The 64033-nt window shown below is 56.8% G+C and overlaps 1 protein-coding gene across 3 annotated transcripts; it reads left to right on the forward strand.

The window, feature by feature from the left end:
• Positions 1 to 15498: 15498 nt before the first annotated feature.
• Positions 15499 to 42956, forward strand: TRIM62 (tripartite motif containing 62). 3 transcript variants are annotated; one of them, XM_089299125.1, is made up of 5 exons: positions 15499 to 16499; positions 28152 to 28247; positions 32692 to 32948; positions 33315 to 33502; positions 40711 to 42956. In XM_089299125.1, the coding sequence occupies exons 1-5, from the start codon at positions 16092 to 16094 to the stop codon at positions 41259 to 41261; spliced, it is 1500 nt and encodes a 499-aa protein (XP_089155251.1). In that variant the 5' UTR covers positions 15499 to 16091; the 3' UTR covers positions 41262 to 42956. The 3 variants fall into 3 exon arrangements, with proteins under 3 accessions (XP_089155251.1, XP_069933102.1, XP_089155252.1); XM_070077001.2 differs by having other exon boundaries at positions 15505 to 16499; positions 33387 to 33502; XM_089299126.1 differs by lacking the exon at positions 15499 to 16499 and adding an exon at positions 27797 to 28045.
• Positions 42957 to 64033: the final 21077 nt, after the last annotated feature.

Genomic DNA, 64033 nt, shown 5'->3' on the forward strand with positions numbered 1-64033 from the left:
CTCCAGTGACAGTTTGCTCCCTTAATGCTCTCAACACCTGGGAGTCAGAGCCAGGAGCCAAAAACACTGTCCAGGTCTCCCACAAGGGTAACGGGAATTCAATTACTTGAGCCATCCTCTGCTGTCTCCCAGTGTCTGCGCTGGCAGAAGCTGGAGCCAGGGAGGGAACCAGGTGCTCCCATGTGGAACGCATGCCTTTTAACTGCTAGGCTGAAGATCCACTCCTGTTTGTTGCATTCTAACCAGCATTTCTACTTATTTGGAGTAAGAGATGAAACGTGCTTCTGTCCTCGGTGTGGTACCCAGGAAAAGCAAACCCAGGAAACTGCATTGGGTAAATGAATGGAATAATTCGCACAGTTGTTAAATGAATTGCCTACGATGTGTTCCTTGGGGCAGCCCATGCGTTTTTTAATGTTTTACTTTGAATTGTCGATTCACAGGAAGCTGTAGAGAAGCCGTGTGTGCCCTATTCCCAGCTTCCTCCAATCTCCAAGGGTCCGTGTTGGAAGCAGGGGACCCCACGGCTCAGAGGCAGACGCCGGTTGCTGCACTTGCTGCCAGTTCCCCACCTGTAACCCTTGGGCCCCTCCTGCCAGCTGTAGGCATTGCCCTTGGCCCAGAACCCTGAGAGTTGCTGCATGCGTGTCCCAGCCTCCCAGCCCTCTGGCAGGTGTTTCTGAAGCACAGTTTACACCCTTTCCTGGGGCTCCCTGAGGAGTCAGCTTCCCCACGCACCGGGGGAGCTGGCTCAAGAAAACTCTTGTTGGCCGCCTTCCTTGTTCACTTCCCACCTCCCTACCAGTGTAACCCACACTTCCCAAATAAGCTCATTTAACCCAAATCTTTGTCTCAGAGTCTGCTTCTGCTTGCCAAAGTGAAGACAGCTTGTATCAGAAGGGATCTTAGCAAGCAGATCCCCAGGGTGGATTCTGGAATCAGATGCCTCGCCAGCCAATAGCAGCAAGATCCCATTGCTGGTTGCCCTTGATGCCTGCGAGAACCCCCGCTGTAAAGACGCTCACCTGTGGTCAATTGGAGGCCGGAAGGAGGCGACTTCCGAATGTTCATGGAAGGTGGAATGTTAAGTTTTTGGCACAAAAATTTTTTGAGATCCATGCATAGTTTCTTCATAGACATTTTTCTCATGAGCTTTTTACAGTACTTTCCGATATGAGGCAATGGTAATTAAAGAGCCAGTGGGAGTTTTTGGCTGTTGGGAAGCACCATTGCTGCGCCGGAGGAAGAAAATTATAGGGTCAAAATAGCCAGCCACGGACCTGGGGCACAGCACAAAAGCCAGAAACCTGCAGGGTAACCTCTGTGAAATCCCCTCATCTCCTGCAGCCGGAGGGCAGGGAGGGCAGGGTGGGCAGGGGGGACAGGGAGGGCAGGGAGGGCAGCGAGGGCTCCCGGTCCAGGAGCCGATGAAGAGAGAGGCAGCCAGTCCAGCTCCTCCTCACTGGAGGGCGGCAGGCCCCTGCCCTTGCCTGGAGACCACACCGAGGCCTCACCTAAGGCAGATCCCTTGCAGGGGACACTTGCGCCTCCCTCCTCTAGGCCAGTCACAGGGTCCAGCCTTAGCAGGGTGCTGCACAGGAAGTAGCAGCTCTGCCTAGAGAGAGGGGATTTGTTCAACTTCAGGTCTGGCTAGTAGGTACCACAGGAGCCTAGAGGTCGTGCCTCGGCCTGGGAGTTGAAGGTGTTCAGTCAAGAAGGGGGACGGAGCACAGGGACAGGGAAGGAGTCTGTCACCATGGAGGCCTTGAAGGGACACTTGGAGCCCGGATGGTTCCTTGAAGCTTGGCGTCGGAGGGTGGGGGAGGAATTACCGGAGTCCAATCAGGAGACGGGAACCACACCACTAATTTGTTAAACCGCACTATAATTTATTAAGCAGAAAGAAAGCTCTTAGGGACTGGCACTGTGGAGTAGCTGGTTAAACCTCTGCCTGCAGTGCCAGCATCCCATATGGGCGCTGGTTCATGTCCTGGCTGTTCCTCTTCCAATCCAGCTCTCTGCTTATGGACTGGGAAAGCAGTGGAAGGTGACCCAAGTAGTTAGGCCCCTGCATACAAGTGGGAGACCCAGAAGAAGCACCTGGCTCCTGGCTTCAGGTTGACCCAGCTCTGGCCTTTGCAGCCATTTGGGGAGTGAACCAGTGGCTGAAAGACCTCTCGCGCGCGCGCTCTCTGTTTCTCCCTCTCTCTGTCTTTCACTCTACCTCTCAAATAAATAAATAAAAATCTCTTAAACAATAGAGTCACTACAAATTACAAAGCAGAAGTAAATCTCTTAAGCAGGTAAGTGAAAAGGTAAAGGGGCGGGGGGGGCTACGTTATCACAAAGGCAGCAGAGACAGGAGCGGGGAGACAGCCAGGGCTGGGGAAGCAAAGGAAGAGGGGAGAAGTAGCGACGCTTACAGGAAGGATTCTGAGATTCTGCAACTCCGATTCGGAGCTGGTGCTCTGACGTGTTAGGAAAGCCGTGGGCTGGAGCCGGGGGCCACTAAGCGAAGGCACGGCTGCCGCAGGGGAAGCAGCATGGCTCGAGTGGCGCTCACAGCAGCTGAGAGGCAGCAGGAAGGGGGGGTCCCCTGTCCTGTTTCAGCCTTGTCCGCCTCCTCACTGGCAGGGCTAACAGGGAGCACCTGGCGGTGCCGAGCTGCCGCTGTGGGCCCCAGCTCCAGCGCTCTAAATCACCGCGCGGTAGGGTGGACAATGGCTCAACTCACAGAAAGAGCAGCTGCCGCAAACCATGCAGAACCGCATGAACCACCAGAACAAAGGGGCAGAGGGGCAGAGAGCTGGGCCTGCTGCAAGGAATCCATGGCCTGAGACCCAGGACCCGGCAGCCGAGGCTGTTCCCGGGGCGCTCCCTGACTGGAGCGGTACAGCAGGAGCTCCCACAGCGGGCACCAGCATTGCTCCCTAGGCCGGGAGGACAGTAGAAGAGGTGGCTACGGAACTGGCCTCTAGGATTCCAGGACAGCAGAGGCCACGTGGCAGCACGTAGCCGTCAGAGGCAAGGGACGTGGGATTACCACGATTGCAAAGTCAGAAAGTGAACCGAGGGCCCTCACACACAGGCATCTGCAGGAACCCAGAGCTCCTATGGAGGAGATGGATGGGCAACCAGCAAGGGTATTATTGGCCAGTAGAACCCAAGCAGAGCAAGAGCATGTGGTCTGCAGGCGGAGGCAAGTGATCGCAATAGGGCATCACTGTTCCCCTCGCCCCCACTTTCAGTGCTCGTCCTCGGGCTCAGAGCCCACTGTTTGAAGGAAAGACCCAGCCCCTTCGAGGGTGCCTTCCACAATGCCATGGTGCATGTATACAGAATTGATCCCCCAACCATTTGACCTGAGTGGCTGTCACTGCAGAACAAAGGCTTATCCAGATATTTCTGTGGTTCTGCGCTGACATGGATACCCGGGATCCAAAGTGCTACCATGGCACTCCTGGAAAGTGGAGGCCTATGGGGACAAGACGGTGGACGGGATCTTTGCCAAAGGCATGTCACAGTGGGCCCAGAGTGTGCAGACTCCCCTTTGACCGTTTCCCCACCCGGATATTTAATTGGGATGATTAAAGGTAACAGCAGGAGAAAGCTCCCTCTCAGTTTCTTAGGCTGTAAAGAAATATCCATGATGGGAAAAGCCCAAGTGGAGCATCTGACGTCACACACACCTGCCACTCACTGCAGAGAGAGAGTTAAAGAATGCAGGGGTGGTGCCCGTGTATCCCCATTTAACCAACCGCTGCAAAAGTCAAGATGATAAACAAGATGGATGGTGGTGGGTGACTGTGTGCTCCCATAAATGTATCAAGCAGCAGACTCAATTGCAGCTTCTGTGCCAGGTGCGGTAACTTCACTAAAACAGACCAAGCTCACCTCTGGCACTTGCTATCAGCCAGGGTTCTGGCAAATGCATTGGCCTTCACGTTCTCCAGTTGGGCAGGGAGGAAGATCAGACGCACCTGGCGTCCACTTTTAACAGACGGCGGGTACGCGCAGGATTCTGCTCCAGTGCTGTGTCCACTCGCCTGCTCTGTCACAGTATGGTACCAGCCGTTGCTCAGAACGTCGGCTGATTCTCCACCGTGATGATACCGCATCCGTCAGACCAAAGGAACAGGAAGTGGCGAGCACCCTGGATGCAGAGACATCCCCTCCAAAGCAATGGTGGTAATTGTGCTTTGTCCCTCTTACCACCAAGAGTCACTCAGTGGGCCTCTTTGGATTTGGGAGACGGCATGCATCTCATGTGGGACTACTGCTCTGATCCGTTTATTGTAGGAAGACCATGCCAGTTTTTGTTTTTTTTTTTTAAGTCAGAGTTACACAGAGAAGACATCTTCCATCTGATGGTTCACTCTCCAATTGGCCGCACTGGCCAGAGCTATGCCAATCCAAAGCGAGGAGCCAGGAGCCAGGAGCCTCCCCCAGGTCTCCCATGTGGGTGCAGGGCCCCAAGGACTTGGGCCATTCTCTACTGCTTTCCCAGGCCACAGCAGAGAGCTGGATTGGAAGTGGAGCAGCCGGGTCTTGAACCGGCGCCCATATGGGTTGCCAGCACTTCAGGCCAGGGTGTTAACCACGGCACCACAGCACCGGCCCCAACCATGCCAATTTAATTATCAGATGACACATGATGGAAGTGCTCATAGAGAAAGAGACACACATGGAGCCTTTGGCAAGCCCCGGCAGGAGGGTTCAGTTCAGACTCCTAGGATTCTAGAGTGAGGGTGTGTTCTGTGAGGCAGCGAACCATTTAGGGCTTGAAAATCAATGCCTGACATCGGTTTGAATAGTTGCTACGTAGATTATAGGAGGGGCCGGCACTGTGGCGCAGTGGGTTAATGCCCTGGCCTGAAGTGCCCGCTTCCCATATGGGCGCCGTTCGAGACCTGGCTGCTCCACTTCCTGTCCAGCTCTCTGCTGTGGCCTGGGAAAGCAGTAGAAGATGGCCCAAGTCCTTGGGCCCCTGTGCCCATGTGGGAGACTGGGAAGAAGCTCCTGGCTCCTGGCTTCGGATCGGCACAGCTCTGGCCGTTGCAGCCATCTGGGGAGTGAACCATCAGATGGAAGACCTCTCTCTCTCTCTCTCTCTCTCTCTCTCTCCCTCTGCCTCTGCCTCTGCCTCTCCTCTCTCTGTGTAACTCTGACTTTCAAATAAATAAGTCTTTTAAAAAAATAAAAATAAAAATAAAGATGTCTATAGGCAATCCACTGACCACACAGCCAGAGCTTCCAGGGGCGTTGTGGACACTGAAGTCATGCAGGTGCCAGGCCATGCAGACCGGACATGGAACACTCAAGAATAGGGCCGAGAGGTCACAAAGAATACACATGCTGGCCCAGCAACCCCTGTTGCCACCTCTGTGTGCCCTGGGGTCTCCCCCTCCGCTCACACCTCTGAAATGGTGTGGGCTCCTCGTGACCAGCTGACAAAGGAGGAGAGGGCCTGGGCCTGCTGTGTGGGCAGCTCGGCACAATCAGTTGGTAAGAGGTAAGAATGCTCTCTCGCTGCCCTGAATTTCCCCAGGAGGTGAAACTTCATCCAATTGGTGCCCAGAGAGAAGTAGCCTGAGGCCAGACTGCTGGGCAGTGGCGAGCGTTTGGCTGATCGCTCAGAACCTCCAAAGCACCGGACGGAAAGGTCCCAAGACAAGACACAGCACGTGCGGGTCTCTGTCACCTCTCGCTGTCCACCAGAGAGTACCCCTGGCAGAGTGAGCACCCAGCAGCCGGCTAGATAGGGTGGCTCCGCCTGTGAAAGTGAGCTTAATTCTCGCCTCAACCATTCCAGAGCACATGCAACGGGCCAGGGAGCCAGGCAGCCCTGGTGGCCGGGACAGAAGCCGTGTGCGTGCTGAGAGCACCCGCTCCCTGTGGTCAAGGCTGCTCTGGTTTTACTACCGCTAAGCATCCGATCTGTCAGAGAAGCAGCTGAGGCTGAGCCCTTAAGACCAGCACCCGCCCTGTGTGTGTCCAGTTGATTACATTGAGCCCCACTACTCTGGAGGGGCTGGAATTCTACGGCTTCATGGGATTCATATTGAATTGACTTCTCTGTTCACAGTCACTGGTGCTTCTCTAGACCAAATCAGCCAAAGCTGCCAGGCTGAGAACCCTGTTGGAATCACCACTGGAAGGCATTCCTAAAGAATCAGCTTGAAGGTCTGCTGGAGGGGCTGTCCTTAACTGGATTCACACACCCTGTGGCAGCAGCCACGACACGCATGCCGTAGCCCTCTCGGGTGGAACATGTGGGTCTGGGAGCCAAGGGGACCCTCGCCCCTTTTTCCCTGATGACGCTCTTGGTAAATTATGCTTCCTGTCCCCAGAGCTTGGGTTCTGTTGGCCTAGAGATCCTAATTCCCAGGGGAAGGTGGAAAATGTTTCCAACAATGGACCTAGTAACGATCCTGACGTCAAGTCCCTTTCAGGAGTCTGCAGTAGTTACAATTCTTTTTCTCTGCTGGCTCAAGTCTTGTATCCACGAAGAATGAGGAGCGTAGGCGAGGAAGAGTGTGTAAAGCAGAAGCAGTTTATTGAAAGAAAGAAAAGGGGAGAAAAAAAAAAAAAGCTCCCAGCAGTGCCCAGAGGGATCCCTGAAGAAGGGAACCATTGAAAGCTGATTGTCCTGGAGTTTCATGGGCTGGCGAAGGGGAGTTTTCGTGACTGGTTGGGGACAGAGATAATCTCCATTGGTCAGTCGGGTGAAAGTTAAGTCTTCAATCGAGACTCAATAAAGACAACGGAGAACATGTGAAACTTTCCCCCAAGGCGTATAAAATTCTCCTTTCCTAGGTCATTTACGACAGCACGGACAAGCCTTGCCTACAAGGACTAGCTCAGCTCATGACCGACAGCCTTCACAGAGGCCTGTGCTGTCTCTTCGCAGATCCTCCCTGGGCACTGGGGAGAGGCTCTCTGGTCCCTGTCTAGCCAGCTGGGGGTCTCTCTCTCCAGGATATCTGCTCCCGGGCACTTTGGGATTCCTTTTGCCAGTGGGCCAGCAGGCAAAGACAGGAGTTCCTGAACTGGCAGGGGTGGGTGACCCTGCTGGCCCAGGTAACGGGCACGTGGAATAGGTGGCAGACCAGGAAGATGTCATCAGTCACAGTCCCAGGACCAACTCCAGCAATGGGGGCTGGAGGTCCTTCCACCGTCTCCCCTGTTACCTTCTTCCTCTCCTCCTCCGGCTGCCCCTTCTCTTGCTCTTCCTACTCCTTTTCCTCTTCCTTCTCCCAATAATATCCATAATAATAAATAGTGACGGGGGCCAGCGCCGTGGCTCTCTTGGTTAATCCTCCGCCTGCGGCACCGGCATCCCATATGGGTGCTGGTTCTAGTCCCAGTTGCTCCTCTTCCAGTCCAGCTCTCTGCTGTAGCCTGGGAAGGCAGTGGAGGATGGCCCAAGTGCTTGGGCCCTGCACCCACATGGGAGACCAGGAGGAAGCACCTGGCTCCTGGCTTCAGATCAGTGCAGCGCTGGCCGTGGCGGCCTTTTGGGGAGTGAACCAATGGAAGGAAGATCTTTCTGTCTCTCTCTCTCTCTCACTGTCTAACCCTATCTGTCAATAAATAAATAAATAGTGACGGGCCACCACCATGGAGAAGCGGTGACAACATGAAATCGAACATGGGTACAGGTACACCTGCGTAGGTGCGAGGGGTGGACTCCAGCAGACAGTGTGCATGCCTGCCTTACCCCTCAGCCTGTAGGGGTGCTCCAAGACTGCTGACCGCTGGCATCTGCATGGCGCTTGAGGGGCTTTCTCCTCAGAGGTACAGAGAGCTGACTGCACCCATCGCGGCTCACACGCACTGTGGAGCAGCCTGAACATTCAAAGATGGTGTCTAAGTACCCGGGCTCCCTTGGCTTTTAGGTGAAATCATACGGAGACATGGGTCTTGTAGCGGCTCCCAGAGTTGACCTGTGGGGTGAACCTCCATTGCCCTCTCTGGAAATAAGGTGCTCTTATGGGGCTCCCACTCTCCTGCTAATGTTTGCGCCTCCCAGATAAACCATTCCACTCTAGTCCTTCCTTATCTCTTTTTTTAAAGATTTATTTATTCATTTGAAAGTCAGAGTAACTGAGAGGGAGGGAGGAGGGAAGGGGAGGGAGGGAGAGATCTTCTATCTTCTGGTTCACTCACCAAATGGCCACAACAGCCAGGAGCTAGGAGGTTCATCCTGGTTTCCCCCATGGGTGGCAGGGGCCCAACCTACTGGGGCCATGTGCTACCCATCTTCAGCAGGGAGCTAGATTGGAAGTGGAGCAGCTGGGACTTGAACTGACGCCCATGTGGGACACCAGCATTGCAGGTGACAACTTTACTGCCTACGCCACAGTGCTAGCCCGTAGTCCTTCCTCATCTCAATGTTAGCTCCTGGAAGGACCCGTGTTAAGACACATGTGGTCCAGGACTATGCTTTGAGAAGCACTGGTTTAGAGAGTGAGCCTCTTTTTGATATTTTATTTGTTCATTTATTTAAGAGGCAGAGAGAGAGAGAGAGAGGAGCAGAGTGCTCTCATTCACTGATTTGCTCTGCAAATGCACCAGGCCAGTTGTAAGCCAGTGCAGAAGGCCAGGAGCCAGGAACTCAATCCAAACCTGCGACGTGGGTGGCAGGAACTCCACTGCTTGAGCTGTCATCGCTGCCTCCCAGGATCCGCATTAACAGAAAGTTGGAATCAGGACGGAGCTGAGATTAGAACCCTGGGCACTTCGGTATCCCATGCAGGCATCTTCACTGCTAGGCCACAGACCCACCCCAGTAAGTTCAATTCTATTTTTAACAAATCTCCCCCACCACGTTTGTGTGTGTGTGTGTGCATGTGTGTGTCTTTAAGGATATAATCCAAGTATTAACAATTGTTCTTTCTTGGTAGTGGAATTACAAATATTTCAGATTTCTTCTTAGTTTTCCCCTCTATTTTTGGTTTGCTACACAGCAACTGTGTATCTGGAGCTACTTTTAATTGGCAGCTGGGAGACTGTGAGTGAGCTCAGTGCAGTGGTGGGAGCAGGACCAGGCTGCAGAGGCTGATGAACAGCTGGGATGGCTGTGCAGAAGATTCTTTCTAGAAGCCGGGCTAGCGAAAGGCCAGCCATGGGGTAGGCGCTAGCGGTGGGGGAACTACAGAAAACAGCATTTTAAGAGAAGCTTCAGGCCGGCGCCGCGGCTCACTAGGCTAATCCTCTGCCTTGCGGCGCCGGCACACCGGGTTCTAGTCCCGGTCGGGGCGCCGGATTCTGTCCTGGTTGCCCCTCTTCCAAGCCAGGTCTCTGCTGTGGCCAGGGAGTGCAGTGGAGGATGGCCCAACTGCTTGAGCCCTGCACCCCATGGGAGACCAGGAGAAGCACCTGGCTCCTGCCATCGGATCAGCGTGGTGCGCCGGCCACGGCGGCCATTGGAGGGTGAACCAACGGCAAAGGAAGACCTTTCTCTCTGTCTCTCTCTCTCACTGTCCACTCTGCCTGTAAAAAAAAAAAAAAGAGAGAGAGAGAGAAGCTTCAGCATCTTTATGGGCTGAGGAATCCAGCCAATGACAAGGAAGGAGACAGAAACGTAAAGTCCGGGGTGGGGGGCGGGCACTGAAGGAGTCAGGTCCTGGAGGCCTAAGGGGAGTGGACCAGGGCCGGGGGAGGAATGCCCTATAACAGCAGGCAAGAAGAGGGACGTGGAGGAGGGTGGGGGGAGTTAGAAACGCACCCACTGCCCCACTGCTCCTTTTGCCTTCGCCCCCACTTCAGAGGTGACGGGAGATGGTCCTGCAGGGACCGCGAGCTGAGAAGTCCTCCTGGACAGTCCCACTGTGTGCACAGAGAAGGGGGCAAGGTCTCCGGGGCCCCGAGGAGGGGAAGGGGCAGGGGCCGCCCTCTGGGCTTGGAGGCGGCAGGCAGAGCTTCAGAGTGGGGTGGGGAGGGACACAGCGGGAGCCCAGCCGGGCCCTTTGCAAAGCCTCCTGGGTGAGCGGAGCTCCAGCTTTGGCCCAGCTCCAGGCTGCACAACTGCGGCATCTTCTCCAACAGCTGCAGCTGCGGTGGCAAAGCCTGTGCCGTTTGCTTGCTTGCTTGGGCTTTGGGGGAGTCATGACCCCTCTCTGAGACACAGCTTCCTCCTGGGCAAACAGGAAAGAAAATCCCAGGATTTAATAAAATAGCAGTGTGAAGCCCTGAGTACAGTGCCGGCCCATGGGCACCACTCAACCATTGCTCATTCTCTCTCCCTCCCTCTCTCTCTCTCTCTCTCTCTCTCTCTCTGTTAGATCTATTTATTTATTTATTTGAAAGGCAGAGTGACAGCAAGAGGGGATAAGGCAGAGAGATCGATCTTCATTCGCTGGTTCACTTCTCAAGTGTCCACAACAGCCAGGGCCAGGCCAGGTTGAAGCCAGGAGCTGGGAACTCCATCCTGATCTCCCACGTGGGTGGCAGGGACCCAAGGAATTGGGCCATCCATCATCTGTGGCCCTCCCAGGCACATTCGCAGGAGGCCAGATCAGAAGCGGAAGGGCCAGGACTTGAACCAGTGCTCCGACACGGGATGAGGGCATGCAAAGCCGCTGCTTCACCCACTGCGCTGCAACGCCAACCCCATCAATCACTCTCTTATTCCTCCCCCTTTTCGCAGCCTTGAGCCAAAATTCCCCGGATGGAGGGGATGAACACGTTGGTCCCTTGTACAGGTGGGTGCTGCTACACATATTTTAAAGACACTCAGCTCTCCTCATTCGTAGTAGTGATGTTCTATAAAGTCATTGCAAAAACCGAATAAGCAAATCCTGATCACTGCCCTGGAGGAAATCCAGTGAGGCTCCTGTGAGCCTCTGGCCATGTCTGCAGCAAGCAATCGGTATGTGACCACGACGAATGGACGTTTCTGTATAGAAACACCTCCTTTCGCACAAGCTGGAGTTTACGTGGTGTTGATTCGCGAGCTCTGAGCCATGGCCGTCAGTCCTACCACTCACGTCTGGAGGACGCTCAGCAGTCACAGGTTTGCTCCCTTAGGCGCATCACAGCCTCTTGTACTCAGGAACACTAGGCGGTGCCTTAGCACAATGCGTGGGCGTAAATTTAAATAGCAAAATCACCCAACACAGCACAGCAAGAAAAATGTGGCACTTGATAGGTCACAAAAAGGAAACCACTTTATGCTAAGAATGCTGAAACAATGAGGCAGCGTGTCTGCTCCTTCAGCTTCAGCTGGGGGTGCGTGCATGGGCAACTCAAAATTTCCTCCTCTCCGTGCCACGCAGATGGCCGGAAACAGCTGCAAAAAATCTCAGATGCTGATTAGGAGCAGGTGAATGGAACCCACAAATAATGAGGATTGGCAGCATTTTTTTCTGGTTATAAAATTAATACATTGGCACAGTGGTTAAGTCACCACTTGAGATGGCTGCATCCCATACCAGAGTGCCTGCTTCCAGTCCCGGCTCCTCCACTTCTGATCTGGCTTCCTGCTAATGTGCACCTGGGAAGGCAGCAAATAACAGTTCAAGCCCTGGCTACCACTCATGTGGAAACCTGAGAAAATTCTGGGCTCCTGGCTCCAGCCTGGCTTACCCTGGCTGTTGGCATTTCAGGAAGAAAATCAGTGGATAGAAGCGCTCTCTGGCTCTCTCATTCTCTCTTCCTCTCCCTTTAATATCAAATGAAAATAAGTAGAAATTTAAAATTAATATAATAATGACAAAGTTAAAGGGCTAGTGTTGTGGTTTAGTAGGTTAGCCTCTGCCTGCAATGCTGGCATCCCATATGGATGCGAGTTCGAGACCTGAAAAACATCAGAAGATGGCCCAAGTGCATGGGTCCCTGTACCCACGTGGGAGACCTGGAAGAAACCAAGGCTGCTGGCTTTAGCCTGGCCCAGCCCCAGCCATTGTGGCCATTTGGGCAGTGAGCCAGAGTATGGAAAATCTCTCTCTCTCTCTCTCTCCCCAACCCCTGTTTCTATTTCGCCTCCTCTCTGTAATTCTACTTTCAAATAAAGAAAAAATAAATAAATATTTTTAAAAAATAATGTTGGCTGGCGCTGCGGCTCACTAGGCTAATCCTCCGCTTTGCGGCGCCGGCACAGCGGGTTCTAGTCCTGGTCGGGGCGCCGGATTCTGTCCCGGTCACCCCTCTTCCAGGCCAGCTCTCTGCTGTGGCCAGGGAGTGCAGTGGAGGTGCACCCCATGGGAGACCAGGAGAAGTACCTGGCTCCTGCCATCGAATCAGTGCGGTGCGCCGGCCATAGCACGCCGGCCGCGGCGGCCATTGGAGGGTGAACCAACAGCAAAGGAAGACCTTTTTCTCTGTCTCTCTCTCTCACTGTCCACTCTGCCTGTCAAAAAAAAAAAAAAAATAATGTCAAAGTTAGGCTACCCATAATCCCAGCCCATAGATGAACACATAACTGTCATTTAGTTCTATTTAATTTATGTGCTGTACATGATTGTGTGCCCATGTCTGTACATCTCTGTATGCTTGAGTCTTCATTTTTTCTTTTTAATATTCATTTCATTTATTTGAAAGGCAAAGTTATAGAGAGAGGGAGAGAGAGATCTTCCATCCACTGATTCACTCCCCAAATAGCCACAATGGCAGGGGCAGAGCCAGGCTAACGCCAGGAGCCAGGAACTCCATCTGGGTCTCCCACAGGGGTGGCAAAGGCTCAAGTACACGCACCATTTCCACTGCTTCCCCAGGCACATCAGCAGGAAGCTGGATTGGAAGTGAAGCAGCCAAGACTTGAACCAGCACTCATATGGGATGGTCATATGCCCGTTTTTTTCTTATTTATCTACTTTTCATTTATTTGAAAAGCAGGGACGGACTGAAACAAAGATAGAAAGACAAAGAGAAATCTCCCCAAATGTCCACAACAGTGCAGTTAGGCCATGTAGAAGCTGGGAGGCCGAAACTCAGTCCAAGTTTCCCATGTGGGTGGTGGGGACCCAACTACTTGAGCCACCACCATTGCCTCTCAGGGCACACATGAGCAGGAAGCTGGAACCAGAAACAGAGCCAGGACTTGAACCCAGGTGTTCCAATATGGGACGCAGGCATCTAACCACCGTGCCAAGCCCCCTCCTTCCCTCAACAATCTCTTGGACAGCTTTCCATATAAATATATATATATAAACATATTTTGAATAAATTCCTGGTGTTACTTTTTAGACTATGAATACATTCCTGGTGTTACTTTTTAGACTGAATAAATTCCTGGTGTTACTTTTTAGACCATGAATGGGAGCTGCGGGTGGTGTCTCTTAGTCTTGGTCCAGACCCCTCAGCTCCATCATGTCGGGGAAACAGAGCAACTGGACTTGCCGGGCTGAAGCGTGACGTTGCTGTCCTGCACCTTCACTGAGATGGAGTTAGGGGAGGCGGACGGCTCAAGCGGCAAAAAGACTTGGGACTGTAAAGTCTTAGGAGAGAGAAAAGAGATGCGACTTTTAGCCAGAGAAAACCATGTTGTGTACATTTGGAAGAGATTGGAGCTGGATATGAAGAGGAACTTCGCTCCTGAAAGGATCTATCCAGCAGCACCAGGTACGACCAGAGCCTCTTCTACAAACAGCTGTGAACAAAAAGGTCCACAAGGCAATGGCTTCTAGACAGTGGGAGTGTCCCTTTCTGGACCATGTGGTTGGCTGCCTCTGGTTCTAGAGGAACTAAGGTCCCCTCCGGATCTTTGCTCTCTCAGTAACCTTGGCCATCACTGTGAAAGCAGGGCCCTGGCACAGCTGTGTTGACTCCAGGGAAGAGGAACCGAAGCATGGACGAGCAGAAGCCCGGTGCCTCCCAGCCTGCTTCCAAATCTGTGCTATTGGAAGAACCCCCGCCCCCTACACACACACTCAGCCACGCTGGGGTCCAGGAGCAGCCGGAAGCGCAGCCTCCAGGGGCCAGACATCCTAGGAGAGTGAGAGGACGCATTCTGGTGGACAACTAAATAATTTCTGCTTTCTCAGCCTTGGTACGTTCCTCTTAAAGTGGGGACAATAGCATACACCAGTTACAAAGCCTTTGAGATAGACACTCAGATCCACATGTGAGCATGCTCAGCAGACCCTACTGTGCCTGAAAACAATTTCTCATTGTTTTTCCCTCTGGACTGAAGCATCATGGGAGTGAGGAGCGTTAATTTATTCCATCCGCACATACAAGGTCTGCTGGAGTCATATCAGCAGATAGGCATTGGATAAGAAAGCCATGGCTTCATCCGTCATCAAGCCCGTTTTAATTTCAAACGCTTCAGCAACCTAGCCCTTAACCTGCTTGCTGGAAGGAAGGAAACAGGGGTGCGTGTCAGCGTACGCCGTGGGATCCATCTGCACAGAAGCAGGCTCCGACGGCCAGGAGGAGCAGTGCCTGCTGCTCGAGCCCACAGCCTGTTTCCAGCGAGGCTGGGGACACTGGGCCAGGGGACTGTGTGATGAAGGGCTGGCAGGCAGCAGGGAACTAAGAGCGGCTTCTTCAGCCATGCCTCAGTCAAGTTCAGTCCAGGGAAGACGTTGCTAAAGGAGGCGGAAGGGGGGGGCTGACCCCCTCCTCTCCCGCACCTCCAAATGCAGTCACAATGGCCCCGTCCTCTCTCCTTACCCACTGCTGGAGGTCTCAGGTCTCACCTCCCACAAGCACTATGGCAACCGCAACCTCCCTGGGGCCCGGTGTTGTTCCCTCCCCCCCAACCCTCGCAGCCGCTGCCACTGCTGCTGCTACTCAGCTGTGCACCTTTGTGGTGTCCTGAGCTCTTTGCACACACCCATCAGAGCAAGGCCCTGGTCCCTGCCTTCACCTTGCGACGCCACGGTGAGCACCTCCTGAAACCCAGATCTGGCCAGGTCGTTTCCCTGCAGAGAGCCCAGTGCCACTCTCAAGGCTGCCCACGCCCCCAAGGCCCTTCCCCACCCCACCGCCCTAAGTTCTCCCCTTTCGCGCCTCGCCCGTTGGTAATCCCCTATCCCCTCCATCTGGCACACCAGACGTGGGCTCCTGTTATGCTTTCTGCTCCTGAGCCACCCCCTCCCCCTTACACACATGCAGAAATGTTTGCCCAACGGGATGGACGTTAGCCGGGGCTTTCTGAACTTCTCCCCCAGATACGCTTTGGAGTGTGAGGGCCTTGAACTTGCTGCTGAGGGTATCTCTCAAGATTCACCTTTTTATTTCAGGCAAAAATTGCGCGCTGTGCGGAGTACATAACATATCCTTGTTTGTTTCAATATAAAACCTGATTTTTTTTCCCAACTCTTCAAACTGATGATCCGGAAAGACGCTCCTTGTTTATTCCTTGCCCTCTGCAATTACCTGTTTCCTCCTCCCCCACCCCAGCCCCTGGAAAGGACTCCAGGAGAGACCTAGACGCCCTCCCTGTGCAGACCCTACAGAACAGCTGGGCTGGCGCTTCCAGGAGCAGCCGCGTGGGGGGGTGGGGGGCGGGCCGCCCCACCCCTCCCCCCGCCCGCCTCGGGGGCGGAGTCTCTCGGGTCCCGCCCACGGGGGCGGGGAGGGAGTCGCGGCCGCCGGCAGCTCGGGCTCGGCTGGTTCCGGGTTGAGAGGCTGCGCTGGACCGAAGCGGTGGCTGCTGAGCCGGCGGGGTAAGGGACCGCGCCGGGCCGGGGCTCGGGCAGTGGAGCAGGCCGGCGCCTCTCCTCTCTCCTGCAGAGCACAGCCGCTGTGCTCCTCAGCCTGGCTGCCCCCTCCCCCTGGACTCCCCATTCCCAGCCTCTCCCCCTCCCCCCACTGCCCCCATCCCCGGATTTCAGCCCCCCCAGGCCTCCGCCCCCACTCCCGAGTCCCCTGCTCCCAGCACTCCTCCCTTAGGACTGCCCGTTCCCCACATAACTCGCTCGCCAGGTACCCCCCTCCTGCTGCTCCTGGCTCTCGGGGCCACCCATCACCTCGGACCGCCCCCCACCCCGGGCGCGCATCCCAGGCGGTCTCTACCCTTAACCCTTCCCGCGCCGCCCCTCCCGGACGGCACCCCCTCCTCCGCGATCCTGGTCCCCTCGCCCCTCCCTGGGCAGCCCCGGCCGCGCCGCGCTCGCCCGCGCGCCCCCGCCGCCCCCGGCGCCATGGCGTGCAGCCTCAAGGACGAGCTGCTGTGCTCCATCTGCCTGAGCATCTACCAGGACCCGGTGAGCCTGGGCTGCGAGCACTACTTCTGCCGCCGCTGCATCACCGAGCACTGGGTGCGGCAGGAGGCGCAGGGCGCCCGCGACTGCCCTGAGTGTCGGCGCACCTTCGCCGAGCCCGCACTGGCGCCCAGCCTCAAGCTGGCCAACATCGTGGAGCGCTACAGCGCCTTCCCGCTGGACGCCATCCTCAACGCGCGCCGCGCAGCGCGGCCTTGCCAGGCGCACGACAAGGTCAAGCTCTTCTGCCTCACGGACCGCGCGCTGCTCTGCTTCTTCTGCGACGAGCCCGCGCTGCACGAGCAGCACCAGGTCACCGGCATCGACGACGCCTTCGAGGAGCTGCAGGTGCGCTGCCCGGCCGGCCCGGGGCGGGGGCGGGGCCGGCCCGCGGGCACGGCCCCTTCGGAGGTGTCTCGGGGCGGGGCCGCCGGCGAGGTCGGGGCCTATCAGGATTAATCCGGGGTGGGGCCGCGGCAAGGGGCGGGGCCTCGGGGGCGGGGCCTCGGGCTGTCTCTGCCAGGTTGGATCTGAGATTGACCTGGAGTAGGGGCGGGCCCCGGGTGGGGGAGAGGGCGAGGGTGGGGTGAGGCGGCGCGGTCACGGGACAGCAGAGCTGAGCAAGTGCCCGGCTTGGGGCAGCCAGGGGGCCAAGCCCGAGGAAGGCCAGGCGAAGGCGGGGCGGCTGTCAGGGGTCGGGGCCGCCGCGAGGAGCTGAGGGGGCCGGGTTGGGAGGAGCGCCTCTAGGGCAGCACCTGAATCAGGTATGGCTGCATCAGTACCCGGGCTCCGTTGTTCTGGGCCGGGGGAGGGCGGGGGGGGCGATGCGGGTAAACCTGAGAGGGGTCAGAGTGGGGCGTTTGGGCGCCTAGGTGAGGCCCGGCTCTGTAAGGCTGCACAGTCAAGGTCGGACACCTGTAAGAACCGTATTGGATGTAAACCAGAGGAAGGGGTCAGGTTGAGGCTTGAAGATGAAAGACTTGGAGAAGGAGACCCAGAGCGGAGGTGCCTGGAGTTGAGGGAGGGGAGATGGCCTCCGGGGCTTTTGATGGCTCCCTTCGCTCATCATTGCCATCAGGTGTTTTGGCAAGCAGAGGAGAACTGTAACTGATCTTCCTTAAACCTTGCTGATGAGCCATTCAGCTCCCCAAACCCTACACAGTGTCCCCCGCCCCATGAAGCCTTCCCCCAGCACCACCAGCCAAAAACCTAGCGCTGGAGAAAGATTTCCTCAAATACTCTCTATGAACAAGTATGATGTTTTAAAAAAGATGTGTTCCAAGACAGGCTATATTTGGGAAGCATAGTATACTTTCTATTATCACACACCTACATCCTGAGGATTCTCTGTGTGCATTTGCCTATTAAAGGCTTGGGGAAATCTTGTAGCAAATGAGCCTATTTAACTGTGTTTGATCAAATGGTTTCCAAGCCTGCTTGAACCTGGAATCCTTTTCTTAATCCACACCATTTAAATCCGCAGCCCCATGCACCTGGCTTTGCAATACCATTCTAGCACACAATTCCCCAAGGGCAGGGCTGTGGCCCCCCCGAGCCTGGTGCAAGACCTGGCCCCGAGGACACGCCAGTACAGGTGAATGAAAGAAAGAGTGAATGAATGACCAACTCTGTTCTAAGCTGGCCCAGATCGTGGAGAGTTTGGAAGCAGCAGGTTTTTGGCTGAAACATTTTATGCAAATGGACTGGGCTCACCCAGGAGGTAGTGAGCTCTCAAGCAGGAGCTAAGTACCTATTTTCCCTTGTGTTCTTTTTTTAAAGCATTCATTTTTGAAAAAAAAAAAGTTTTATTTATTTGAAAGGCATAGCAATAGGGAGAGAAGGAGAGAGAGATGTTTTCCATTTATTGGTTCACTCACTAAATTGCTGCAGCATCTAGGGCTGTGCCAGGCTGAAGCCAGGATCTAGGCACTCTTTTTGGGTCTCCTACATGGGTAGCAGGGACCCAAGTACTTGGGCCATCTTCTGCTGCCTTCCCAGGTACAAGCAGCAGGGAGCTGGATCGGAAGCGAGGCACTGGCACTTGGATATGGGATGCCCATACCACAAGCAGCAGCTTAACCCACTGCACCACAACACCTGCCCTTCCTCTCTGTTCCCAGGGGTCCCAACCCTGACCCATGCAAGTCTCGGTAGGTGGCCTGTACCTAGCAGGTGCCATGAGGATGACCATCGACCCGGGAGAAATGGCCAGTGTTCAGCATCGCCACCTCCCTGTCTCTCTCCTCCCAAAAACATGACTTCAGGTCAGCTGCCTGAGGATGGAGGCCACATGGGAGGGTGAGCAGGAGTCAGGGGCTCTGGGAGCTTGCAGAGGTGAGCATTGGCCCTCCATCCCCGAGGTCCTTGTGCTGGGTGCTGGTGTCCCCATCTCCCCACCTGTGAAGTCACATCAAGAGGGAGGGGGCCAGAACCTTGGACAGAGCTGGACACCGACAGTGAGAGTCTGAGGGACCCTGGAAGCAGCAGGCCAGCTTCTTCACTATGCAGATGTGGACTGAGGTCGGGGAAGTCCCGGGACTCCCCCATAGCCCGACCTGGGCGGATCTGTGCCCTGCCTCCCTGCTCTTCACTCCCTGTCTGTCTCTCTAGCCCTACCTCAAACCAGGAAATCCGAATGATTGTGATTTGGGCTTTTGCCCTGCATTCTAGGACCTGGGGCATGCAGGAGAAACTGAACATATATTTCCTGCCAACATTACTGAGACACTTTCATTCTTGGATGGAAAGAAAAGCAGGGTAGCCACTTGCTTACCCATGAGCGCCCTATCCTGGGCACAGACACACTTGGGTTCCAGACCTGCCTTGGGCCCTGTCTGTGTAACTTGGCAAGGCATTTCAGGGAAGGCCTGATGCTCCCTCTAATAAAATGAGGTCAGATGTTTCCTTCCTGAGGCTGACCCAGGGTGAACCTGCCATGTGCGGTGCCTGGCACTTGGTAGGGACCAGGACAACACAGCTCCCATCCTTCCCCGCTCTGCCGGTGAGGGCTCCTGTGCTGGGTGGTCGCCCAGACCTGTCTCTCTTGCCTGGGAAGGAGACACCTTTGGTCCCCTCTGGGCTTGGCAGGGTGGTGGCAGAGAGACCTGCTTCCCCCTCCAGAGGAGACGCTCCTGAGTGAGGCTCAAGCCACCCTCCACCCTGCCCGCCTCTCCCCTCTTGTGGGAAAGCAGGGCTCGTTAGCTATTTCTGCTCTGGGAAGGAGGCTGAGCCCACCCCTCACACCCCCGCCTCCCCTAGCAGCTGGTGGCCACTGGAGCCTCAGAGCCAGCAGGGCCTGGGGGATCATCTGGACCCTTGTTCTTCAACGGATGGGGAGATGCATGGGGAGATGCGGCCCGCAGGGGAGGACAGGGACTTGCCCGAGGCCTGGAAGCCAGCAGGGCCCAGAGCTGTGCTCAGCTGCAGTCTCCGACAGCTTGCCTAGCAGTTAGCCTGGAGCTTTGACATTTCCTGGAAATGCTAGAGGCAGCAGAGAGCAAGAATAGCAGCTCTGGCCTTGAACTCGGGAAGTTCCAGTCCTGGCTCTGCCATTACTGGCCTTGCAGTCCTTGCGATCGCAGTCTCAGAGCCTCAATTCTTCCTTGAGAGCATGGAAGTAATGGGGTTGACGTTACTTAAGATGAGCTTAGAAGAGCTTAGTGCTCAGGGCAAGCCGTGTGGCACATTCACATCCTACGTCAGAGCACTGGCTCCAGTCCTGGCTTCCTACTAGTGCACCCTGGGTGGCAGCAGATGATGGCTCAAGTGCATGGGGTCCTGCCACCCACACGGGAGACTCAGGTGGAGTTCCTGCCTCCTGGCTTTGGCCTGGCCCAGCCCTGGCTGTGTGGTTGTGGCCATTTGGGGAGGGAACCAGTGGATAGAAGATCAAGCTCTCTCCTTTCTTACACATGCATGTGTGCTCTGCCTTCCAAGTGGACGAAAATAAAATAAATGAACCAGGAAAAAGCATAGTGCCACATTAGCCTCTGTGGCCCTGAGAGATGGGCAGCTCCAGTGCCTCCCGTCATCCGCAGCACGTGGCCATTTGGGACCGGCTAACTCTGTTGTGCAGGGCCCTCTTGTGCTCTGCAGGAAGTTTAGCCCCTGCCCACCGTTTGCCAGGAGGAATACCCTCCCCCAAGTTGTGACAGCCAAACTGATCTCTAAACATTGACACACATCTCCTGGGTGAACATCACTCCTGGTTGAGAGCCTTGACCTAGCGACAGCCCACTCAGCTTTCAAGATTCAGCCCAAACATCAGCTCATGCCAGGCAGAACTGCTTCGTGCTCCAGTACCAACACAGCGGTCCGGTCCCGGCAGGCTGCATGTCCTTGGCCGAGTCACTTCACTTCTCCAAACCTGTAACATGGGGATAACGCGACATTCCTGGGAAGTATGTTGTTAGGGTTAGGAATACTCCATCTGACTGGCCCAGTGGGCACACAGCGATTTTTATGTACCTATTTACCCTGATTATAAAATGAATGTAAGAAGTAAGGCTATAGAATATAAAAGTGAAATCAGCCCCCCCCCCATGGATAAACATGGCTAGTCTTACTCGATAGTTCAACAGAATCTTTATGCAATGTGTGTATGCTGATGTCTCTCCCTGCCCCCACCCCTCACCTGCTCCTGAGAACCTGGGCCATGTGGAAAAGGAGAGGCCTGGCCAGCTCGCTCCAGTGGCTTAGGGCGTCTCAGCCAGTACCAGCTGCGCCCTAGTTCCATGCCTGGGACTGTGCATCAGAGCTTTCTCTGTGTGACCTCCCGTCTCCGTCACGCCCCTGTGGAGCAGGCTCTGCAGAGGCTCCGAAAATTGGATGCCTTGGTGGCCCAGCTGTAAAAGGCAGGGCCCAGACCAGAGCCTCTGAGCCACCCCTGCAGCCTCGGAGCCGTCTCCCAACCACCTGCCTGGCTTTGAATTGAGGGGGCTCAGCACAGAGCTGGGTTGAAGGACACAGTCTGTGCCAGCTGACGCCCCGAGGGCAGGTGGCTGCGATGACATCTTGGTGAGGCCTGGCATCCGGCTCTCTGGCTGTCTCGGGTTCCTAACCCCCAGAGAGGGGATCCGATTCAGACCCGGCCACCCGCTCCGGGCCTCATGTGACCACTGGAGCCTTTCCCAAGGCCTCCTTCATGCCAACAAAGACAGTGGTGGATCAGCCTTGGCCGGGAGCCCAGACGGGCCGGCGTGGTGATCCCGCGACGCCAAGGCAGCCTCGCAGGAGAGAGCGGGGCCAGGGGCTGGGTTCAGATCTTGGCTCTGGGCTCTTCCTGCACAGTGGATGGACACGGAGACTGCTGACTTCAAGTGAAGAGAGGGAGAAGGCCTTGCTCTCCGCCCAAAGAAATGACAGCGGCTGAGTCGCTGGTTTATCCCACGGTGGCTGGGTCAGCTGTGTCGTGGGGAAGTGGCCTCATCTGTCACTGTTCCAGGAGAGGGCAGGACTTAGGTGCAGAGGGCAGCCCTGTGTGGGCAAGGCTGACTGGGGACACACTGGGACTGGCTGTTGGCATTCCCACTTCCCGCTTCACAGGTGCTGGGCAGCCGGGAGCCCTGGTGTAGACAGAGTGTGAATGACATGGAGGGGGCTAGGCAAGGTGTTTGTTTATTTTATAGGAAGAAAAGGATCTGGTGGGAGCCACAACAGAATAACAACTAACGAATAATAGTGGCTGTTTCCCAGACTGTGTGCCAGGGGCTGGGTTAAAGGCATCTCACCTCTCCCTGATCCCTGAGTGGGGCTCGGAGCAGCCCCACTCCACAGATAGAGACGCTGAGGCTGGGAGATGGAGTGACTTGCTAGTGGGGGGAGCACAGGGGTCCCGGCAGGGGCCGACTCAGAAGCCCCTCCTTACCTGTCCCTGGGGAGTGACCCGGGGCGGGGACCTCAGGAAGCACTGCTCAGGCTCCTCCTGCCCTGCATGGGGTGGGGGGGCGTGGCCTGCTGGAGGCAGGACAGAGCTCAGCTGCCCCGCCTCCCAGTGCTGTAGTGTTCCCGCAGCACCGTGGCCCTTGATGCCCTCACACTCTGCTGGGGCCCTCGGGCTGGACATGGAGGATGTTACAATGTCCGCAGTCAGCGCTCCCTCTGTGGCTGCTGGGGCCAGACCTCAGTGGGCTCGCAACACAGCTGCCCTGCCAGGGTCCCGGGGGACAGGGCTGAGGCCTGCCCAGCTGAGTCCTCCAGGATGTGCTGAGAGCCTCAGGCCAGGGAGCAGGGAGAGAGGTGTTATGGGCAGGGGGAATCAAAGGGTCCCAGCCTCTGTGGCCTGGGTGCAGACTGCCCGCTTTGGCAGGCTCACTTAGGCACTTTCCCCCTCCCCCTCCCTCCCTCCTCTCCATCCATCTCCTCCCTCCCTCCTCTACCCTTCCCCCTCCCTTCCTCTCCTCCCTCCCCTCCCACTCCCTCTCCTGTCTCTCCCTCTCTCTCATTAACTGTTCACAGCAACCCTAGGAGGTGAATCTCATTGCCCCATTTTACAAATGAGGAAACCAAAGCTCAGAAACTGCCTAAGTCACACAGCAACCAAGTGTCCCTGAGACTGGAGCTGGAGCTCAGGCCAGCTGAGTCTGACCGCGGAGTCAGCCGTGCTCGCTGTGGCTGGAGGGGAGGGGGTGTGTCAGAATGGGAAAGAGAGGCTTGACCAGCACAGGGAGGCCTTGAGTGCACACACACACGCACACACATGCCCAAGGAGGCTGGGCTTGACCCTGCAGGTGCCAGGGAGCCAGGAACAGGTTCACACGAGCGAGGGTGGCCTGGTCAGATCTGTAGTGTGCCCTGGGCCCGATGGGTCAGTGTGCACCATGAACTGGAGGCAGGGGAGCAGCCAGGTGTTGCCAGAGACTCTGCAGTTTCAGTGTGCACCTGGGGGTGGGGGTGGGGCCCAACGATACAAAAGGTCCAGAAGAATCCAGGTCTGTCAGGAGGGCCAGGGACAAGAGGGCTTCAGGCATGGACACAGGCCGGGTGGAGGAGAGAGAAAGGAGAGGCTCCAGTTTGCCACATTAGGATTGGTGGTGACGTCCTTGGATCAGGGAGGCAGAGAGCAGTGCCCAGGAATGGAGATGACGAGAGGCCCTGAGCACCTGTTGTGTGCTGGCATCTTGCTGGACCCACCGGTCAGTGTCATCCCGGTAGCCCCCATCGCACCTCCACCATGGGAGGGGAAGAAGTGGCTTGCCCTAGGCTATGCAACTGGGATTTCAGCCCAGGTTTTTCTGACTCCAGAGTTCCTGCTGTCTCAGTTGGACAAGAAGGGTCCCTAACCCCAGAGCCAAGACGGCTTCCCACAGCAGCTGGGACTCCTGGGCTGGGGAGAGTGGAAGACTGGCCTTGGCCTTGGGCGTGGTGGAGCCCTGCTCTGTGTCCCACCCTCTCCTGGCCTCTCTGAACCATCAGGAGCCCCAAACCTCTCAGCAGGTAGAGTTGCACAACTCGGTGCCCAGAGCCAGGCTGTGTCGTCAGAGGGGTGTCCCGCCCTGTGTCCCCTGCCCTGCCCCAGCTGGCCTTTCCTGCTGTGACTTCATCCAGATGTCACACACCTGGCTGCAGCCGTCCCTGACTGTGCCCACTTCCTGCACACGCCAGGAAGGCCTGAGCCCGGCCTGGCTAGTTCTGTCCACCTGGAGGCCCCAGCCCCATCCTGGAGGCTTGGAGGAACGCTGCTGTCCGTCTCCCCGGGACCTCCCAGCAGAGATCAGCTCTGTCCTTGAAGCTGCCTGGCTCTGCCTGCGTGTCTCACGTGCAATCACAGTGGTCATGCTAATGACGCAGCTTGGACCAAGCTCACCCTTGCGTCATGTCAGGTCATACATGACTTCATTTCATCCTTGGCAGCAAACCTAAGGGCCAGGTGCTGTGATGGCCTCGCTTTACAGACTTGGAGAGCGAGGTGGAGGGAGGGTGTCACCCACACAGCCAGGTGGCGACAGCTGTGTTGGGTCCAAGGCAGGCCGTCCACTTGTATGTGTATCCTCTTCTCCCTGGTAACCTACCTGTCCAAGTTTTTGCCTTGTCACCTGCCTGCACACTCTTCAAGGCAAAGCCTGCATGGCCAGCCCAAGGGGCCAGCACAAACCTGGCGCTGCACAGTGCTCAGAAGTTACTGCTGCAGGCCGGGCCTTTGGCACCACAGTGGGGACACTGCTTGGGACACCCACATTGCATGTCAGAGTGACTGGGTTCCAGCTGTGGCTCCACTTCTGATTCTACTTTGCTGGTAATGTGCACCAGAGAGGCAGCAGCTGATGGTCCGAGTACTTGAGTCCCTGCCACCTGCATGGGAGACCCAGATGGAGTTCTAGGCTCCCGGCCCAGACCTGGCTGTTGCGGCCCTTTGGGAACCAGTGGATGGAAGATCTCTGTCTCTTTCTCTGTCTCTCTGCCTTTCAAAAAGAAAGAAAAGGTAGCAGGGAGGGAGGAGGGGAGAGAATGAGAATGGGACTATTGCTGTATTGAATTGAGTGGGAGGCAGAGAGGCTGAGTGGTTTTTTTGAGTGGATTCTTGGAGCCACTCAATCTCATACTCGCTGTGTGACCTTAGGCAACCTGCCCAACCTCTCTGAGCCTCTATTTCCGCATTTGTGAGATGGGGTCATAAAGGCACTACTAATCTCAGGGCTCCTTGTGAGAATTAGGTGACAAGGTGCCTGTGAAATTCAAGCGCAAGCCACGCCCGCTTCTAGCCCCTGCGCTCCTGGGCCTGCACCAGTGCCAGTGTCCTTCCTCGGGCTGCTCTCTCCCTTGGACTTTATCAGCAGGTTCCTGCTTCCTGTCTGAATGCCCTGCTGGGAGGAAACATTCTGGTGTGCTCTCTGGTCAAGCTGTGCGGCCGTGGCGCGGTCAGTCCCTTTCCTTGTGCCGCTGTGCCCTGCTTGGGCAACCCCCGGGGCTGGGCCAGATGGCCCCCTCTGCTCCTTCCCACTCTGGCCATCCGAGGACACAGCCAGGGAAGAGGAAGCGGCTGAGGGGTCTCGGGCAGGACACAGTGACCGCCGCCTCGCCCGTGTGCCCAGTGTATGCTGGGCTCTGTGCACGGTGAGGCCAAACCTCTCCTGCTGGTGCCTCATCTCACCCTCCCGGCCCTAGGAGCAGTTATTGTCCCCATTCTGCAGCTCCGGGACTGAGGCACAGGGATGCTGGTGACCTCCTGGGGTCACACAGTGAATGGGTGGCAGAGCCAGCTTCCTAAGGCAGGTCTGTCTGGCCCCAGGCCTGGAAGGAGATCTTTCCGGTAGGAGCTGGCCCAGAGCTCGGGCTGCCTCCTCGATCCTGTCCCGGCGTGCTAGGGTTAGGATTTCCTGAGTTAGCTGTTCCCTCAGGCCCTGCACCTAGCCCTTACCCCCCTACCCCCCGCCCCCTGGGGGAGAGGCCTGCCCTCTCTCTCCCCTCCCACCTGGCCCTGTTCCCTAGGCAGGCACCCACCCTAGCTGGTCTGTGCCTGGTCCTGCCCTGGACACTGAGCACATAGAAATCTTTGCAACATGGCACCTGCCCTCAGGAGCCCCCAGGCTAGCAGGAGACACTGACAGGAAGCCTTGTAACCAAAACGCCGCGAGGCAGTGAAATGCGGGGAATTTGGGTATTGCTGACATTTGGGCTGGGTCTTAAGAGGTGGGTGCACGTCCAGGAAATGGGGGGGACGTGTGTGGGTGAAGCCTTCCGGGAAGAGGCCTCCTGAGGACACTGAGAGATGCTCAGCGCTGCCCTGTAGAACTTTCTGGAAGACTGGGGGTTCTGCCTCTGCACTGCCTGGTTCTATGGCCGCTGTTTCCATGTGGCTGCTGAGTGCGGGGATGCAACTAGTGCAACCGGAGAACTGAATTTTCTATTTTATTTCATTTTAATGAATTGCAGTATAAATGGCCATTTGGGGCTAGTGGCCGCATATTGGACAGACAGGTCAGGACCAAGACAGAAGACTGGAGAAGAAGGTGGGGGCCAGTGGTGAGGGGCTTTGAATGTCACGCTAAGGCCGTGTACCCTTCTGCCCTGACAACGTGGGAATCCTGCAGAGGAGTGCAGGGGAGCAGCGTGTGTGGGTCTGTCCTTGAGAATGGTCACTCCTGCTGCTGGTGGGGGCTCGGAGCAGTAGGGAGAGGGCAGAGGCAGGGAGGCACCTGGGGCCCCCGTCCAGAGAAGGGACGAAAACCAAGCCAGGAGCAGCGGGTACAGAGAGGAGAGAACCAGCCCAGAGCAAAGCTGATGACTGTGTAGAGAGGGGGTGGCAGGTGGCGGGGATGACTCCCAGGCTTCTGGCTTGGATGGAAATGGGGGACCCTGCCCTGAGATGGGGAGATGGGAGGAGGAGCAGCCTGGGGTCCCCAAACACCGCCCCAATGTTCACCAGGGTATGTGTGTATCTTCCAGCTCACGTGCACACCTTGGGCTGGGACTGGCCCTTCATCCCCCACCCTTTCCCCAACACCATGCGGGGCCCAAGGAGGCGGCAGCACATGTGTATGGGCAGTGTCAAGAGTGCGCCATTGCTCCCTGAGCCCAGATCTCCTTGTCCCCTCCAGAGTGCAGGAGGCATTTGGCCAAGTCCCTGGGGTGCACTGAGCAATGTAAGCCATGCAGACCTCCAGGGCGGTTTCTCAGAACAGCGAGGAGTGGCCTGGGTGGCTGGCCCTTGCAGAGATCCGTGGGCGCCACCAAGGAGGAGAACCACTCAGACCAGTGCCCCTTGCACCTGCTGCTCAGCCACACCACGTCCTAAGCTGGACAGGCCAAGGCCAGCAGGGGAGCCGAGGACCGGTCACTCTGCACCCTTAGGCCAACAAGACTCATCTGCACCAAGGACTCAGACACACATGATGCCATTAGGAATGACCCTCAGCTGTTAGCAACAGAAACCTGACCATTGTAGCTGCAATCGGATGCAGATATATTTCTCTCTTATGTAAAACAAGTCTGTAGGGAAGGACTGCAGGTGGTGGGGAGCTGTAGGTGACCACACGGCTCCTGAGAGCTGAATGTGCACATCTCTTCCCAGCCCTGCACCCAGTGCCCTCACACTGAGACCTTGAGACCCGCTTTGATGGGGGCACTCACACCATGGAAATTGGCAAGCACTATCGGGCAACAGGCTCTTCTTTGTTTCTTTCTTCCTGGAGATCCAGCTTGCTAGCACATCGCTGGGTCTTGTGATGGTATTGTGTGTGTGTGTGTGTGTGTGAGAGAGAGAGAGAGAGAGACAGACAGACAGACAGAGACAGAGAGACAGAGAAAGATCCTCCATCCACTGGTTCGCTCCCCAAATGGCCACAATGGCCAGGGCTGGACCAAGCTGAAGCCAGGAGCCTGGAACTCCATCCCTGTCTCCTACATGGGTAGTGGGGGCCCAAGCACTTGAGCCATATTCTTCTGCTTTCCCAAGTGCATTAGCAGGGAGCTGGATTGGAAATAGAGGTAGGACTTAGTCCTAGGCACTCTGATAGAGGGTGCTGGTGTCCAAACCCATCGCTCTGCAATAGCAATCCCTACCCCAAAGGACAAGGTCACTAGCAGGGCCCTGCTGAGCCATTCTGAAACCTGAAGCAAAGGAGCCATCAGTCATTCTGGTCACGTGTTTATTTTGCAATTTGCTATCGGAGCTGAGCATAAGCATTTGAAAAATGCTGGCGTTCAGTCTGTAGCAATGGACTGTTGCACAGCCTTGCTCTCACCAAAGGATTCTAAGCAGGGAGCTGGCAGCCAAGCAGGGGACCAGGGAGCACCCACGTAGAAGTGGATTGGAGAGACGGGGAGACCAGGGACTCCCAGGATGGGCAGAGGAGAGGCTGTTGGGAAAAATCCAGATGGAAAATGCCAATGGATTCTGGAGACACTTAGGAGTCAGACTCTCCAGGACTTGCTGGTTGGGCTGTCAGGGGAAGCAGGTGCGGAGGAAGGGGGCTACGAGGCCAGGATGATGCCCGGCACCTACCCCGGGATGCCTGGGGCAGGTCCGCCCGCACCCTCATCCCGGCCCTCTGTGTGTTTCAGAGGGAGCTGAAGGAGCAGCTTCAGGCCCTTCAGGACAGCGAGCGGGAGCACACAGAGGCCCTGCAGCTGCTTAAGCGACAGCTGGCGGAGACCAAGGTGAGCCTGGCGGACGCTGGGGTGGGGCCGCTGGTGGGGCTCCCGCGAAGGTGAACAAGTGGGACCCTCACCCCGCAGTGACAGAGGGCAAAGATTTGGGCTGGTACTGGGTTAAGGATGGGGCCATTTTGGGGTGGAAGTTGAGGTGGGACCAGGGGCCTTCCGGAACCCCCCAGAGTACTGCAGGGCTGGGCGAGTGGGCGCAGTCTTTGCTGTCCCTTATTGGACACGCCTGTTGCTGGGGCGGGCAGTCCTGAGCATGTCCCCTGCCAGCCCTCCTGATGGTTTGATGGTTTGTGCAGCAGCTCTGGAATCATCTCCCTTCTTCCACCCAGCCATGGGGACACAGGTGCCGGTCTGCTGTCTCTGGCTACCGTGGTTTAGTGAGGGCAGGGTGGGAAGAAAGTCACTCTCCCTGACCCAAGAGGAAGGGCCCAGGCTCTGATCTGGCCACCACCTCACAGGGCACACTTTTTGGGGCCCCCACCTGTCCTGGGACAGGGAGGGGGACAAGGAAGAGTTCTTCGGGAGCTCCAGGGCTAGGAGGAGTCTGGGGAGTCCCCACTGCTTGGACTGACTCTGGGCACAGTGAGGTCCGGGGTTTCCGGCTGGCTCATGCAGGAGTGCTGCCGCCAGCAGCAGTGGGAGCGGGGCCTGCAGGCTGTGCTGGGCCTCCAGAGGTCATCCTGGGGCCCGAGGAGGCCACGGAAACCGAGATCCATACCCCAGCGTGGCCACCAGCCCGCTGCGGGGCTGGGGGAGGGACTGTTTCAGGAAGGTCATGACAAGCATTTCTTCCAAGAACATTCCAGAGTGCCTCCGGGCAGGAGCCTCAGTGGGTAACAGATGAGAAACAGCCCCAGGACCCCGTGGCCTACTTGCTTCTCCTTGCCTCAGTCTCCCCATCTGGCCGGCGAGTCTGTCCCAGTCGGTGATGAGAGGCACAAGGGAGTGTCTGCATGGAGGAGACGGGACAGGGGTCTGCTTCTTCTCGGCCGCCTCCCACCCCTCCTTTGTTTTTCTCCACTGACCTCTTCCTCCCCGGCTTTCCTGTCCATCTGTCTGCCTCTGGGGGGTCCTGGGGGCCCCCGCCCCTGCAGTCCCCCAGCGCTTCCTGTCTGCATGGGCTGTTTATACAAGAGATGCCTGTGGATGCCGTGGACTCATATTTCACCTGGTGCCTGACTTGGCTTTCCTGAGGCGCCTGCCCCTGCGGTGGCCCAGCCCCGGGGCCGTCTGATCTCCCTCCTCAGGGCCTCTGTTTTCTTTGGTTGGCCCTGAGGGTGACGCATTCTTGGCAGGGTGTTTGTCTGCAAGGGCCCCTGCTCCTCCAGGCCCCGGGGTGTTCCATGGGATGTGGTGGGCTGGGGGTTGGAGGGGGGGACTGCCTTCCCAGCTCTGGCCCTGGAAGGAGCAGTGGGGGGAGGGGGCTCTAGTCTGGAGGGAACTGGAGTACAGGGGGCCTGCACGTGGAGCCGGCGCCGCCTCTGTCTCCTCTGCATTGTCTCACAGAACCCCCACAGCAGGACTCCCCAAAACCTAGCACGGTCTCTGGCACGCACACATTAAAAAGCTGTAGAACACATGAGTGAAAACATACACCTTGCAGGGTAGGAACTGTTGTTTTATCTCAGTTGTATCAGTAAGGAAACCAAGGCACAGAGAGGCTGAGGGCCCGGCCTGAGGCCCCACAGCCAGCAAGTGGCAAATCAGCAGCTTGCTGTCCAGTTCAGTGAGCCGGCCGCCACCTTGCACATGGATGTCTGCGGCCAGAGCCACGCTCATCGGTCAGCGTTGGTCAGCAAGCCAGGAAACTTGGGAGGAGTCATCAGAGACAGACCTGGGGGCAGGGGCTCCCGCTGCCCTCCCCTGCCTCTGTCTCTCGTTACCCCATCCTCTCTTGTCTGGGAACACTGGGCCCCAGCCTGGACGGAAGACAGAGCCCACACCCACTTTGTGGAACAACCCTGAACAAGAGCCCACTCTCCTCCCTCCTTTTTTAAAAAATATTCTCACTTTACTTATTTATGATTTACTTATTTATTTATTTATTTATTTGAAAGGCAGAGTTACAGAGAGAGAGAGAGAGAGAGAGAGAGAGGAGGTCCTCCATCCACTGGTTCACTCCCCAAATGGCCGCAATAACCAGGGCTGGGCCAGGCTGAAGCCAGGAGACTGGAACTTCATCCACTCCCACATGGATGGCAGGGGCCCAAGCACTTGGGTCATCTGCTGTTGCTTTCCCAGGACCATTAGCAGGGAGCTGGGCCAGAAACAGAGCAGCCGGGATCCAAACTGGTGCTTGTGTGGGATGCTGGTGTCGCAGGCAGCAGCTTAACCCTCTGCACCCCAACGCCGGCCTCTCGCCTTTCCTCCCTTACCCCTCAAACAGCTTCTGACTGCCAGCCTTGGGCCAGGCTGGGCCAGGCCTTGGGGTGGGCCTGGGAGGTACAGGGCTCCAGGCGATGTCACTCATCCTCTAGCCAGGGAGACGTGCAACAGTGCCTTCACACTGCTTCCCGAAGGCTCTGGGAACACTGGGGACCGTGTCTCAGAGGCGGTGGCCTCCCAGCTGGGCCTTGCAGGCTCAGTTGGAGTTTGCTATGTAAGGGAAAGATTTGAGTCAGGGGTCATCCTTGACAGGTGGGATTGCAGCGCAGTGGTGCTAAATCAAAGTGAGAAGGGCTTTGAATGCCGAGCTGAGGAACCCAAGGTCTCCCTAGTCACTGGGAGGGATGGGGGCAGGGGCGGGGTTTGCACGTGAGAAGCCCCCTAACTGAGGCTGGGGCTGACTTGTGGGCTGAGTCCATCAGAGGAACCTGTGGGACCCCAGTGGGACGAGAGGGGAGCCAGCTGGGAAATAGACGTGGCACTGAGGAGTCACCGGAGGCCATGGGGACTCAGCAGCCCTTGGGGCAGGGACATCAAAGGTGAGGGAGGGCATGCAGGGGTGGAGTGGAAGGGGCTGGCCGGCAGAGGCAACAGCGCAGCGCACAGAGGGCAGCACAGCGCAGCCCGGGGTCTCAGAGGATCCACAGCGGGTGGCCTCGGATGGGGCAGCCTCTGGAGGGCAGCTCGCCCCCTCCCCATCAGCACCGGGCCCCTCCCCTGGGTGAGGGGGGTGCAGGGAGGCCAGCACCACGCCCCGTCTTTGTCTGCAGGGCTGTCTGGGTGGGCATGCGTGGAGAGGCTGGCCCGCTGCCAGCCGCACTTCCTGCCGCCACGACGGGAGCGAACAGGCCTTAATTGAGGCTTTGTGGAGCCTCCCGCAGAGCCCCGGGCACTGAACACAGTGGGGTCTCTGACTCGATGAACTCGAAGCCAGAATCCCACAAAGGGCGATTGCGGAGGCGGCTGGCCCCACCTGCTGCTCCCCTGGTGGGCTCTTCTGAACCCCGTCTTCCTGCCGCCAGCCTCGCCTCTGCCTGGCCCTCCGCGGCCCCGTGAGAAGCCACCTCGGCCGGCGCCGCGGCTCACTAGGCTAATCCTCCGCCTAGCGGCGCCGGCACACCGGGTTCTAGTCCCGGTCGGGGCGCCGGATTCTGTCCCGGTTGCCCCTCTTCCAGGCCAGCCCTCTGCTGTGGCCAGGGAGTGCAGTGGAGGATGGCCCAGGTGCTTGGGCCCTGCACCCCATGGGAGACCAGGAAAAGCACCTGGCTCCTGGCTCCTGCCATCGGATCAGCGCGGTGCGCCGGCCGCAGCGCGCCGGCCGCGGCGGCCATTGGAGGGTGAACCAACGGCAAAGGAAGACCTTTCTCTCTGTCTCTCTCTCTCACTGTCCACTCTGCCTGTCAAAAAAAAAAAAAAAAAAAAAGAAGCCACCTCTCCCTGCAGACTCCCAGGCTGTACCCATGGAATCAGGGGCACATGGTGCGCGTCTCCTCCTTACATCTCTGCCGTGCCCTGTGATGTCAGGTTCACGGAGCTTAGGCCACTGAGGTGGGCACAACCGGAGATCCAGGCTGCCAGGCGCCATACCCTGTCCCCATCCCTCCTCCCTGCACTCCTGGGCCTCACAGAACCTGCTGGGGCAGAGAACCCTGCACGCCCGTGCTCACCCTCTCTGATATCGGCCCCCAGCGCTAGCTCTTGTTCCTTAGCCTGAGGGTCTTGGCTGTGGCAGGACAGGGCCAGCGATCAGCAAGGTTCACCAGGCGTGTGGCCGTTGATAAAGCTGTGGCATCTGTGACCTACTTATCATCTTCCCCTGAACCCCAGGAGTCAGAGTTTTGAAAACCGAAGACCTCAGTGTCCCAGGCTGAACTCAGCATCTCCCCCTGTCCCCAGCCCCCATCCCAGCTTCCCTGTCCCTCCCACCCAAGCCGGGCAGCTGGGGATTCCCCCTCTGTCTCCGCTCTGCCTTTCCTTCTCTCATCCAAGGATCACCCCCTCTGCTCCCCCCACGGTAACCTCTGGGGATTGTCCCCCCACCCCTCCCTTCCAGTCCTCCACCAAGAGCCTGCGCACCACCATCGGCGAGGCCTTCGAGCGGCTGCACCGGCTGCTGCGCGAGCGGCAGAAGGCCATGCTGGAGGAGCTGGAGGCCGACACGGCGCGCACGCTGACCGACATCGAGCAGAAAGTGCAGCGCTACAGCCAGCAGCTGCGCAAGGTGCAGGAAGGCGCCCAGATCCTGCAGGAGCGGCTGGCCGAGACCGACCGGCACACCTTCCTGGCCGGGGTGGCCTCGCTGTCCGAGCGGTAAGTGCCACCATCCTCTGTGCCCCGGGGCTCCTCCCCAGGCAGCCATCCCTTCCCTGACCCACCAAGGTTCCTCTGGCCCCAGTGCTGCCCTCAGTAATAACAATTAGATGTGGGCTTATTGCTGATCAATATCACGGCTCAGGGTTGACCATGAACCAAGCACTGTGCCAAGTGTTTCATACACGTTATGCTAGGTAATCCTCACAATAAGCCTCAAAGGCAGACGCTGGTGTGGTACCCATTTTAAAGAAGAGAAAGCTGAGGGTCACAGCTAGAGAGGTCAGAAGTGGCACGAGCAGCACTTGAGTCGGGGTCCCACAGAGTTCTCGCTCCTGACCTCACCCTGTGTCTGCTGCCCTGAAGGTGGCTGCAGGGCCCTGGCTTGGGGCAGGAGCCCAGGGCCCAGTGCAGCCCTCTGTCCTGCTGCCCTTCCAGGCTCAAGGGGAAAACCCACGAGACCAACCTGACATACGAAGACTTCCCGACCTCCAAGTACACAGGCCCCCTGCAGTACACCATCTGGAAGTCCCTGTTCCAGGACATCCACCCAGGTAAGGCCCTGCCACTGCTGAGGGGGACTAGGAAGACACATGGATTAGCGGGGGCTGGAGCGAGTGGGGGCGTGTCCCCAGCACAGGAGCAGGGAGCTGAGCATGTATGAGCTGGTATGTTCCAGGCCAGTGTTGGGCACCCACACAGGCACTCGGCTCACTGAGTGAACCCCATGAAATCTGCAAGGCCTTCTACCCCCTCTCCCTCTTTCCTGTTTTTTTTTAAAAAAAAAAAAAAAAAAAAAAAAAAAACAAAAACAAAGATTTTATTTACACGAAAGGCAGAGTGACCGAGAATGAGAGACAGAGAGAGAGAGAGATCTTCTATCTGCTGGTTCACTCCTCAGATGGCCGCAGTGGCCAGGGCTAGGCCAGGCTAGGAGCCAGGAGCTTCATCTGGGTCTCCCACATGGGTGGCAGGAACTCATGCCTGTGAGCTGTGTCCCAGACACATTAGCAGGGAACTGGATCAGAAGTGGAGCAGCCAGGACTTGAACAGGTGCTCTTGTGGGATGCCAGCACTGCAGGCGGCAGCCTACCCCAGTATCCTCTGTCTGCCCCAGTGCATCCTTCTCGTAAAAGCCCTTGCGGTAGGTTCCATGCGTATTCCCACTCTCCAGATAAAGGGACAGACGCTGGGCACTTCACCGGCAGTCCCTGTGCACTGTGGCCCCTACCTCGCCCCACCATTCTAGGTGCTAGAGGTTTATGGCCATGAGCAAAACAGGCACAAGTCCCTGCCTTGTGGATCTTACTTTCTTGAGTTGGGGCAGTGAAGTGATGTGAGCTGGCGTAAGTTTTGAAAGCATCTCTGGCTGCTGGAGGGACAGCCTTGCCTGCTACCCGTGCTGGCCTCTGCTGCCAGCCGGCCAAGGCCACACGGCTCAGCCAGGAGCCCCAAGAAGGTGGAGTTAATGGGCCCTGAAGCAGGTGGGGCCGAGGTGGGACTCATGGGATCCTCTTCTGAGATGGCCTCCCCTTTCCCAGCGAGGTAGGGACCGAGACCACCGCTTGGCCCGGATGGACACTCGGTGGTGCAGGATTGCAGGGAGAGGGGAGGGTCAGTGGGCAGGTTCAGGTCCACTGGGGGCAGGGCCCCTTGTGTGTCCCTGAGTCCGGCACAGTGTCCTCTAGAGGTGAGATGCAGATACGGAAGGGGATTCTCGCTCAGGGGTGGTTCGCACCGTCGTTATCCTCGGAGCTGTTACGAATGTGTCTCCTATCGCAGCCTGTGGGACTGAGACCCTGACGTCAGACCCCAGGGCCTGTGCCCTCAGCGAGCCCACTGGCCGTTCTCCAGCCCCCCCACTGGGGGTGGGAACAGCTGGGGAGACTGAGGGTCAGGGATGTACCCTGGCTTCCCAAGGCCACATAGAGGTCACCATTCTCCCACCCATCTGGAGTCATGCATTCATCACTCCCAAGACACTTTCAGGAGTCCGGGGAGACAGACGAGCAAGCAGCCAGACCCTGAGGGTCCCCTAGGACAAGGGCAGCGACGAGGGGGACAACAGGAGGCTCTGTGTGGGGCAGAGGAGGGGCTGGGGAGGCACAGAACAGATGGTATTTGAACTGAGCGCTGAAGACTGCGGGAGCCGGACACCCCCATTGCGGTGGGGGAGGGGAGGGGAGAGCCCGGGTAGGTCCAGAATGTGGCTTTCTGGAAGGACCAAGAGGGGCCGGATGATCTCCAAGGGTGAGAATGCCGGGCCACATATCCGGGGCTTCCCTGCAGGTAACACTGCCTTGTTCTCGTAACTCTGGTCCCGGGTCCCCACTGACAAAGGGGGCAGCAGGTGGGGGAGGGGCCCATCTTCTAGCAGACTTGGTGGTGCTGGTTCCGGGCTAGCTCCCAGGCTGGGAGGGACTTCCCCAGGAGGACGCAGCGGGATGAGGACCACCTGTGGGCCCAGCACCCTAACAGAGGAAATGTGTCACTTCCTCCTCTGAGCCTCAGTTCCCCAGGGCATGCAAGTGGTCCCTTGTCATAGGTGAGCAGGTGGATGTGGGGACTTGCTGCTGGCCCCAGAGGAGGGCTCGTCATTGACAACACTGTTGACCTTGAGACCAGTGCACCCCTGTGTGGGGCGCTGTCTTGCGCGTCAGAGGCCCTGGAGCAGCAGCTGTGACCTTTGTCCACTGGATGCTGGAGGTTGCTTGGGCCCTCGCCCTCAGTGTAACAACTGAAAATGTGTCCAGAGCTGAGGACTCGCACCCCAGAGAGAGCAGCCTCAGGGAGCTGTGGGACATCAGAGCACAGTGGCCTGCCGAACCAGGCCCCTTCCGTTCCCGGGGGCTGTGAAGTCACTCTGGCTCCTCTCCCAGCGCCAAAGCCCTTTCTGACCGGATGGGAGGGGTGTCCCGAGGGACCCGGCCCGTGGGATCCAGCAGCTTCCTGCCTGCCCCTCCCTTGCAGCTCCAGATTCCTACCGAGTCGCCCACTAGGTCGCCCGAGGACCCCACGGAGCACATGTCACTGCCCTGCCATGGAACCTCCCCTCCCCACCACCCCCCGGCCCCCTGCTCACCCCCCAGCCTCACATTATAGAGCCCCATTCTGACCATGACCTTGCCCTCCCTGATCTGACTGCCTCAGCTCCTGGGCTCAAGCCTCCTCCCCGGCCAGGCCAGGCAGCCCATTGTCCCAAGGACACTGGACAGGGCCGTCCTGGTTCCCGACACCTCCCCCTCCTGCGCTGCCCTCTCCCCTCCCCCTGCTCGTCTGAACCCTAAGTCCCAGCAGATTCACTGCCAAGGGCACAGCCCACCCCCTTTGAGCTTCAGTCTCCACCTCTATAAAACAGGGATAGTCCCATTTATCTCCTGCGGTAGGTACGAGGGTTAGATTATTTATCTGTGATAACAGCCCCAAGACTCAGCCAGTTCTTGGTGCCTATTTTCTCTTCTCTTGAGTCATCAAGCTGCTTCCCATTCTGGCAGAACAGGCGGTCTGAGGCCACATTCACGGACAGAAGGTCACGTGAAAAGACCTCAGCTCAAGCCCCAGCTCCACTCCCACCCTAAGTGGCCACTTGAGCAAGGCACTTTACTCCAAGAGGGCTCTGAATCCTCGGCTTCCCCTTCTGGAAAATGGGTACAGTGACGCATGCCCTTGGGCCTGCGGTGATACCCCGGCGTGGGCGTGAGCAGGTTTTTCCCCATGCCTGTCTGTGCAGCCCAGAGCCTGAGTAAGCGCCAGACCCGAGGGGCCAGATTTCTTAGAGCCCTGCCCTGAGGAAAGAGCCGACGGAGCTTCCTGTGTTGTCAGGGCCCTGCCGGCTCCACACGGCCGCCCTTGAGAACAAAGGGATGCAGGCCGGCCGTGGCGCTGCGACCAGGGAGGGCCTCCCCTGCCATGTGCTTGACCTGTGGCCGGGAACACTGTGGGGCCACAGCCCACGGTCCTTCCCGAACGCCTCTGACCCCGGAGCTCAGACAGGCCTCCGCTCACTTGGGGACTGTGGGGACAAGACGGCTGTCTCAGTGCCTGGGGTTTGGTTTTTATAAAACTCAGGGTCTGGATCCAAGACCTGTAAGCCTTTGTTTTGCTGGGCCTGACAGCTCTGGTGGGGTTGGGGGCTGGTGGAAGCGACTGTGTAGGGACCCACTCCTCGGGGAGGGGGACAGGGTGTGCACTTGCCCTTGACCAAGCTCCCTGGAGTCTGAGGCTCTTACTCCTGCCCATGCTTGCCCAGGGGGAGGGCAGGAGGGCATCCCAGGAGACAGGCCCCTCTGCGGGAGGCCCCATGCCAGTCCCCACCCTTGGGGTGCTTATAAAAGCTTCCCCAGAGTCAGACCCTGCCCCCTGCCCTCCCCCCCAGTAAGGGGGCTTCAGAACACATGGTCCAGGCTGGGTGGCGACAACATTCCCCCCATGCCCTGTGAGCTGTCGCAGGGTCTCAGAGCCCACGAGCTGTCTCCTGGAGCCCCTCCCATCTCCAGCAGTGGCCCACGTCGCCCTGAGGCCGGGCCCTCCGGTCTGCGTGGGTGTCTCCGCCCTGTGCCCTGAGTCTCGGTTTCTTCTCCAAATCCCCATGGGCGCCTTAGAGGAGAGGCCCGGCTTTCCCCACCACTCAGAACTGCCCAGTCCCCGCCCCGGGCTCTGAGTGTGGTCCACACCCTCTGCCCATAGCCTGGTTCCCATCTGCGTCCAATTAGGTTCTTCTTCTCCCTTCCCCCCTCCCACTGCCTGCCTCGATCCCTGCTGTGGGGATTCCCCACCCTATGTCTCTGTGGCTAAAGCCCTTAGGGGCCTGTCCCGCTGCCCTGTGCCCCTCAGATGGCAGGGCACAGGGTTCGTCCATGGTTCGCTGGAGAGGTCCTTCGCCCCCAGGAACTGGTCCCGGGCTGCCTCCTTCCCATGCTTCCTCCACTGCGTCTTGCTCTGGCCTGGAGGTGTTCACCCAGGCTCAGGAGAGCCAACCCCAAATTCCACTTCTCCCCTGGCTGGTCACCACTCCCTCGGGTAGGAGAGAGCAAACAGAGAGATGTGGCTATGAGAGCTGGACCTGCTCGGCTGGTGTGGCCAGCCCAGAGCCAGGTGCCCCAGCCTGTGCTACCTGCCCAACACCAACAGGGTCAATTTAATTTGATGAACCTTTGCAGAGCCCTGCCCATGCCAGCCCCTGTGCTGGGCACTGGCCACGCAAGGGAGAGCCTGGCTCATTGCTGCAGTCCCCACCCTCCTGGTGCCATGGCGGAGAGGTGCAGGTGCAAGGGACCATGCCCTGCGCCAGTAGAGGGCCAGAGACAGAGGCTGGGAACTTCAGAGGGAAGAGTGAGTGCAGCTGCCGGGTGGCCAAGCAGTCTCCCCAGAGACTGAGCCTTGTAGGGGTGATGGCAGCAAGCAGAAGGGGCGGAGGGAACGAAGACTTGGGGCTGCATGGGGTGGGGGTGGCGAGTAAGAGGTGGGCTGGAGGAGAGAGCTGGGGCCAGACTGCCCACAGCGTTTATCAGCCCTGGTTCTGCCACTGTCAGCTGCATGGCCTGGGTCTGTGCCCCCATCTGTCAGGGGGAAAAGGGCCTAGAATGAGTGGTTTTCAACCTTTTAGATCCATCTTCTACTCTTCATAGCAAATAATGTGTAATGTCCCAAAGTATAGCCTTTCTACAATTTCAAATATACATATGTGAGTATATAACATATGCGGATCTACATATATATATATATATATATATGCATACTCTGACTATAATATAAAGGACAATAGGAGATTACAATTTATTTTTATTATTTTTTTAAAGAGACAGAGACAGACACAGATCTTCGTTACTGGTTAATCCCCCGAATGCCTGTAACAGCCAGGACTGAGCTAGGCTGAAACCAGGAGCCAGGAGCCCAGTCCAGGTCTCTCATATGGTGGCAGGTAGCCACATACTTGAGGCATCATGTGTACATTAGCAGGAAGCTGGAATCTGGAGTGGAGCTGGGACTCAAATAGGGAGCTCCTGTATGGGATGCAGGCATCCTGAGCAGCATCTTTAAAAGGGGGGGAGGGGTTATTTATTTATCTGAAAGGCAAAGGGGGGGGGGGTCTTCCATACGCTGGTTTCTACCCAAATGACCTCAGGGCTGAGGCTGGGCGAGGCTATAGCCAGGAGTCCAGAGTCTCCTGCACGGGTGGCAGGAGCCCAAGCACTCAGGCCACCCTCCACTGCTTTCCCAGTGCATAAGCAGGGAGCTGAATCTGAAGCGGAACAGCCAGGGCTCAGAGCAGTGCTCCAACATGGAACGCTCATGTTGCAAACAGCAGCTTAACCTGCTGCACCACACCAGCCCCCAAGCAGCAGAGCTTAACCACCACACCACCACCCCTGCCCCAGGAAGGTTTTCTTTTTTTTTTTTTTTTTTTTTTTTTTTTGCCAGGCAGAGTTAAGACAGTGAGAGAGAGAGAGAGACAGAGAGAAAGGTCTTCCTTTCGTTGGTTCACTCCCCTAATGGCCATCACAGCCAGCGCTGCGCCGATCTAAAGCCAGGAGCCAGGTGCTTCCTCCCATTCTCCCATGGGGGTGCAGGAACCCAAGGACTTGGGCCATCCTCCACTGCCCTCCCGGGCCACAGCAGAGAGCTGGACTGGAAGAGGAGCAACCGGGACTAGCCGGATTAGCCAAGTGAGCCACGGCAGGAAGTTATTTATGCTACACTGTTTGCATGTGAATGTGTAGGTGCTCACGTCAGTAGGTCAAACATCATTCTGCCTCAAATACAGTCCCTCAGGTGGGTTGTAACTGTCAGTGGTGTCGCCCTGGTTTTTCAAAGCAGCCGATGTCTCTCAGTGAAGGTCCCAACAAAACGAATCCCACCTTCCCTGCCCTTACGTGGCACTCGCATTCCAACATATCCAGTGGATCCTGAAGCTGCAAACGTGACGTCATGCTTATGCATAAAAGGCAGTTTGGTTGTAGTTTCAGGTCTCCATGAATGTCTGGGACATTTGAAGGCTGTTGGTGGGGGCAGGGCAGAGAGTATGCCCTCTGCAGTGCCGCCCTGTGCATTTCCTGCAGGGTCCTTAGCAGCCCTGCCTGTCATTCATAATTTCCAAGTCACCCCTAGGGGGCAGTAGCACCTGCAGCGTCTTGAGGCTCCGTCCTGCTCTGCAGGTGCCTGCTTCTGCACCTCTTTCTGGATAACTGAACTCAGGTTGGTGGCATGCCCGCTCTGTGCCTGACCGTGGGCATCGGGCAGTGAACAGGCAGCCCCAGCCCTGGCTTTCCTGCAGCCAACTTTTTTTAAAGATTTATTGTTTGTTTGAAAGGCAGAGTGACAGCAAGAGTGGGAGAGAGAGACAGAGAGAGTTTTTATTCATTAGTTTACTCATCAAATGGCTGCAGCAGTCAGTGTTAAACCAGGAGGCAGGAGCTCCATCCAGGTCTCCCTCATGGGTGGTAGGGGCTCAAGTACCTGGTCCCCCCTCCGCGGCCTTCCCAGGCACCTCAGCAGGGAACTGAAAGGGAAGGATGTTCCGATATGTGATTAGTGGCTTCACCTGATGCACCACAGCACCAGCCCTGCAGCCAAGCTTAACCAGGCAGGCTTTAGCCAGCCCCTTCCATTTCACAGACGAAGACGAGGCCCAGAGAGGGGAGGCTCATACTGAGGGCCACACAGCAGGTCAGTGGCCTCCTGGAACCAGCCAGAGCCCTGCCCTCCAATAGACGCCAGGCTGCTGCCCTCTCTCCACTCAACTCCTCTCTCCTCCACCCCACAGTCCCAGCCGCCCTGACCTTGGACCCGGGCACTGCTCACCAGCGCCTCATCCTGTCCGACGACTGCACCATCGTGGCCTACGGCAACCTGCACCCCCAGCCGCTGCAGGACTCGCCCAAGCGCTTCGATGTGGAGGTGTCGGTGCTGGGCTCGGAGGCCTTCAGTAGCGGCGTCCACTACTGGGAGGTGGTGGTGGCCGAGAAAACGCAGTGGGTGATCGGCCTGGCCCACGAGGCCGCGAGCCGCAAAGGCAGCATCCAGATCCAGCCCAGCCGCGGCTTCTACTGCATCGTCATGCATGACGGCAACCAGTACAGCGCCTGCACGGAGCCCTGGACGCGGCTCAACGTCCGGGACAAGCTGGACAAGGTGGGCGTCTTCCTGGACTACGACCAGGGCCTGCTCATCTTCTACAATGCCGACGACATGTCCTGGCTCTACACCTTCCGCGAGAAGTTCCCGGGCAAGCTCTGCTCCTACTTCAGCCCCGGCCAGAGCCACGCCAATGGCAAGAACGTGCAGCCCTTGCGGATCAACACCGTGCGCATCTAGCCCCAGCCGGGGCTGACCCCAGCTTCTCTCGGGGCGGCTGCCACCACCAGGAGCCCTGCCCAGGACACACGGGAGGCCTGGGCTCCAGCCGGCCTCGGCCACCTCCAGCCCCCATTGCCCTGTGTGAAAGGTGGAGGTTGTGCTCCACAAAGCTCTAAACTCCTCCAGCATGGATGCTCTGTGGCTCTGACCTTGAGGGGATGCAGCATTGGTCCAAGGATGCGACATGGCTTCTCCTCAGGGCAGCCCCTGCCCAGCCCTCAGCCCCTTCCTCCAGGGGCAAGAGACTGACTTCCTCCCGTGTCTGCCCCCTGCCCAGCTGCTGTGGCCTCAGGACCTGCCAGATGTGGCCAGCAGCCAGCAGCTCAGAAGACACGTGAACGCCTTCCTTGCCCCTGACCAAGCTCGTGATGGGCAGCTTTAAGCTGGACTCCAGCCCACGGTGGGCACAAGCCGCAGCTGGCCCTAGGAAGTCTGAAACCCACCCTCCTCTGCCCAGAGGTGGGTGGTTCCTGCTTTTCCCATGGATCTGCAGGTCAGAGATGATGCCTGTGGAGCCTGTAGTAGAGCCCACATGGCACCGTCACTGTGCCACCACCTTCTGCCCAGGCCTGCTGCGGGATGAGGGCACACCCGAGGCCGAGGCAAGGGCCACTAGCCCAGAGGTATCTGCAGGACCAGCAGCACCGGACAGGGGTCCAGCCAGGCCTCTGTGCCCTGCTGGGGATGGGGAGGCATCCAGACACAGGTGCTTGTTTCCATCTGGACCTGCGCCCTGGGAGGGGCTGTCGCCATTGACTGCCTTACCATCCCCCCATCGGACTTGGCATCTGTGTTGGGATCCTGACACAGGAACAAGAACCTCTCTGGCTGGTTTAATTAGACCAGGATGTATCACCAGATCCCTGATGGCTTTTAGAGTCATTGGCAAGGGCCGGGGAGCAGAATCCTTGCCGAGTTTCCAGGAACGGCTCCCAGCTGCCAAATTCAAGTCCATTGTGACCCGGAAAGCTGCTCCCCTCTGTGGGAAGCCACTGCCTGAGAAACCACTGGGCTGCAGAACTGTGCTGCCCCTGCCGCCGTCCAGGCCAACCAATGGATGTCCGGAGGCCTGCCTCTCTCCCACCTAACTCAGGTCTCAAATCCACATCTCCACGTGCAGTTCTGTTTGGAGAAACTGAAGTCATAGCCAGACCCTTGGCTGCAGGGGAGTCTGGGAAATGTAGCTGACTTCTTTCCAGCTGCAACCACACACACAAAAAGCCGCTGGAAGGCAGTCGGAATGGATGTTGGGCACGCCCAGCCGTGCTGCTCCCCACAGCATCCAACCGTGAGGCACTCAGGCTGGAGTCGGCCTCTGGGCCACGGCGTGAAAGCAGCAGGGCCTCCAGGTGCCCTGCTCCAAGGCCCTGGACCTGCCCAGAGGTGGGAACCCAAGGACTGGGCCTCCAGGCAGCAGAGTCCCCTCTGTCCTGGGGCCTAGGGGGTCTCTGAGCCCACCCATCCCAAGGGAGCCACAATAGCTGAACTTGGGGGGTTTCTGCCCACCGGGCCCTCCTCTGAGCTAGGGGTGTCCTCAGCCCTGACCTACCCGCTCAGCTACCAGAATCTGAGCCCCTGACAGCAGTATTTTTATTTAAAACATTGCCCATTTTGTGCGTTAGGGTCCATTTGTATTAAATCTACGTTACAGGGTGTCAGTGGTCAGTTTCGTTCATTGTGACAAACATCGAGCCCCGCCCCTTCTGTCCCAGGCAGGGTTCTAGTCAGCATGGCCAGTCCACATTGCAGCCTGCTAGGTCAGTGGGATTGTGCCTGTTTTACAGAGGAGGAGCAACGAGGTTCAGGGAGCACACGTGACTTGTCTGGAGTCCCATGTCCCATGCTCGTAAGTGCAGAAGCTCGGATTGGAACTGAGATCTGAGCCAGCGCTCACACCCCGGTCCAGTCTGTGAAGCTTAACAGCCAGGCAGGACTGTCAGTCTTTGGCTGGAAAAGCAGCAATGGTGGCCTTGGGAGCAGGCAGAGGGGCGCTCATGGGACAGTGGCAAGAGCTGGACTTCAATCCAGGCTCTGTCACTGTGTGACTGTAGAGAAATGACTTAGCCTCTCTGGCCTCACTTGTCCCACATGGAAAATGGGGATAATAATGGCAGTTTTGCATGGTTTCCTGGTAAGCTATAAAATGCAGTGCCCTCAAAGGGACCCTGTCTCTCCCTGCAGCCGCGTCCCAATGTCAGTGCCTAGAGATGGCTGGGATTTGGAACCCCTAGGCCAGCCCTTCCTGTAAGGAGCCCACCCTACCCCTTATGCTCTGTGAGCTGAATGCATCCACCTAGGCCAGGGAGGTCCCCAGGTCCACGTGGCAGACTGTTAGAAAGATTACCACCATGACAGCTGACCTCTGGGGGAACAGCCTGGCCCGGAGCTGGGAGAGCTGTGCACATGGCCCCCCTGGGCTGGCCCCAGAGCTGTGGAAGTGGCAAGGCCCCTGGCCCGCCACGGTTCTGCAGGGCAGCAGCCTTGGAAGCGGGAGTCCTGGGCCCAGTCTTGGCTTCTTTGGTTCTTTTCACCCTGAAGGTGCAGCCCGAGGCACCAGTGGATCTTCACCTGTAGCCTGCAGGTGGGGGCAGCGGGGCAGCACCCAGTCCCTGACTTGTTTGGAGCTCTGGGAAGAGGGGCCTGGGCCAGGATGGTGGCGGGCTGTTGGTTGGTGGGGAACAGCCCCATTTAAGTGAAGTTATGGGCAGTGATTGTGAGACTAGGTTATCCCCAAACCCCCCTTCTCTTATGTTCCTTGGCTCCCCCAAATCCATGCCCCTCCACTTCAGCGCAGTGGATCTGTCTTTTCTGTCTTCTCCGTGCTGGGAGCAGCACCCTCTGCAAAGTCCTTCCTGCCCCTTCCCCACCCGGCCTGAGCACCAGGCCCAGGCAATGCCACTTCCCAGCCTTCACGCTTGACTCTGGAAGCGACTGTAGGGACCTTGCTTCCATACCCAAGTGAGGACTCCAGGGAACGTGGGCTTCTCCAAGGGTCATGTGTGCAGAAGTGTCCAGAGAATTCCCAAAGGAAAGAATCCCAGGAACCCCAGTGAAATGGGAGACCCAGGCAGCCAAGCCTTGGGGAGGAAGACGAGATCAGCTAGATCTTAGCCAGGGCAGGAAGGAGTGGGTAGAATGACAGCGACCACACCCGGGGTGTCCATCTCTAGTGGACAAGCAAAGCGCTCGTACCCTTTTACACCTTAACTGCCCCACCCTGAGACCAGCCGGGAGGTCGGCCTCAGGACCTCAGTGTTTGAGAGAGGAAACGTCTCTTCCCAGGGGCCCCAGCCAGTGCTGGGCAGAGCTGGCAGGAAAGCCAGCTCCATCCGAAGCTAGAGCCACACTCTTCACTGGAGCTCTCGGGAAAGGCTCGACTTGGAGCGACGGGCGGCGGCCGCCAGAACTGTGATCGCCTGCGGTGCCAGGCGGGAGGCTGGAGCCAGGCTCCACGCCGTCATAGAACTGCGCCATTGGGCATCCAGGCACAGCTGTGAGCCGTGCCTCATGTGTCTCCAGGGCCCAGGGTGGACCGTGAGCAGGGCCTCAGTCTCCCCCTGCCTACTGGGGAGGCCTTAAGGATCTAGAGGATTGGTTGCCAGCATCCTAGCACTGATGATCAGGGTCCCACCGCTTGGCCAGCTCAGCACCTAATAAGGCCGTTAGCTCTGAGGCCTCCCTGGGTGGCAGCCGGCAGCAGAAAACAGCAGAGTAGGTCTCCCGGCTGCACAGGGCCTGCCTCAGGGGCACCGGGACCCGGCTTTCCTTCCTGTCGGGGAGGCTGACTGCTCTCACCGGGACACACTCCCTGCCTCCGCCCCTCCTGCCTGGGTCCTCAAGCGCCCCCCCCAGGAGGTCAGTGGAAAGCAGGTGCTCAGGAGGGAAGGGGGTACTGACCGCGGTGCTGAACCACCACTGCCCACCGGGACCGGGTATGGTCGTTCTCTGGGACACTGATGATTCCTCCCAATGTCCCTGGGAAGCCTGAGCCACACAAGGGAAGAGAGGGTGATGGGAGGCAGAACAGAGAAAGAGGTGGGAGGGGAAGAAGGAGGGAAGGAGAGAGAAGAGAATAGAATAGAAGAGAAGAGAAGAGGAGGGGAGGGGAGGGGAGAAGAGCAGGGGAGGGGAGAGGGGAGAGGAGAGGGGAGAGGGGAGGAGGGGAGGGGAGGGAAGAGGAGAGGGGTATACAGTCTCCAAAAAATAGGAGGGGGAAAGATTATTTTGAAATGTTGAATGTGTTTATTTTCTTTTCTCTTTTCCATCTTTGTGAAAATTCTGTGCTTTTTGACCCTAGATACAGAATAGAACAGTCTTCTCTCTGCTTTCCAAATCTCAACAGTTGGGTTTTGCATTCTGACCATTAGCAAACGCTCCCCATCCCCCTAGGAATGAGAGGAAGTGGGGGAAGGGTGGACGCTTTGGACCAGTGTCACGACAAGTCCAGAGGCACAAAGCCTCAGCCTGGTGAGCCCCCAAGAACCGTGGGCCTCGATGGGATCCAGTCTGAAGGCTGGAGGATCCTGTGTGATCCTCTACCACAACCCAAAGCCCAGAGAATTCAGTTTCTAGCTCAAGGTCACACAGCATGAGACAGAGGTGGAGCTGAGACCAGACCTGGAGTGTCCTGGTTCCCAGTCTGTGTGCAGGGGTGGGGGAGAACGGTGGCCAGAGAGGACCCTGAGCCGGGGGGGGGGGGAGCACCATGGGCAGGCTGAAAGGGGCAGGGGCAGGGTGGAGGAGGGAGAAAAGGGTGACAGGATCCGGGCCCCAGAATCTCATAAGTGGAAACCGGGCACTGAGCACAGGGCCCTGGTGCCCAGCAGCCTGCTCACAGCCTCCAGGCGAGCTCCCGAGACCCCTGGTCTCAGCCCCATGTTTCACAGGAAAGAAAGCTGAGACCCAGCTGGAAAGACCCAGACCCAGGCCTCCAGACACAAAGCCCTCACCTCTTTCCACGCAAGCTTCGGCCTGCCCCAGGTGGATTCTGGTGACCCCTCCCACCTCCAAGGACCCTGGAGTTTGAGTGGAAGAAAGGGAGTGACCAGGGTCCCTGTGGCTCCAGACACCAAGCGCTGGGCACCATCTTCCTCTGTGCTCCCCACCAAGGAGAAAAGAGTTGGTCTGGCCCGCACTGCCCCTCCCCCAGCTCATGGTTGCCCACGCCTGGCACCTCCCCGGCTGGCACCGAGTCCAGAGCCAGCACCAGCGCAGCATAGGACAAAGCCCAACCTGGCAGCTGCTGGAGCTGCAGGGAGCCCAGGTAGGAGGAGCACTGGGACCGACAGCCCAGGGCGCCGGGTTTCATGACACTGGAGTCAATGCTGGGACCTCAGGACCTTCAGGCTCTGAAGTCCTTTTTTTTTTTTTTTTTTTTCTTTCCAGAAAAGCAGCCTTTGCCCCTTCCTCACTCCCTACTGGCTGAGCCCCGGGACCAACCTCTCTGCTCACTCCCTGCTCCAGGCCAAAGGCCCTGCCCAACCAAGCTGCCAGGTCTTCCAACCTGGGGCAGGCTCCTGGGGCCCAGCAGCTCTGTTCTTGCCATTGAGAGGAGGGAGGTGCTGATAGGGCCCCCAGAGGTCTGAGAGAAGAGGCTTCAGGTGCGGGCATCCCCTGGTGGGGCTGCCAGTTGAGACCTGGGCCAACCTCGAGTAGGCTCCAACTTCGGGGAGAGCTGACCCTGGACAGCTGCCTTCATCTCTACCTGAAGAGTCTCCATGCCTGGCTGGCTCCGTAAGAGGGATGGGGTCCCTGGTCCAAGGCTCTTACTCACAGGGGCTTCCCGCTGTCACATGCCTGCAATGCCTCCCACCCTCCATCCCCCCACCGTGTTCTCAGGGTCACAGGCTTGGGGTCAGGGCTGTCTCCCCTTCCCTGACCTGTGCACAGTTCTAACAGGACACTTCTAGAAGAGCAAGGAATTGCGGGATTCAGGTACCAAGGCAAGCAGGAGCGGGACAGGTTCTGAACAGGAAGGGAGAGGGGACATCTGGTGACACAGTGTGGGCTGTGCTGGGGCTACTGCTACTGTGTAGGCATGGGGCAGGCTGGAGGTGGCAGGGTGCTCACTTCAGCTGGTCGGAGGCCGCTCTGGGCCCAGGCATCAGCTTCATCTCATCACCAGCACCCAGCACAGACTACTGGTGACACTCTCTAGCCTTTCTGTCTGTAGGCACTTCCTGCAGGAAATCAACTGTGAGGTGATGTTAAGCCCGGGCACTTGAGGACCAGAAGCTACTCCTGATCTGAACACATCTGCTTTTGTAGGACTCCTCTCCCTGCTTAGAAGGCCTGTGCCTTCCTGTGCCTTCAGGTTGGAATCCTACTCCTCCTTCATGTCCCACCAAGGCCACGCCCACTCCAGGCCAGTCATCCAGCCCCAGCAGAACTCATGGGCCTGGGACCCTGAAGCATGTGGGGTCTTGCACTAGTTCAAGATCATGGGCATCTTTGGGCAGGGACCATGTCATACGGGTCCACCTACTGGATGTAGAGAGTTTATTGGGTAAACTGGCTAGCACCAGAGTTGGAATCGTGATGCCACCATCTCCAAGTCAGGTGGGATCCTGTTTTTTTTTTTTTTTTAAGATTTATTTATTTATTTATTTGAAAGTCAGAGTTACACAGAGAAAGGAGAGGCAGAGAGAGAGGTCTTCCATCCGATGGTTCACTCCCCAGATGGCTGCAACAGCCAAAGCTGTGCCGATCCGAAGCCAGGAGCTTCTTCTGGGTCTCCCACACAGGCGCAGGGGCCCAAGGACTTGGGCCATCTTCTACTGCTTTCCCAGGCTATAGCAGAGAGCTGGATCGGAAGTGGAGTAGCTGGGTCTCAAACCAGCGCCCATAGGGGATGCCAGCGCTTCAGGCCAGGGCGTTAACCCACGGAGCCAGAGTGCCAGCCCCCAGGTGGGATCCTAAAAGTCAGAGAGAGGCCAGCGCCGCAGCTCACTAGGCTAATCCTCCGCCTGCAGCGCTGGTACTCCAGGTTCTAGTCCCGGCTGTGGCGCCGGTTCTGTCCCGGTTGCTCCTCTTCCAGTCCAGCTCTCTGCTGTGGCCCGGGAAGGCAGTGGAGGATGGCCCAAGTCTTTGGGCCCTGCACCCGCGTGGGAGACCAGGAAGAAGCACCTGGCTCCTGGCTTCAGATCGGCGCAGCGCGCCAGCCGTGGCAGCCATTTGGGGAGTGAACCAACGGAAGGAAGACCTTTCTCTCTGTCTCTCTCTCTCTCTCTGTCTAACTTTGCATGTCAAAAAAAAAAAAAAAGTCAGAGAGAACCCACTTCGAAAGATGCTCAGTTGGGAGCTGAGCCCCCCGCCCCAGGGCAGCCCCACAGACCACCCCCTGGCCAGATCATGTGCAGGAGGGACCAGGAAAAAACAGCAGGAACAAGAACTAGGGAAGTGGTTTGTTTGCCTTTCTTTTTAAAAAAAATTATAACACAATTTATGCTCATGGAAAAGAAGCACAATTCAAAGCAACATAAAAGTAACTATACTCAGACAGGCCCCCGTCCCACGCCCCAGAGTCAGCAGCTGTTAGCCGTCAATGCGGGTCTTCCCAGACCTTTTGGCTCATGCATCAGTAAAAATGTCATCTGCTTTTACAAAAAACATGGTCATGTGTCACCTACGTTCATCCTTCCCTGCGTTCTGCAGAGTCAGTTCCTACAAACAGAAATGTGGCCAGAAGGTGCGCGTTGAAAATGTGTTGCTTTCCTTGGTAAAAAGGTTTTTTGTTTTGTCTTTTTTGTTCCCCCTGCAATGTGCTCCCTGTAGAAAATCTTTTCACAAAAATGAAAACCACGCATCGGTCACTGTCCGGGGATCCCCACTGCCAACATTTAGGTGATAAGGTTTACTACAGTCTTCTTTCCATGTGAGTGTAGTTGACAAAGACCAAAGCACATTCCACCTAGCGCTCCATAGCCTGGGTTTTCGTTCTTACTTGAAAGACCATGAGTGTTTTTCCATGGTGTCAAACAGCCTTCTGCCATCATCAGTTTAATAGGAACTTTGACCTTGAGGTTTCTAAGAAGCCTGCTGTGCTGAGCCCCATTCTGAGCAGCAGGGGGTGCTGCAGCAGGTGGATGGACCCTTGTCGCCCCAGGGTGACGCCTCTGCCTGTCGCCCCCTTACAGGAGAGAAACACCCTGAAAGGGCCTTGAGCACCTGCCACCTCCACCCATCCAGGGCTGAAGATCCTCCCACCCCACAGCGCTGGGTCTGTAGCTCCCCCTGCAGCGTGTCCACTGCTGCCCACTGCTACAGGTAGTAGACGCCGCCCCTCCTCTCTGTCACTTCCCTGGACCCTGGGCTCTCTACCCAACAGCCAGGGAGCTTGAGTGGTCCTGACCGAGGCAGAGAGGCCCTCTGGTTTCCAGCTGGGCAAGGGCAAGGCCCTTGTACTTGAACCTTGGCCACTTGCCCTCAGACTGATGGGACTGAGGAAGGGACAGGGCAAGTACAAGGGTGGGACAGGGAGAGGCTGAGCCACTGGAAAACTTTCTGGTTCCTTAAGAAAACACCCAACTTTCCAGGCCAAGTTCACGTTCTGCCCGGGGAAGTCACCTGCCAGACACCGGAATTAGGTGTGAGCTTAGGAAGATCCTCACCCATTGTATCCTGGGACCACGCGGTTCCTAGGGACTTTCCAGCTGAAACTCTCTGACCCCTTACAAACCCGGGGTCTCAAATGCTCCCCAGGGTCTCAAATCTTTGCCTCTCAAAGATCCTGACACCTAATGATTTGCCACTCATTTAGGCACCAGGCCTTGCTGGAGACACCACAACATAATAATTAGCATTTGCTGCTGTCTCCTTTAATCCTCACAACAACCCTAAAGGAGATTCCTTATTTACAAAGGAGAAGCCAAGTGCAAAGGCTTCATCTTACAACCTTACAATTAAATAGCAGAGCTCAGACCGGGACCCAGGGCTGTGTGGTCCCAAAGCCTTTTTATTTGTTAGGTTGGTTGGTTGGTTGGTTGGTTTTTTAATTATTAGTCTCCCATCCCCATGCTATTCTGAGATGGACGAAGGGGTGATTCTTCCCCTGCTACAGTGGAGGAACTGAGGCCAGGCGGGGAGGCGATGAGCTCAAGATCCTGCAGAAATTGCAGGTGCAGTGGCCACTGCTGCTGGGTGAAGCCGGGCCTCGCCCGCTCTCATCTCCCACCTGGCTCCCGCTTTTCCTTTTCATTTTTAAATTGTATTTACTTTCCTTTTATTTGAAAGGCAGAGAGAGAGAGCAAAATCTTCCATCTGCTGGTTCATTCCCCAAATGCTCACAACAGCTAGGGCTGGGCCAGGCCAAATGGGGAGCCAAGTCTCCCATGTGGGTGGCAGGGACCCAAGTTCTTGAGCCATCATCTGCTGCCCCCTGGGTTAACAGGAAGCTGGGTTGGAAGCGGAGCAGCCAGGACTCAAACCAAGCACTCTGATATGGGATGCAGACATCCCAGGCAGCACCCAGTGCCTCCGGCTGTTTTCAAACAGGGATTCTAGGGTGGGCATTTGGCATGACAGTTGGGACACCGGTTGAAGAGCTTGGGTTCGAGTCCCAGCTCCGATTCCTAACTCCAGCTTCCTATTGGTTCATACCCTGAGAGGCAGCAGTGATGGCCCAAGTGGTTTGGTTCCTGTTGCCTATGTGAGATACCAAGATTGAGTGCCTGGGTCCTGGCTGCCACCCAGCCCCTCTGTTGCAGGTATTTGAAGGGGGATGATTCTCTCTCTCTCTCTTTCTCTCTCTAGCTCACTGCCTCTCAAATAAATAAAACTAATAAAAAGTTTAACATTAAACACAAAGGAATGCTGGTGAACCAGAAACAGCCCCCGGGCTGGAGCCAAGGCCCAAACTGATTGGAGTGGGGCAGTTGGCCGGGGTAGGGGAGGCCCTATTTGTTCAGGCCAGGCCAGGTCCATCCTCCCCCGGCTCGGGTAGGAGAAGTGTTGACTCTGGGCAAGTCGCAGAGACAGAAACTGCCACAGGACTTGTGGGGCGGGTGGGGGGTGGGCCAGACCAGAGAACACCCCTTCTCCAGCCCTCAGACAGCTCCAGGGTGCTGGCCACTCCCTGCTCACTCCTTCCGTGGCTTCCCCGAGAGTCCCTGTGGAGTTCCTACTGCATGCCTACTGACAGCAGCATCCCCAGTGTCCGTCAAAGAGTGGAGAGCGAGCCGGTGTTGCTGCACACGTGCGCGGGGTGGGGGTGGGGGGTGTGCACGGAGACTCAGGGAACAGGGGCCTCCTGGAGGAGGTCCTGCCAAAACTGAGCAAAGATCCCAGGAAGAGGGAGGAACAGGCGCCGCGTGGCAAGGGCTGAGCGGGAGACAGAGGGGCAGGTGAACCTGGAGAGGGAGGCGGGACCTGTGATGCTGCACTGGGAGCCGCCTGAGGGCAGCAGGCGCCCAGGACAGGGACTGGGCAGCACGGGTGTCTGTCCCCCTTGCGTGGAGCCGAGCAGAGCAGGAGGCAGGGAGGCCAGAGTGAAGGCTGCGAGGTGGGTGAGGCTGAGTCCTGGGCTGCAATGAAAAAAAATGGAAGAAGTGAGGGGGCGGAGCTTTCTCCAGGGAGCACTGGGGGCAGGTTCCAAGCCCCACTGCCGTCCCTCCCCTCTCACAGAGCCGCAGGCTGACAGCTGCTGGGGGACCAGAACCCAGAGCTCACACACATGTTTCTGGCAATGCACAACCCCGCCTTTTCCTCTTGTAGGCTCCTACACCACCATGACGGGGGGCTCACTACCTGTGTGTCAGCCTACCCCACTCCTGGACAACAATCACTAGCAGGCCTTTCCATACGTGGGTTCCCTTGTGCCCGCACTGGGCCCAGCTCCGTCCTCTGAGCCTGTGCCCACACGATTGGCCTCCCTTCTATGGGATGGGCCTTTCAAAGGGCCTCTGTTCACCCCTCTCCAAGGACTCATTCCACTCTTCAACTGAATAAACTAAGGCAGAAGCAGTGGATTCTCTGCTAACCAAGCCCTTTGGCTGACAAGGGGAGGGGGTCAGCCCATATGGAAGCTTGGCCTTGCCTGCTTTCCAGCTGGGTGACCCTCAGCCAGACTCTTCACCTCACTGGCCTCAGTTTTCCCACCTGCAGGATAGGAATAAAAATCTCTACTCTTATTGGGTTCCCGTGAGGACCAAATGCATTCAAGTAATAGTAACATCTGACGACAGCTAGAATTTACTCTGGGTCTCCCACGTGCCAGCTGCTGTCTTAGTGGGCTAGCTCCTGGTAAGTGTCCAGAACACACAGTGTAGAAGCAAGTGGAGAGTGGGATGGCCTGGAAGCCTGCGGACCTGGGTTCAGGTGCTCCTCCTATGCACTCTTCAACCTCAGAGAAGCCAGCCTCTCCGCAGGTACATGGTGGTAGCAGAGAGTGCTTGCTTGTTGAATAAGCTAGGGCATGCAGAGCACCTGCTGTGACCATTATTGTCTCTCCCTGTGACCCAAGCACAAGCACCTGCCACGTGGGGCCAGAACCATTGACTTGCCCACGGTTGCTCACTCTTTGCCTCCAAGCCCTGTGCTCCCTCCATGCCTGGGGAGCCTCGCGTTGTGTGAGCTGGGCGGTGCAGGTCCTCAGCTGTCCCTGATGCCTGCGTCTCTCCTGGCAGATGTGGGCAGCTTGCAGGCTGTAGTGATCATCATCCCGGCCCTGGGTGCCTCAGCTACATCTTATGGAAGGCATGCCACCGGTGGTCCCACACCACCACCACCAACCCCGGGGGCCCAGGGGAGCTTCTTGTGGACCAGAATGACAGGGAGGAGCCATTTCCCTGTTACTCTTGAGTCTCTGTGCATAAGGCTTGGGAAAAGACCTGTCACATCTGCATTGCCCAAAGATGTGACATTCAAGAAGAGACTCTCCTGACTCTGTCCAGGCAACAGGGACGCTGTGCTCAGCTGGACCAAGCCTCACAGGGGCCACCACCGTGGTGCATGGCCCCAGAGGCTCCCCTGCCCCTGTCCAGGCTCTGTTGGAGGTTACTAAGAGGCAGGGCCATGGTGCCATGCCTGTAACCGTGGCCCTGAGCGACTGTGAGCCTCCCCCTGCCTCCACAGGGCCCTGACCAGGAACAGGTCCTCACCCCAGGACGGGATGAGCACACACTGGCTGCAGCCCGCCTGGGGTGTGGCTGGCTTCTCACATTAGGCAGGCTCCTTGTCCTTAGAGTTTTGCACTTTTCCTGTCTTGAAACCTTCACTCAGGGCCAGCGCTGTGGTGTAGCAGGTAAAGCCACTACCTCCTGCAGTGCTGCCATCCCGTATGGGGGCTGCTTCGAGTTCCGGCTGCTCCACTTCCCATCCAGCTGTCTGCTATGGCCTGGGAAAGCAGCAGAAGATGGCCCGAGTGCTTAGGGCCCTGCACCCGTGTGGGAGACCCAGAGGAAACTCCTGGTTCCTGGCTTTGGATCAATGCAGCTCTGGCCAAGATGTGCTTGTGGCCATCTGGGGAGTGAACCAGCGGCTGGAAGACTCTCTCTCTCTCTCTCTCTCTCTCTCTGCCTCTGCCTCTCTGTAATGCTTTTGTGAGGTAATGAGCTTCAGAAGGTGGCTCTCATATAGCTAACAAAAAAGCTCACAGCAAAAATCTTTGTGCCTTCCATCGTGTGTACCCTGTGTCAGGCGTGACAGGGGCTGAGCGTGTAACACTGCAGCCTAGAACAGAATGAGGATAACATCTGAGACACTCTGGGGTGTGGTTCCGGGATCTGTGAAAGCAGAGGGGGTGTGGAGGATGGTGCGGGAGCTGGGGAAAGCTTCCAAGAAGCTGAGACTTGAAGGTGACCTAGGAGCTTGCCGGAAGGAAAGAGCAAAAGGAAAGCCCAGGCAGAGAACAGAAAGTGCAGTGTAGGGGTTGGTACACAAAGGCCCACCTCCTGGCTTTGTAAATAATGTTTTATTGAAGCATAGTCGGGGCCGGCACTGTGGCGTAGCAGGTAAAGCTGCTTTCTGCAGTGTCGGCATCCCATATGGGCGCCAGTTTGAGTCCCAGCTGCTCCGCTTCCCATCCAGCTCTCCGCTATGGCCTGGGAAAGTAGTGGGGATGGTCCAAGTCCTTGGGCCCCTGCACCCACATGGGAGACCCAGAAGAGGCTCCTGGCTCCTGGCTTTGGATCGGCACAGCTCCGCCCGTGGTGGCCAACTGGGGAGTGAACCAGCGAATGGAGGACCTCTCTCTCTCTCTCTCTCTCTCTCTCTCTTTCTTTCTCTCTCTCTGCTTCTCTTTCTCTATGTAACCCTGACTTTCAAATAAATAAATAAATCTTTTAAAAAAATAAAGAAAGAAACATAGTCACACCTACAATTTGTGTATTGTCTGGTGGCTTTTGCTCTGCCTAGCAGAGCAGAGTCATTGAAACAAAAACCCTCTGCATTGCTAAGCAGAAATCATTCACCCTCGGGCCCTGGACAGAGGCCCGCTGAGCCCTGGGGGCTGCAGAGCGCACACTGCCTGGTAGGGGTGGGGAGTAGGCAGCCGGCAGCTCTCGGTGTCCTTCTGTAGCTGCAGGGGGTGGATCCAGAGCAGGTGCACCTGATTCACACTAAGTTAACCAGGTGTCTCCTCCCAGGAATTTGAACTGTGGGATGTCAGGGGCGGGCATTTGGTGTGGCAGTTAAGATGCCACTTGGGACACCCACATCCCGTACTGAGTGCCTGGAATTAAGTCCCAGCTCCTCTCCTGATTCCAGCTGCTTCCTAATGCACACCCTGAGAAGTAGCAGGCGATGGCCCAAGTATTTGGACCCTGCCACCCACACGGAAGGCCTGGTTTGAGTTCCAGGCTCCTGGCTTCGGCCTGGCCCAGCTGTGGCTCTTAAAGCCATTTAGGGAGGCCGGCACTGTGGCGCAGCTGGTTTACGCCCTGGCCTGACGCACCAGCATCCCATATGGGCGCCAGTTCTAGTCCCGGCAGCTCCTCTTCCAATCTAACTCTCTGCTGTGGCTTGGGAAAGCAGTAGAAGATGGCCCAAGTCCCTGGGCCCCTGCACCCACGTGGGGGACCCAGAAGAAGCTCCTGGCTCCTGGCTTCGGATCGGCGCAGCTCTGGCCATTGCAGCTATCTGTGGAGTGAGCCAACGGATGGAAGACCTCTCTCTCTCTCTCTCTCTCTACCTCTCTCTGTAACTCTGTCTTCCAAATAAATAAAAACAAATCTTTAAATTAAAAAAAAGCCATTTAGGGAACAAGCCAGCAGATGAACAATTCCTCTCTGTCTCTGTCCCTTTCTGTCTCTCTGCCTTTCAAATAAATAAATAAACAATTGAATAAATAAATAATTTATACAATTATATAAAATTCAATTATTTACAAATAAATAAATAATTGAAATGTGGAATATGTGACCGGAAATGGAGCTCAGTCCCATTAGCGTGCGGCGCCTCTGCAGCTGAGGCCCCTGGCGCTGTCCGGCTCCCTCCAGACTCCCCGACGCACAGTTCCTTAGGGTCAGAAGGCCTGCTGACCAACTCTCCTAGCGTTCACTTTCATCTCCCCTCAAAGTCAGTTTCTGTTACCTTCAAGGAAAAAACATTTCCATTAACTAAAATTAAAGGAGTGGAGAGAGATGAAGCTGGTGGGGTATTCAGTGTGACCCAATGTGAACATAATGGGACATTCACACAGAAGGTTAAGCTTTCGAATAGCTACATTTAAAAAGGCAAAAAGAAATGGGCAAAATTCATTTTAATTATATACTTTAACTCAATGTGTACAAACTATAATCATTCCAGTATGTAGTATTTTAAATTACTGAGAGCTTGTACAGTCCTTTCTTTGGAACGGCATCTTTGATGTATGGACCATCTCAATTTGGACTGGCCACATCACAAGTGCTCCATGGCCATTGGCGGCCAGCTATTGTGATGGGAACCACAGATTTAGAATCTTAGGGCCATGTAGGATTTTTTTGTTTTTTGTTTCTGTTTCTGTTTTTGTTCTTTTTTTTAAAGATGCATTTATTTGCTTGAAAGTCAGAGTTATACAGTGAGAGGAAGAGAGAGAGAGAGAGAGAGAATCTTCCATCCATTGGTTCATTCCCCAAATGGCCGCAATGGCCAGAGTTGGGCCAGGCTGAAGCCAAGAGCCAGGAGCTTTATCTGGGTCGGCCGTTTCACTCCCCAAATGGCCGAAACGACCAGAGCTGCGCCAACCAGGAAGGAGCCAGGAGCTTCCTCTGGGTCTCTCACATGGGGGCAGGGGCCCAAGGACTTGGGCCATCCTCCACTGCTTTCCTAGGCCACTAGCAAAGTGCTGGATCAGAAGTGGAGCGGCCAAGCCTTGAACCGGCACCCATATGGGATGCGGGCACTGCAGGTGGCGGCTTCACCCACTACACCACAGCGCTGGCCCCAACCAATGAATTCAAGCTGGCGTAAGAACCTTTACGTCTGCCTCCTGAGATCCCTGTGCACAAGTATTCCAGGTCTCCAACCCACCCCTTCACCCCCCTTGTGGACACTGAGTAGGAAAGCATTGTTCTGTCCACTTGATGCTGGGTGTGGCCATATGACTCACTCTGGCCAATTCAACAGGAACAGATCCCAGCTGGAGCCTCTCCTTGCCTACAAGCCTCTCCAGAGCTGTGTTTCCCTCTGGCACAGGGTCCTCCTTATCAGAGATGGCGGCTTTTCCATCACCCTGGGTTTCTTTACTTTTTTAAAAGATTTTTTATTTGAGAGAGAGAGAGAGAGAGAGGGAGAGGAGGGAGAGAGAGATCTTCCTTCCACTGGTTTACTTCCCACGTGGCTACAACAGGCTGGGCTAGGCCAGGGCAGACCGAAGCCAGGAGCCTGGCACTCCATCTGCAGGGGTGGCAGGGGCTCAAGAACTTGGGCCATCTTCTGTTGCTTTCCCAGGAACATTAACAGAGAGGTGGATCAGAAGCAGAGCAGCCAGTTCAGGACACCAGCATTGTAAGCCGTGGCTTAACCCGCTGCGCCACAACACAGGCCCCACCATCAGCCTGGGTTTCTAAAGAGCCGCAGTAAGTAATGCCCCTGTTGACCCACAGTGTTGAAGTAGTATTAATAAACAAACCTGCACTGCACCAAAGCTTAGACGTAAGCCACTGAATTCCTGGGAGTCTGTCGCTGCAGAACCTCTGTGCCTGTGCTAATGTATACAGCTGGGAGAAAGCACATCTACAAGGAGACGGGCGATACAGGAGGCAGGACCAACAGATTGCAGCTCCTAGTGTGGAAGGATGGAGGGATCAAAACGCGGGAGGGGCTGGCTTGAAACACAGGAAGGGCTGCTTAGAGATGACAGTAGCATGGCCATCCGAGTGAGTGGCGGAGGTGGACAGGGGACCAGGTCTTTGGGGGAGGTCAGGAGATCGACAGGACAGTGTGTTGGGGGGATCATCTCTGTGGATATGGGAGTCCTCAAAGATCAGGATGGTTAAGCAACTTGAGAGACATTTAGGAGCTAAGACTCTTACCGTTTCTCTCTCTGCCGCCACGTGGACACCAGGAGGCAGGGACTTTGGTGCTCACTTCTGTGTCCGCAGGTGCCTGAAACAGGGCCCGACACGAAGACGGCCCCTGGTACACGTCTGTGGAATGGACGGCTGGGCGGAGAGGAGGTCCCGTCAGGGAAGAGAGTTCTCCCAGCTCTTACTCTCCAGTTCCATTTCTCGGCCATATTCCTTCCCTCTCTTTGTCCAACCTCAGGTCTGCTTTGCAGATGTATCTTGCTACCAGAAACCTCAAGGAGCTCCTGGTTAACTCCTCCCCAGTGACCCGAGTGCCGGCGGCTCCAGGAGCCACCACCCACCCCGTGTAACCCAGCACAGGCCTCGTTCTCTCCTCTGCCTTCTTCTTGGCTCCCACATCCAACTCCATCGCCAAATGACGTCCATCCTCTTCCAGACATAGCCTAGTCTCACCCCTGCTCTCCACCCCCACAGCTGCTGCCTGGTTCAGCTCCTCCCCACCCCATCCTCGGCCTACAGCGTGGTCTCATCTCCCTGCTTTCTCTCTTTGCTTCTACTCCCTCTGTGGTGGTTATCAATCATCATGTAACAAATTACCTAACACTTCAAGCCATAAACATTTATTTCACAATTTCTGTGGGCCTGGGTGTGGCTTAGCTGGGTGCCCCAGGGCCCCTCACAGAGCTGCAGTGTGTGTGGGCCTGGGAAGCAGTCAGCCCAAGGTTTGCCTGGGGGAGAATCCATTTCCAAAGCTTGCTCACATGATGTGGCTGCCAGAGGCTCGGACTCCTCTCTGGTCGCTGGTCAGAGCCATGGGTTCCTTAGTACAGGGGCCTGCCCCCGGGGAAGCTCACGACACAGCTGACGTCTTCCCCAGAAGAAAGTGAGCGCAGAAGCCAGTCTTCAGGGGTCTAATTGCAGAGGTGACAACCCATCACTGCCGGCCAATTCTGTTCATTAGCACGGAACCGACACACCCAGGCCAGCCTCGAGGGGATGGACACACAGTAGCGGGTGAACGCTGCAGTGTGGGACCGTCGGAGATATTTTAGAAATCACCTATGGCCTCTTTCTTATCTGCACCGCCCAAGGTGCAGAACTCTCCCCTGCTCGGAAATTCGAATGACTTACTGATTCCTCCAGGACACAACCCTTCACTATATGCCCACAATCATCTCATTCCCATCTTCCAGCCTGTTCTCCAGTTCCTAAGACAGGACTCTGAATTATCACACACTGCACCTCTGCACGCCGCGGCCCTGGTCCGGAAGCTCCTCCAGTCTCCCCAGACTTTTCTACCTGGCCAACTCCTGCTCATCCTCCAAGACATGCTGCTTCCGGCACACCTGTGCTAACCCGAGCAGGCAGTTCTGCGCATCCCTAACCAGACCTCCTGGTGAGTGCTTTCCACTCACACAGCACAAAACACACCAATCACAGTGCCCTCCACTTGGCTGTCACAGGATCTCAAACCTCCCATGCTCATACGCTCATTTCTACTTTGTTTTGCTTTTTAAAAAGATTTATTTTATTTATTTGAAAGGCAAAGTTGCACAGAAGCAGAGAAAGATATATATATATATATATATATATATAGAGAGAGAGAGAGAGAGAGAGAGAGAGAGAGTGTCTTCCATCCGCTGGCTTGCTCCTCAAATGGCCACAACGGCTGGAGCTGGGCTGATCCAATCCAGAGCCAGGAGCTCCTTCTACAATTTCCTCATGGGTGCAGGGGCCCAAGGACTTGGGCCATCTTCTACTGCTTTCCCGGGCCAGAGCTGGATCAGAAGTGGAGCAGCCAGGACTCGAACTGGCACCCATATGGGATGTTGGCGCTTCAGGTGGCAGCTTTAACTACTATGCCACAGCACCAGCCCCTCTATTGTTTTGTTTTTGTTTTTAAATCAATCGGATTTAGCAAAAGATGGTTCTTCAGAGTTCTCCATTGTAACTTCTCCCAGAAACCTTGCCTTGAGTCTGGGGGACAAGTTGTGGACCCTCACTGTAAACTCTGATAACTTCACTGGATTACTGGAATGCCAGAGAGCCATCATTAGGTAACAGAGTACCACCAAATACACATATTTCTATTACGGCCACTATAATCATCACAGGCTTTCCTTTTTTTTAAGATTTAATTGAAAGTCAGAGTTACACAGAGAGAGGAGAAGCAGAGAAGGAGAGGGGGAGAGAGAGAGAGAGAGAGAGAGAGAGAGAGAGAGAGAGAGAACTCTTCCATCTACTGGTTCACTCCCTAATTGGCTGCAACGGCCAGAGCTGCGCCAATGTGAAGCCAGGAGCTTCTTCCAGGTCTCCCATGTAGGTGCAGGGGCCCAAGGATTTAGGCCATCTTCTACTGCTTTCCCAGGCCACAGCAGAGAGCCGGATCGGAAGTGGAACAGCCGGGTCTTGAACTGGCATCCATATAGGATGCTGGCACTGTATGCAGCGGCTTTATCCATTACACCACAGTGCCAGTCCCATCCCAGGCTTTCTTGAAACACAGGAAGAGAGTGAGGTTGGTATAGCAGGTTCCAGTCCCTTTAGGTTAGGCAGAGATGCTTCCCAACCTGCCTCCACAAGTCACTATCTCTTCTAGAAAAGTCACTTCGTATCTAAGCCTCAGTTTCCCAATTGGCAAATGGAAATAAATTGTGTGCACACCAAGACGTGGCAGGTACTGTTCTAAGTGTTTTAAACATATTAACTTAATTTGTAGACCAATGGCCCAAGGTAGGTACAATGATCTCATTTGAGCAAACGCAGAAATCGTGGCACAAAGCATGACTTGCAAGGATACAGTTAATAAGTGGCAGAATCAGGATTGCAACACAGGCAGTGAGGGGTCGGGCCTGTGCCATAACAAGCACTTTACAAGTCCGTGTGGATTAAATCACGTAATATGGAGAACTGGCACTGTGGCACAAGGCCAAGCCAGCATCCTGTATCAGAGCACAGGTTCTGGTCCAGGCTACTCTGCTTCTGATCCAGCTCCCTGCCAATGCGCCCAGAGAGCAGCAGCAAATGACCCAAGTATGTGGGCCCCTGCCACACACATGGGAGATCTGGATAGAGTTCCAGGCTCCCAGCTTCCCCTGGTCCAGCCCCAGCTGTTGCAGCTGTTTGGGGAGTGAACTAGGGGATGGAAGATCTCTCTTGCTGTCTCGCCCACTTTCTGTTACCCTTTCAAAACTGCGAAGCTAGGTATCAGCAGCTGGTAGACACTCTCATTTCAAAATGTAAAACATCTTGGTGTGGAAATCAAGAATTTGTTCACAGCCCCTGGTTTTCTGCATGCACTCAGCAGATGTCCTCTCTCAAACACGAAACGCACGGCTGAGAACACTGCGGATACACCGCCTCAGACCTGCGTGTTTTCCAGGTCTTTTATTCTGGGTTACTGGTACTTTTTAAGTGGAAGCGGAAGTAGTTGATGGTCACCAAGCCCACTTCCGGTGTTGTCAGGAGCCCTTCTAGCCCGGAAGACACCAGGCCGCCCCCTTCCCATACCGCCTTCGTCCTGGCTTGACCCCTTTCCCATAGGCGTCCCGCCCTCGGAGAAGGTCGGTTTTTCGTTGGTGGAGGTTAGGGGGCGGAGCTGCGTCTCTCTAACTTCAACCAATGGGCTCTGTTGTTTCTTCTCACAGCTGTGTGGACTAAGTTCCTCCTCCGGGCCGGCAGAGGGCGAAAGAGCCTGTGACTCGGGGCTAGGGCGTGCGCGGAGTCGGGGGGCAGGTCCGGAAGTGACGTCACACGCCGGAATTCCACGGCCTCCAGGACTGAGGAGTGATGGATGGGCAGGGTTGGCTCTGCCGGCTGGACACTGAGTCGTCTTGTTTGGGCGAGGCGGTAGTTCCGAGAGGCGTTTCTAACCCTGAAACGCGCGCTTCTAGAGGAAGGGGCTCCTCGTGTCCCGCCTGCGAGAGCCTCCCGGCACCAGCGCGCGTCCCACACACGCGCGGAGAGCGGCGCCGGGGCACGGGCTGCGGGGTCGCGTTGTGCGGCGTCCCTGGGGGCGGAGTGTCCGCGTCCCACAGACGGGGAAGCGCAGCCCGGGACGGGCATCCCGCGTACAGGGGCTTGCCAGGGTAGAGCAGATAAGTGGCCGGACGTCGAAGTGGGGTGTCAGCTGACCGAGGAGTGAGTGTTAGGATTCCTACTACTGCATGGGCCGTGCGTAGACAGCCAGCCAGCCAGCAGGTGCGTTCGGATTTATCCGGCTAGCCTACCCGAGGGTCACCTAGCTGAGTGACGGCAGAAAGCGCCTGCCCGCTAGTGGGTGGGGCTGGACCTGAACATGCAACCCTGGGGTCACTCGTAGGGCTCTCAGTTCCTGTGTTAACCCCAACCGAGAAAGGGCCAAAATGCTGCCCCCTTCTGGATTCAGGGGTGCCCTCTCCCCCGAGTTAGCAAGACCATAGTCTAAGGGTGGACGGAGGCTTCAGATCCTGCTAGCAAGTAGGAGAGAGGCTCGCTGCCCTTGTGGAGTTAACAGAGGCGCAGGAAGGTAGAACAATCGCAGGACGTTGTGAGCAGAGTTCTCTACAGGATGCTGGCGAAGCCGGGGGAAGCTGCTCTAACCTAGGCGTAGAGCCCCAAGCTGAGCCCCAAAAGTTCCTTTGGTCCACCGCTACTGGACAGCTACAAGTATTCCAGGCACCGCGGACGCAGCTGTCCCTGTCGAATGTACTTCCGTTGTCTTCCCAAAGGGCCTGTCACACTGGTGCTCAGAGCATCTAGGGCTCCCTGCTGCCTGCTGAATCAAGTTCAGCCTCTGTCACTCAGGCTCCTCACGATTGCGTTGTTCCGTGCGTCCCTTGAGGACGCGTGTGGACTTCTGCATCACCGATGTCCACCGCCGGGCATGGCCACAGTTAGCGCTTAATACCTGCCCGAGGAAGTCCTTCTCAGTGCCATTTATCGAGCACCTAGTGATGCACTAGGCTCAGCGCGAAGTACTTTATCCCCATTTTTTTGTTTGTTTGATCTCAATAACCCAGAGGGGAAAACACTCAGCAGCCACATTTTACAAACGATTAAACAGATTCAGAAAGGTTATTCATTAGCATATACATCTGCTCTGTTCCGGGTGACAAGGACAGCAGTGAGAAAAATAAAAAATAAGGTTGCTGCAGCCGAGGAGCTGCTGTCCCGACTACAGGCAGATGCAACGCAAACATGCCACAGAGGAAGCTGGGCATAGCCGTAGGCGCCGTGAGGATAAAGGCGTGCACGCGGGGGGGGGGGGGGGGGGGACTGCGCTCCAGGAAGGCTCCACTTGAGGAGCCATCTGGGCGGAAGCTGAGCGAAGGGAATGAGGCCCCCGATCACCGGCGAGGGCAGTCAGCGCAGGCTCAGCCGTGGAGACGGTGTGGTCATACCTCCCAGAGCGGGCAAAGGAGTGAATGGAAGGGGAGGGCCACGGGAGGTGCTGGGGAGAGGGTGTCCCTTGGGAGGTCCCAGGCAGGACGGCCTGGTGAGGGGTCACTGCCCCTGCATCACTTGGGAGGGGCTCCAAGGACCGGCTGGGATACTGAGTGAAAAGTCCCGAGTAGGCAGATTGGTAGAGCTGGTGAGGGGCCGTGCTCACAGTGGGTGGGGAAAGGGAAAATGCAGACTGCTAGCGGGTGGAGGGTTCCTTCTGGGACTGACGACCGTGTTCCAGGGTTGACTGGTGATGGTTGCACAGCTCTGGGGAGGTCCCGCCAACACTCTGAAAGGGTGAATGTGGGGGGTGTTTAGCCTAGCAGTGAGGACACTGGTAAGACTCCTGTGTCCAATATCAGAATAATCTGAGTTCAATTCCCAGCTCCAGCTGCTGACTCCGGCTTTCCACCAATGCGGATTCTGGGAGGCAGTGTTGATGGCTCCTGCCGCCCACGTCGGAGACCTGGATTGAGTTTCTGGCTCCCAGCCGGGCCGTTGCAGGCACTGAGGAGTGCACCAGCAGACAGGGGTGAGCTTGTGCTCGCTGTCTCTTGTAAATATATTTTTGGAAGGCATTTTTGAAGGCCAAGTTTATGCCATGTGAACTGTAAGATCTGCAGCAGTTAGGGGAGCTCCAGGCTCTGAGCCCAGCTGATAAGCAACTCCCAGGCCCAAGGAGCACAGCTTGGGGCCCTGGCTGCGTGCGGGAGCCTTGTCTGTGATAAGGACTTGCTCTCCGGTGGCAGGGCCATGCGCACCGGGACACAGCAACAGCCTATGGTCAAGTCTGTTCCAGCAGCTCCTGCCTGAAGGCACAAAGTCAGCCGCCATGCGCCTGCATCCCTCTTCCCACCTTGC

Source organism: Oryctolagus cuniculus, chromosome 7 (genome assembly GCF_051225735.1).
Source record: "Oryctolagus cuniculus isolate XC-2025 breed Fujian yellow rabbit chromosome 7, ASM5122573v1, whole genome shotgun sequence".
In the NCBI taxonomy this organism is placed as follows: Eukaryota; Metazoa; Chordata; class Mammalia; order Lagomorpha; family Leporidae; genus Oryctolagus; species Oryctolagus cuniculus.

Bases quoted from the DNA above. Each gene is read 5' to 3' on its own strand.
- TRIM62 (XM_089299125.1), top strand. From the start codon at position 16,092: ATGGCGTGCAGCCTCAAGGACGAGCTGCTGTGCTCCATCTGCCTGAGC. The intron at 28,248-32,691 runs GTGAGCCTGGCG...CCTCCCTTCCAG, and splicing joins GACAGCTGGCGGAGACCAAG to TCCTCCACCAAGAGCCTGCG. The intron at 33,503-40,710 runs GTAAGGCCCTGC...TCCACCCCACAG, and splicing joins GTTCCAGGACATCCACCCAG to TCCCAGCCGCCCTGACCTTG.